We start from the raw sequence: 72,089 nt of genomic DNA, 5'->3' as shown, positions 1-72,089 counted from the left end.
TAGCATTAGTTGTGTTATACCAGAGAATCAGGAATGGCTGCAAATACCTTTAATTCTTGCTTTTTATTTTTGTCCTGGCAGTTTAATCTGGGCTGTATTATCACAATTTACTGGTACACCTGATCTGGTCCATGAAACTGGGAACCTCTTCTGAACTTTATTCCTGCTGTGATGACATGACTTTCAAAACCTACTACTCTATGGTGCAGGGTTCGATTTTTTTGAGTTACTGTCACAGCTACAGAAATCATAATCCCCAGCTAGTTCTTTTAAAACAGTTATGCTTAATCAGAACATGATGTCTGCAGCTATTCTGAAGACCTTGATGATTGTTAGGACAATGCAGCTTTCAAAAAGTGTGCCTAAAATGCAAGGGAAATGATCATTGAGTAGTAATGAATTTTGTAGTGCAATGTTGCCGAGCACGGAAGCTACTGCACAAGATCTGTACTGGAGCGGCGGAGTTTCTGAGGTATGCACAGCAATACTATTTTCTTAGACAAAAAGAAAAAAATGTTCTTGTGGAATTCACAGTCCTTCTACCTAAACTGCAGTTCCATGATACGTGCTTATGTCTCAACCTCTTACCACAAGAATCATGGACAATGTCAGAAATAAGCTTTGTTAGAGGACATTGCAAAATTGTGAACTAAAATCAGGGATATTCCTGAATATCACAGATAGCTGAGAGGTATGATGCTATGAAGTGGTTTGGAAGCTGCTGTAGTGAATATTAGATTTCCTCTAGCCTGTAACAGTCATTGATGTCTGCCTTCTTTCTTTTAAAGGACTCTGAAATAGCAGGTAGTATGTTTTATGCAGCTGATACACTGCTTTGTACTATTCTCAGTATGTTACTGTCTTCATGTTCTGGCAAAGGATAATGTCACCGATTGTTTTCTAATTTTTTAATGATGGCCAGAACAGTTTCTAGCAATTTTTTCTCCCTTCTTCCAAACTTAATGCTAATTATCATTTAAAAATCATTTGCTTCATTTCATTTTGCACTGCTGTGAAAAGAATGACTTCCATTAACTGCAAAAGCCATATTCCTGTGTTAAAGCATGAAACATATGTAATGCTGAAATGTGTGTTTGACACAAAACAGATTGTCAATAATATGTGAATGTACAGTACATGAAATTAAATCAGCCAGATAACAAAGTGTAAAGAGGGCAAACCTTTTGCAACCTTACGTTACATCAAGGAGTAACCCAGGATCAAATACTTCATGGTCAGTACAGAACATCTATAAAATCATGCTGGAAAACATGCAGCACAAGTGACTGGTAAAAGAATTTTTTCAGGCTTGAAGTTGAATGTATATGCATCATCAGTTCCCACAATGCTTTGTATTAGTGAGATTGTGATCTCACTATTGAAATTAAATGGATTTTCACAGCAGGGCAGAACAGAGTGAAGTAATTTCATTTAAACTAAAATTTAAATGAGAATGAAATTAAGGAGTTTTAAGAAAGATCTGGGGAAGGAAAGATGGTAGAGTAGGGTGAAAGAGAATGACAAACTCATCCATGTCTATAAACTAGATATGTGTGAACAAAAGAAGCAGACCAACTTGTTCTTTAAATCCTCTAAACTATATTGCCATGTTGTTTGCATGTCAACGTTGCTTGAGGGTATATAATATATAATATTAGTTAAGCTTTGTTTAAATAGTTTCTGCCTTTCTATGGTTGTCTTTTTAAAAAACTGTTTAGCTTTTTTCTTAAATGTTTGGGCATTTTGCCAGAGCTTGCTTATGATTTAGTTGTACTTATCTCACATTAGTACCTATAAACTGTGTCCTGAAATTTTTATATTACTGTTGTCCTTTAAGCTATTTGCTTTGGCAGAGAACACACATGTTTTCCATTAGAAATATAGTTCATTAGCTTGAAGTGATAATTTTAGTGGCTGTTACTTTAAAAGTTTTACCTCAGACTCATTCTTTTTTGCTGATGGTTCTCTGAAAAGAGAGGATCTCTCTTTGATGAAACTGAACTGTTTAGAGTCTAGCATAATGAGATTTTTGATATAATAATTGAAGAAACAATTATTTTACACTCCATAGCAACCACGCAAATAGGTCTGTAATTACTGTGGTCTGTAGTAGGATCACCCTAACTGAGTGGGATCCCCACTGCAGTATGCCATAACTGAGGAAAAAATTCTGCAGCTAAGCTTAGGTTAAGTATATGAGGAGAGAGATGCTGACAGCATGTTTGGCACTATTTATTACACATTCAGGTATGTTGTAAGGTCCCATGGATAAAATATTTTGATCTTTGACAGCACCTTCACAGAATGTTCCTTGGTGATAATAGGGGATGTAAGAGATTCATGGATATGTAAAGTCTGGATGGGTTGAAGTTTATGCTAAACATATTTGCTAGTATATCAGTGATGTCTGTTTGATCAGTGTGTGTGTGTGATCCCATTTAGGATATATTCTTAGCTTTGCTGGGTATTGTTACTTAATTTCTTAACATAGCTAAAGAAGGATTTGTAGTTATTCTTAACTTCAGAAGCTAGTCTAAACTCATGGGTTGCTTTACTAGCCCTAATATTATTTTTAGTTCCCTGGTAATGTTTTTTATAATGACCTTGCTATGAGGCATTTTGGATCTGCTGCATAATTTAAGGAACTTTTTTTTCTCTAGATGGAAAGTTTATTTATGCTGGTGAACCAACAGGATGATTTGTTTTTGATTTTACCTTTGCATATTCCTCTAGTTGGAATTGTTAAGTCTACGTATTTGTCTAAGTGGAAGTAGAACTCTTTTGCAGAGCTGACTACTGTGTCAGCATCTAGAGTGCTGCTACAACAGATGAATTTTGAGAGTTTGTCATATAATTGCATGAGGGTTGCCTGTTTAAAGTCCTTACATTCAGAGATGTTGGGTTCAACAGCTTTGTTGACTTTGAAAGCAAATGAGACAAGTTTATAGTACATCTTAACAGGGGAGCAAGAGACCACAGGAACTGTACATGTAGAGGCTAAATTTGTGAGAATCACCTCTAAACTATTATATGTTCTATTGGGGTATATTTGCTTTCTTATGTAGGAAATTGTTGTTAATCAAGTCCAAGAACTTTTGGGCATACGCTATGCTGGAGGTATAGATGCTCCATTTAATTGTGAGGTAGTTAAAGTCTTCTCAAACAATGGAGTTCTTGCCAAAAAGGTGTTCTTCAAATACTTTTGGGATTCTAGCATGGCCATCTGGGGACTTGGGCATGTCCTATAGCAGGCTATGAGTTGTTAGTTTGTCTTATTATGGTGATCTGGAGTACTATGAGTTCTGCTTGTGTGTATTTGGGAATCTGTCTGGAAGTAATTAGATATATAACAAATATGGAAATACCGCTACAGTAACCATCAGACCTGATTGCATGGATGGCACAAAACACAGATACAGAAGGAATGCTTTCTTTACATTTAGAATAAGTCTCAGTAGTTACACAGACAGATGTTTTACTAGTATTCAAAAGCCTTTGAATGAGAGGGACAGGCCATCTATCAGTCTTGTCCTATGCTGACAAACACTGGACTTCACTAGAATGACACCAACTATTCAGACAATTGTTGAAACCTGCTTTGTTTTTCTTTGCATTTAAGCATCATTCTTGGTGAAAGAAGGATTTCACTTGTGACCAGAGTCTTGCCCTTATTTCTTACATGCACAGAAATATCTGAAATGATTCTCTGCATATTCCCTCCAGGTTTTGTGTTCCAGGACATTCACTACCAGACATACCACCATTATGTCATAGTTATGTCTGCCCTTGAAAGGATCTTTAGGGCCTTTGTGCAATCATAGATCTTGGCATCCAAAAGACAAATGAGTATAACCTTATCCATTTCAAGCCCTGTGGTGGAGAGTCTGTTTGTCTATCAGATTTGTCACTAATCACTGAGACATTTTTCTTTGTAGATTTTTAGGAGTACAATGTTTGGAGCAGTCTGACTCTTAGTGATTTAATGCTGCAGGTGTATATGGAGGAGATGAGTTTGGAGAATTTCTGCTGAGAACTGTTCTTACTTGTTCTAGGAAACTTTAGTAAACATTTTTAACAGCCCCATTATATGACATTTTAATGTGATTTTGTTCAATATTTGGTGAAGATGAGAGAGAGGGTGTATGTGTCTGATGCTCAATATGCATGGTGTTAGAGAAAAGGGTGCCTTAAATATTCACATCTCTCACAGACAAAGCTATTTGTGTTACGTAAGAGTTTCTTATAAAAGTGCATAAGGCAGTTCCTACATGGAATGGAAACAAATTGTCTGACCTGACCTAGAATGTCCATTGCTTCAACTATTAGATTGAGAAATGCACAGGCAAAGTAAATGTGACTAGATAGCTTTCTTAAATTTAAATTTTGAAGAAGTGCACAGGCTAAAGTATTTGTAGGGTTAAGTATGCTAATTTTAGTTTGTGGAATAATGTACAGGCCAAATTATTTGAAGAAGTAGGTGGTTTTGCAGAAATACCTCACAAAGAGGATTATCGGCCTCAAACAGATGCCCTACGCAGTCCATCTAAAAAAACTCCAGCTTTACTCTGTCACATATCGCCTACTCAGAGGCGATCTCTGCCTAACATGCAAAGCTATATCAAACCCAGAGCTGTTGGACATGCTCCACTTAAAGAAATCCCAATCCCTCCAAATTACACGCTCTAGGGACCTAAACCTTGTCACCACAATAAACAGAACATGCTGGAGGGATAGATTCCTGTCCCAGAGACTTCCCATACTCTGGAACAAACTACCTATCTATATCAAACAAAGCTCTTCATTAGCACTCTTCAAGAAAAATCTTGATGATTGGATGGAAGATAGGAAATTCACCCCCGGGATCACTTCTGTGGCTCTGCTTGACAGGGGCACAGGAAAATAATTTTCTTGGGTGGCAAAAGCCAGGGTACTGTTTGGATAGGATTATATAAGCCCTATGGCCAATAGCCTAGTACCTACCTATGAAACTATGAACCTATAAATACAAAGGAATGTGTATTTGTATTTAGTAAGTGAAGCAAGAGAGAGCAGTTGTGGGGCTTGAGAGCTAGGGATTACAGTAGATCACATTAATAAAAGCAGCTACCCTGATTCTATTACTGCTCTGTACAAATGACTGAGGTGTATTGGTAGATACACAGAGACGTGACATGGTTTCAGAAACAGAAGGGAGCAGTTAGTCTCCATTACTGTAGTGCTAGTTCAATCAAATAGTATCAAATATTGACATGCAGTGCAGCTTGAGGGCAACATGCCCATGATGTGGAGGACAAACTAAAAAATTATTCTAGAGAACTGTACAGATACTAGGTGAACAGTCAAATCAAATCACCTGTGTCTATATAGTGCAAATTGCAATCCTGTGCAAAATTTAGTCTCACACAGCAACACCAAATTTAAATCGTGCCAAGGATTCAAAAAAATGTGTCTGAACTCAACAGCCAGTAGCAGTTACATTGTCCCAAGCAATGAAAAACTCTTAAACCAGCCTGTCTCTTCTTCCTCCAAAGAAATAAATATTTAATTCTAACAGCTAGACTACCTAAATAACAAAATACAGTATAGGTATTAAGTGGAATTAACAGCTTGTAAAAGCTTACAACATTTATCCCAGTTGTTACAGGGTCTGAATGAGGACAATGATAAACAAAATAATGTAAACTGATAAAAGCAAATAGATTAAACTAACAAAATAATTTAAAACTGATAACAAAAATAACTTGAATCAGATAAGACAAACTGCTAAAAATAACTTAAAATTGATAAAAACAAACAAAAAACAAAGAAAACCACTAGAAGCACTTAATCGATTGATGAAATGACAAGAAACCATCTGCAGATGCATTGAAAAGCCTGAAAATCAGAAGCAGATGTTTTTTTAAAGCAAGTACCAAGGATTCAGAAAAAAACCCCTCTCAGAATTCAATAGCTGATAGCAAGGGTTATGCAGGCCAAACTATCTGCACCTCGCCAAGGACTGTGGCACTATCACACATGCTTGGAATACTGAAAAATTCTCCCAGTTCAACAGTAACCTGTACACAGTTTGCCGGATTAGATAACTGTCTGTTTGACAGAACTCAAACCATTAAGGTTGGGTGTCTTTGCTCTAAACAGAAAGGAATCATCAGCAGTATTCCACAGCACTATGTCATTGGCCTCTTCCTGTTTGATATGTGATTCTCTTACATGAAAACTGATATTAATAGACCATGGCTAACCAGGTTTTCTGACTGCAAACTGGGGACAGTAAGCAAATTGCATTCTGAGACTCAAATTCCCCAGCAAAGGCAACTCAGTACAAGTACTTGATATTTTAACTTTGGGTACCCTAAATGCCAAGAAATACAGCATCATTTTTAGCAACCCTAGCATTACTTTTGCATACCATATAGATAATGTTCCTATTAAACATGTAAAAAACACACCAAACCAGCGAATTCAGTCCAATGCAGTATAAAGTATGAGACACCAAGCAGCTGGTTTGGTGTGTTTTTTACATGGTTGCTTGGTTCTTGACATTTTGTTAAATGTTCCTATTAAATTTGACATAATCATCAGGGACTTCAGTATCTTTGTTGACAACAAACTTTCCTTTGATTACTATGTCTCAGTGGGGGTTAGAAAATCTTTCTACATTGCACATCCTATCCTTCATGATATTTCCTCAAGGTTCAATGAAGTTATAGGCCCACTTTATGTCTCACTTATTAGGCCCTTCATTGTATACAGTGCCCCCTTTGGCATCTACCTCAGTAAACACCTAAACCAACTTGAGAGACCTCAACATTTCCACATCAGAAAGATCACAGGTCTTGGTAATCTTAGCTACTCTGATCAATTAAAAACTCTATGCCTTTACTCAGTGTCATACAGACTCCTGACAGGTGATCTCTGCTTAGCCTTCCATGCTATGAATGACCCAGCACTCTTTGAACTACTTCACCTAAACAGAATCAGAAGTAAAGCAAAAATCCATTCTAGCGCTCTAAAGCTATGCTGCCACATCATCATCATCATCACCACCAAACAGAGTAACAGATGCCTAACCCAGCATACACTGCCTTTGTGGAATAGGTTGCCTTTACATATCAAGCAGAGAACTTCCAAATACCCTATAAAATCAAGCAGGATGACTGGATGAGTGATCACACATTTTGCTAGGATATGTGAGGAAAATCTACTTAATGGGAGAACATTTTAGTCTCCCATTAGTACTGGGTGATGTGGCAGAGGTGCTTGATTGCCTTCTTGGACTGAAACCTAGAAATAACCTAAGATCCTATGAATCTATTAACATCTGTGAGGGTGTAAAAGAAATTATTTTCATGTCAGTAAATTGAAATTAGTTGGAAAATGATGTTACTGTGTACTGTGAGGAGGTTTTGGAAACTGTGCAAGATGAGGGAGCAGAAGAACAGAAAAGAGTTATAAAATTTGACATTTTTGTGAATGCAACAGGTTTGCAAGTTGTAACTTAAAAGAGTTCACTAATTGTTTTTTTCTCAACTATGTATGGTGTTAAAGAAGGTAACTTACTAAGATATTTCTAGATGCAAAGTATTTTCATTTCAAAGGATAAGGGACAAAAACTGTGAATAACTTAAAAGCTAACTCCAATGTTGGGTAAAAATATTTCAATTTTTTTTTTGTTAAAAAAGGTTATGCAAAGTCCTTCATTTTTGAAATTCATCATATTTTCAAAGGAAAGCAGATATATCTCTATTTGGAAAACAACTGATTTACTTACTCTTTTTATATATATATGTACATATAAAATAAACTTTGCAGGAAGACCCAGCCAAGCTACAGTTTTCACTATGTAATACCTTAAACTTCCTGTAGCGAAGGCCCATAGAATATGGATAAATGACTCCTTAAAGACATAACAGTGTTTTAGCTACATGGCTTCTGAATGTCCACAAATGTTTATTTTGAACTTTTTAAGTTCTTCATGTGCATTCAGCTCAGGCATTTGTTGGCTGGACTTGTTGCTGTGGTGAAAGATGATTTTACAATGGGCACACTGACTGCTTTCTCAATCAGCATGCACATTTTTAGATAATAATCACCTTCCATTGAATAATTCACATTTTGTTCAAGCTGGGTAATGGAGCTCTGGTTTGGCCACTTTGGCTGCACTCTCATGATAAATCCATCTCTCCTCATTGTGGATGTGATTTTCACTCCTCGCTGTGGGGTCTTCCTTATTTATAAAGTGGGCAAGCTTTACCTTCATTTGAAGTTTACTGCACTCCATCTGGGAGGTAAAACCTGGCATTTCACAGCAGTAGGTTCAGCAGTTGTACTAAAGGAAGCACAGATCAGTGCAGCTACCAAAACATCAGCAACTACTGTTACCGCTTTAATTGCTGCCAAGTGGCAAATCTTGTGTAACATAAAAAAAAATAAAATAACAATACACTTTCTTCTCCATTTACTTATAATAATTAACTTAAAATGATTTTTTTTATATTTGTATTTTTGAAATGCTCCCTTATAGCATGTCAAAAGGCATACTTCAAGGCTACTTTTGGAAATATACAGTTTCAACAGTTATATTAACCCATGTACTACAAACATGTCACTATTTTATAGTGAACTGTACCAATCAATTGTCTAGAATTTCACAGTATGTCCAGATTTTTGCCTCATACTGTTGTGGTTTCCTGGCAAATCATTGAGCACTGATGTCACTAAATAATAGACATTAAGTTCCAGACTTCATAGCCTTCGGGAAATGCAGGCTTATGCAAATTCTGTTATTCTAGCACTTTATGCATTTATAACAGCAATATTAAAAATATGTCCCTGATTTTGTGCCTTTGCTCCCCATTATTTTTGGCTTTGTCCAATTTTTGTGCTAAGAGGTTAAGAGGTATGAGGTTTGTACATGTGCTGTAGATCTCAGTTCTGCTCCTGCTGTCTGTTAGTGTAGAGAGACTCAAGAAGAATGGAATGCAGATTACCATTATCGTGATACTTTAAAAAATTTAAAACGATTAATTTTAAAACACTGCTATTGTACAGTAGCAAATCAGTATGACAGGATCATGGATAATTAATATTTTACTCATGGTGGGAGGGGTCTGTAGTTTTATCACTTAGACTTCATTCTCATGACAGAATGTCACCCTTTCTTACAATCAAGAGTAAAATATAAATTATCCCCTTCACCATTGTGTATGTGATTTTAATAAAGGTTATTTATCCTAGAGTAGAGAGAAATGTGTCATTCTTGCCAGTGACAAACAGCATTGTACTGTCATTGCTTGTCTTTTCGGCTTTTCCCGGTTAGGGGTCGCCACAGTGGAACTCCGGTCCGCTAATGACTGGCAGTAGATTTTTATGGTGCTGAGTTGCCAGCCTGACGCCCAACCTTCAGCGAAGGCACGCCCATTCATGCATGTCTTTTGGAGGCCAGTCGACCGCGGGGAGGACATGCATTATACTGTCACTGATGTGATAAAATGCTCATACCTAATACACGGACTGCCACAGCAAGCATATTATCTCCTTTAGAATCTTCTGTTTGTATAACAGAGTGTAACAATGTTACTGCCTGCTTTTTCATTATGGCTGAAAATTGTCATTTGGAGCAACTACATATACCACTACTGAATAAGTAAATAAATAAATGCCTCTAGGCTTTATCTGCACTGACCAGAGACCACTGCATGCATCACTGTGCTTGTTTTCCATACCAGATACTTTCCTCCCCGGCGGCCATGTTTTAATGAGTTTGTAGGCCAAAGTCTATTTCCAGTCTGTGGAACTTGAATCCTAGAGAACTGCAGCACTGTCTTTGAGGCTCTTCTTTCAGGATATAAGCTGTCTTAGTATCTTAGGTCACCTAATGTATATTCTTTGACTGATGTAACATGAACATGTTGTGAATTATTACTCTTCTGCTCCAGTCTTTACTTTCCTTCTGTAACTTCCCTTAGAATCTGATTTTTGATTTCTGGTTAGCATACTCAAAGAGCAAATGAACAAAACAGCTGAAATTTTGTTCATTTTTTAAAATATTTTGTTGACTTAGCTGTACCGGATGGAATTAATTTTCAGAATGTACCTGAGAACAAAAAATAACTCATGTAAACTTGTACATAATTATCAGCATAGCAAAATATCTACACAGTTTTATGTTATTTACTGAAGATGAACAAACATTCAAAAGCAGCGCATTCAAACATATTACTGCTATTCTCCAGAAACACTGTTCTGTACTTTTCACTTCAAGCCGTACAGTTGTGCGGCTGTCATTCTTATTAGTTTATGTTTTACTTTCCATACATGTCTTTAGTGATCTTAATACTATTTGACATAGCCATCAGAGGTAGATCCAGAAATGTATGAAAGAAACTACACACTTGATCTGATATATCACTTATTTGTATGGCAGAGATACTTCAGGACTCCATGCAGTATGTTTTGATGCTTAAAATGGGATGGGTGTGGGATGGATCATACACCCCTAAGGCATCATCCCCAGATCTGCTACTGCTCTTACCACCCCTGTAAGGAGAAGAGTAACCTCAATGCCTCATAAGAATTGAAGAGGTAAAAGTATACATACCTGTCAGTCTTATATACAGCAATAATGCCCAACAGGGTGTGTGTGTTACTGTGTGGATAATGTCCACCCAGGGACCCTGGAAGGGCGTTATTTACACAATAACACATACCCTAGAGAGCATTATTGTGCTTAGAGAATGGGGTATCTGTTAAATTGTTTTGCATTTGTTTGTTTTCTTTTTTTTTAATTACTATATGTATATTTTTTAAATATTTTTGTTGTAAAATAGTTCCTCTACATCCTGTTTCAAACTTGCTATAGTATATGCTGGCAAATAATGGGGGAGGAGTTAAGTCAGTGAATAACAAGTTACATTTGAGTTTCAGACTTAATCAGAGACAAATCTCAACAGAAATGGGGACAATTCCAGAAGTAATCAGGGACACTTAAGTATTATTAATGTTAACCTGATATATTGACAGTATAACAGAATGTGAATTAATATACATTTTCTGAAGTAAAAAAGTCTATAACTTTATTTATTGTTATTGTTTATTACATATAATTTACCACATTTTCTCCAAAAGTCACCAGTTTTAATTGGATTCAGGGGGGCAGAGATAAAATTTGAATCAAAATCAGAGATGTCCTTGAGGTGATAGGTATGGACTTCATATCCTCCAGAAAATGCATGTTATCACAAATCCTGTCATCACCTGTTCCAATTTTTGAGCCTTTGTCCCCCAATTACTTTAGGATTTATATGGATTTCTTGAGATAAGAGGTTGAGAGATATGCATACCTCTTAAAGGAAAACTCCACCCTAGAACTAAAAAAAAACTTTTTTTCACTCTATCTTTGTTTCCAGACCTATTTTAACACTTCAAAATCACTCTAAGTGCTTTATTTGTAAGTTTAGCCTGTTTTCCACAACATGGCTACCAATGGGGTTTGATGTATCAATGTGATCTTGTACTCCCTCAAGCCTTTCTCTTTCCCATAATACTTTGTATGACTCATGCCAAACATAAGGAAGTAACTTTGAATTCCCATGCCATTGACATATAATGGGATTTGGGAGGGTCATTGTTATTTTCTTTACCTTCTGTAAAAGGACTGCTTCTTATCTGTTGTTAATCACCCTCATTTATGTTTGGCTCAGACCTTGTTTTACACTATACTTAGAAGTTATCCAGCCACAGCGTGAAAAGTAACTAAATTGCAGGCCTTTGTTCAGGGTTTTCTTTTGTAGTCTGAGGAATTGATTCTGCAAATGTGTCTCAGTGCAGTGACAGTTTTAACACCTCTGTAGTAGTGTGAGGGGAGGGTACTCTCAATTCTTATTCTCTTGATGGGTGGGAATTGTTTGACCATCATTTTTTGACACAATTCTTTCAGCCTGCTTCTTCTTCTTCTATACTTATGTACAAGTCTTTACTCATACTGGGTAATTTCGAGAAATGTCTAAAGCCAATCAGTAGGTGATACAACAGTGTAAGAATTATTCTCTTGATGGGTGGGCGTTGTTTGACCATCATTTTTTTCAATTATTTCAGCCTGCTTCATTTGTAGTTATCATATTTAGTAGGTGATGTTTCAAACAGCTAAGGTGTTGATTACGGCACTATTATTGTAGCAACACTGCATCCACTAATGGATCCATGATGACTCATGAATGCTAGTCAGTAATTGTTTTAGTAAACTGAGTCACAAAAGTCTAGACAATCTGTTGACAAAGCTGTGCTATTGAAGAATGTGTTTAGTAACATGTAACCTTGTTATATGGTTAGAAGAATCTTTGGTGCCTGGCAAGTTGATACATGCCAATGAGAAGAGTCATTCACCAGGATTCATTAGTCATACATCTGTTGCTGTAAAGCTAGACCTTGGCATGGAAATCACAAGGGCTTACAAATCTGGTTAACTCATTTTTTATCAGCTATTACAACAGCAATCTTTAATGAATTCAAACCAAGAACCAGAACTCGACTGTAAAATTAATACCACAGAGGCACAAGCTCAACCAACCAGCACAGCACAAAAAAAGATTTTCTCACATCAAAAATATTTTCTCACATCATCAAGGATTCTTGGCATTTTTTAGATAAAGTTAAGAAAGTAGAACTTCAAGATAGCTTTTGCTTCGTGACTATTGATGTGGTCAATCTTTTTACAGTCATTCCACATGAAGTCGGTTTGGTATGGCTGGAAGAACAGTTGTTTGCAACGGGTATTTTTGACCAGGGAGGTATTAATACATATGTTAGGTTAATGGAATTGGTTTTGTGCAACAATTTTTTGTTTTTTGAAAATCACTTTTTCAGACAGCGTACAGGTGTAGCTATGGGGGCGGCTTGCGCCCCCATTTATGCTAATTTAAACAGTGAATATCGTCCATTTATTAAACTGTACACACATTTTTTGGACGATATATTTATTATTTGGCAAGGTGAGAGGACAGTATTGGATGCCTTTATTGAGTACATCAATCAAACTGCTTGGTTTTTAAAGTTCACCCATGAAATTCAAGAAGAAAAAATCACATATCTAGATATATGTTTGACATATGTCAAAGAGAAGGGCTGTCTTGCCTCGACAATATACAGAAAGCCCACCTTTTCCAATTCATACTTGCATTTTGACAGCTGGCACCCTGGTCATCAAAAAAGAGCCATTATAAAAGGCCAAATGGTCAGGGCAGCACGCATGGTCAGTGAAGAGGTGGACTTTCAGTTTGAATTAGATATTATGGTAAAACTATTTTTGAATAGAGGTTATCCCAAGTATATGTGTGATGAGATCAGAAGAGAGATACTCTTTAAAAGGGAAAGAGGCATTATTCAACCCATTTTTAAAAGTAAAGATGATTTTTTTAGTGACACAGTTGATCAATGTAGGAAAAATGTTCCATTTAACAAATGTTTTTTGTTTGTACTTACCTTTAACGCTGATGCTGATTATATTAGAAAGATTATTGAAAAGAATTGGGAATCATTCATTAGATTAAAAGATTTCAAAGGTTTTGCTGCACGCCAACCTAAGTTCATTTTTCGCAAATATTTAACCCTGAAGGATATGTTTGAAAGAATGGCTAGAAGTAATGCTAATTGTAGCAATAAAATCATGGGGAACTTTAAATGTGGTAGATGTCTTACTTGTACGAAGGTTTTGCCCACAGGGAATAGAATTGTAATCAACAATATACCCATTAATATCTTGGGACATTATGATTGTTTTTCTATAAACGTTGTTTATCTTGCGAAATGTCAGGCATGTACTGCCTTTTATGTGGGTAAGACCTGTAGATGTTTTAGGGAGAGGATAAAAGAACATATTTTAGATATTCAGCATAAGAAGCCTACCAATGCATTGGCTAGACATGTCATAGCATATAATGATCATAGCTTCAAATTTTGTGTTATACAACAATTAGTCAAAGACCAACAAGGTAGGACTACCGATTATCATTTAGATGTATGCGAGCTCAAATGGCAGTTCAGATTGAACGCATATCAACATCCGGGTCTGAATGAGTTTATATCGATTAAGCCTTTTTTGAGGTTAAGGCATATTTTAGGTTAAAATGCCCTGGAAGATGTTATATAGTACATTATTATTGTTCATTAGGGTCCATTTACACAATATTCAGTATACATTTATTTATACAAAATATATACATATAACATTTTTTTTATAATTATACTAATATACTTTTAACAAAATATTTTTTGGTTATATATACATTTTTTGGCTGTATTACATATATATATGTTCATAGTTCATCATAACTCGATAGCATCCATTTTTTACCCAATCGTTTTAGTGTTTTTTACTTTACTTTCGAGTTTTGGTGGGTGGAGTGTTTTTTGTGAATGTTTATTTGTTTTTTGTGAATGCTTAATTGTTTTTGTAATAGCTCAAATGTTTTAACCAATGATATCTTAATTGATTGAATTTTTAATTGGATTGAATAATTGAATTTACTGTTTGTATTTAAGTCTGGTTCAACACACTCTGAAGAAGTCTTATGGGATGAAACCTAGGTCAGTAGTGGAGAACCGGTGTGTCTTGTGCAATAAAGTGCTGGTTGGTTGAGCTTGTGCCTCTGTGGTATTAATTTTACAATCTTTAATGAATGCCATAAGTACTTAATAAGCATGCAGACCATTAAGAAGCACCATCCAAATTATCAATTTCCCCAAAGCACTTTCCAGTTAAATCACTTGCTTAAGGTCACATAGTAGGCAAATGAAGGTGGAAAGATTCAAACCCTGTCCCACTGGCACAAAAAGCAGCTCATTAACAAGTCAGAGCATCACTCCTCTGCACTAACTGCTAAACTCTGTCTCACTGTTTAATTGCCTAACCCAATTACACTTTCCCTGTTCAGTTTCATACAGAGTGACAGTTAGGCAAGACTAGGGTATCCCGGATATTTGTTCATCCATATGTGAGAACTATATCTGAGGCTGCACTATATAGTTTCCACTAGGACTTACTCATGGGGTGCTTCAATGCCTACATTATATTTCCAAGAAAGGTTAACCTCTTTCCTTTGCTAACCTCACCCATTCTTCTGTTTGTCAACTGAATGGTTTGCTGCTTGAACTTGGACTACTAAAAGAAAAAGCTAGGAGTCCGACTGTAAAACACTTTAATGAAACATTTGAATCCACAAGATTCTTTCTCAACACAACATAAAATCAACAATGTTAGTTAGTTTAAATAGAAAATGCCAGCCAATCATATTTGAAATCCAGTCATCTGACCAATAATAAAATGCACTGCATAAATAGTACTACCTAAAACACAGTCTAAAAAGCATTTCAGGGCATATTAAGACATATATTGAGACAGAGAACCCAGAGCACTTACAAAGCACATTACATATAAAATATGTAATATAAAAAAACATATAAAGCAAAATGTAAAACATATAGAAAACATATAAGGAAATTCCATTTCATACATAGCTATGCTTCTTCTTAATGGTTTTATGCTATTCTTACTATTTAGACCTGGAAACTTTTCAACTCTAAAGAAATTTATCCATTTATATTCAGCCATGTCAATATAATTTACAAGATCACCCCCTATGTTTTGCTTGCAAATTCTTTGAAAAACCTTAAATTTAAAAGAATGTTCAGTACTGAACTACATAATATGTTTACAAAGAGCATTAGTCTCTATCTGCCTGTGAATCTCAGACAGATGAGAACCAATTCTTTCTTTATATTTTTGGTTAGTTTTACTTATGTAAAAACATTCACATCTTATACAGTTCACAAAGTATATCACATTTTCTGTTAGACAATTTGCTGAAGCTTTAAATATAAAGGGCTCCTTTGTTATTAAATGTATAAATTCCTTATCTAAACGAATATACTGGCAATTGATACAATTATGGCAGGGAACAGTTCTCTGTTTCCTAAAAGGAAAATTCTTATGAGAATCAAATACATGATCTTTGTAACAGAGTCTTTGTTTTAAGTTTCTTTCCTTTTTATAAATAAAATGTGGTTGCATGTTAATAATTTCAGTAATAAGGGTCTATATTAGAACATCGAAGTTTCAAAACTTCAAATGTTCTAATATCAACCCCTATTCAGTGAACACTTAAAACATCGAACATACAGAACAGCAAATACTTTCCTAGGGAAAATTTTTATGTTCCAAAACACATACACACAACACAATCACACCAAACAAACAGCAATCCACACACATACACCTAAAATCTTACACCTAACTGTACACTAAACTATACATACACCACTAACTATCCACTTACCTTAACCCAAACCCTAACCCTAAGTTCCATCACTATCGCACACTCACCTCACCTGCACCCTAACCCTAACTCACCTACCCTGCCCTAACCCTCACGTCCACATAATTGCACACTTACCTGACCCGCACCCTAACTCTAACTCTCCTAACCTGCCCTAACCCTCACATCCACACAATCGCACACATACTTAACCCGCGCCCTAACCCTAACTCAACTAACCCATCCTAACCCTCACATCCACAAAATCGCACACATACCTAACCCGCACCCTAACCCTAACTAACCTAACCCGTGCTCAATCGCACACTTACCTGAACCCGACCCATAACTTTCCACCACAGCACTGAAAATACCAAAGCAACAGAAACGGACAACTGAATTCTTTCCCTAGGAAAAAATTTGGTTTTCTGTAGCTTCGATATTTTCAGCATTCGCTGAATATGGGTCGATATTAGAACATTCAAAGTTTTGAAACTTCGATGTTCTAATATAGACCCTATAAATAAGCAGGGACATTATAAAGGATTTTAGTAAGGCTATTAATATAGATTAAAATGAAAAGAAACAGATAGTGATGGAAATATTGAGCTTCAAAACTTCTCAGCGTATTGTTTGGAGTGTTGTGATATAATTACAGTTTGACTGATAATTATATTTTCTTATTAATTAAATCTTAAATAATATTTCATAATAGAAAAAATGCTGATAGCAATGTCTTATAGATGTATATTAATATAAAAATGTTTAACCTATCTAGCCTTTATATAGTTGATTACAAAGTAGTAGTATTATAGACTTTTAATGTTTATGTTTTATTCATGTTTGCCATCTTTGACTTGAGATTTTAACAATTAAGAAATAATTATAAATATTATTGAATATTTTATTTATTGATTGTATATATTACATACTCCATTTATAATACCTTAAATATGTTTATTAAGATTCTATAGACAATATGGAGGTTGTTGATGATGTGCTTAAACTTAATTTATTCATTTCTGAGTGGTCTTTAGCTCGCAATTATTATTCAATTTATGTTAATGTTTATTAAAGATAAAAATAAGTATAAGAAGACAAGACTTATGAATTTACAGTGTTGAAATAGTACACATAATTATTTTTTGTTATAAAGTGTACAAAGATGAATGCATTAATTCATTTAAAAATATTTTCTATATTAGTGCAAAAATTATATATTAGAGTACAGAGCTTTATTAAATTAGAATAAAGTGGGTAGCTTGAATTAGATTTCTCATCAAACAAGGAACAATCAGTTCTGTGATGGGTTCTATATTTATAGTTAGGTTTATATTAGATAAGTTACTTTTGTTTTTTAAATCAACATTGAATTGCATAACTGTTGTACTTATGACTATTAACAGAATGTCTCATCTTTTTAGAAATAGATATTTAGGTTTTATAAGGAAATTATAAAATAATGATAGTAGTTTTTGTTTTATAATCTAAATTGTAATATGACTCAATTAAAATGCATTTCATTGAACATAAATGATTCAGATAAAAGCTCTAAAAGTGGGAGTTTAATTAAATAATAAATATGCAAAAATTTCATATTTTTTACAGGAAACACATTTAATTGAAGCTTATATTGCTAGAATGAAATCTAAAGACTATACAGTAATTTCAAGTTCACATTTCAAAACAAAAAGAAGATGTACTGCTATTCTGTGGAAAACTAGTGCTATAATGACTAATGTAAAACAAATATATTCAGATAAAAATGGAATGCTGAACATTGTGGTTATTGAATTACAGCAAAAATTATCAGATCATAACACTTGTTTAAATAAATTACCATTGTCCTAGAAAGGTTTTAAAACTTCACAATCAAAATCTATATGTTGCCAATCTACTTTTGAACCAGAATCCCATCTCCACAAAAAAATGTTGTGTTAGGGCACAGGTTAGGTATGTGTGCGATTGTGTGGACATGAGGGTTAGGGCAGGTTAGGTTAGTTAGGGTTAGGGCGCAGGTCAGGTAAGTGTGCGATTGTGTGGACATGAGGGTTAGGGCGGGGCAGGTGAGTTAGGGTTAGGGCGCGGGTGAGGTGAGTGTGTGATAGTGACAGACCTTAGGGTTAGGGTTTGGGTTAAGGTAAGTGGATAGTTAGTAGTGTATGTATAGTTTAGTGTAGTGTTAGGTATAAGATTGTAGGTGTATGTGTGTGGATTGCTGTTTGTTTGGTGTGCTTGTGTTGTGTGTATGTGTTTTGGAACAGCAAATTTTTTCCTTAGGAAAAAAGTTGCTTTTCTGTATGTTCGATTTTTTTCAGTTTTTGCCGAATAGGGGTCGATATTAGAACATTTGAAGTTTTGAAACTTCGATGTTCTAATATAGACCCTTATTTATAATTAATAAAATAAAGGATTTCACTAGATCAAAATAGGAACATACTGTGAATTAAAAAGATGATAAATGATGTTATTTAGTATCAAGATGGACATTTAAATAATTATTTCCACATAAATGTTTATTCATTTATTAAATCTGCCATTAAATGGAAGCAAGATCATTCAATAAATATTTGGATTTACAAATACCAAGCATGCATCAGCTTCACAAGTATGCTAAAGAAAACATAATCTAACAAATCAGCATTTCAACATTTAAAAGCAATCACTAATAGAACAGGCATCTATAGATAATACCATCCTCATTATTAATAACAAATGCACAAGAATAACTTTTGTAGAAATATTTCAATACAATGTAACAACATGTAGGACCAATAGCATCGTACAGGAATGAGGTACACTAGTTTGAATTCTCAGGACCAAAATAATCATCTTTTCAAGGTCCCCTGGTCACATTTTGCTCTACCTTTTCTAGGACCTGGAAAAGAAATCCATAACCTTGGTATACATTAATGTGCTAATAGCACTGTAGAGGAATGAGGTACACTAGTTTGAATTCTCAGGACCAAAATGATCATCTTTCCAAGGTCCCCTGGTCACATTTTGCTCTACCTTTTCCAGGACCAGGAAAAAAATTCCATAATCTTGGTATACATTAATGTGCCTATAAAGTATATGTGCCATATTTTCATTTTTACAATCATAATCATGTTCATAAATACTTGTTCTTAAATAACATTCTGTTTTTCCAATATAGAATACTGGACATTTTTTACATGTAGCCACATATACCACACCTTGCATTTCACCGTCAAAATATCCATCCATACCAACAATACAACTCCTGTTAATGTAAAGTTCTTCTCCCTTCTTAATGAAGCAACATTGTCTACATTTTCCACATTTGCACGTGCCATTTTTTGAGTTAAAACCCATACTGTACCTGTCCTTGCTAATTCAAAAGATATCCTAGATTTATTTGGGTACCAAAATAATTTTCTAAGGATAGTATTATTTTTTTTAAATTTGTTTTAGGAGGAGCAATCGATACGTTTTGAATAGCATACAGTATTTTTGGCAAGAATAATAAAAGAAAACATTACTGCATAATAAAAAGCTGAATAATAAATTAAAAAATAATATTGATTTTGAATGGACTAATGATCAAATAAAATATGTAGGTACTATTTTAACAACTATTTATAAAGTTTTAATTTCATCACCTTTTGAATGCATTGTAAAAAGTATCACAATTTTAATAAACAAATGGAACAATTTATTTTTTTTTACTATAGAGGAAAGATGAATTTTATAAACTTGATTTTTCTCCTAAAACAGTAAGCAAGTCATAAACTTTAAAAGTTTTCCAGTTGTTACAAATAATGTCCCTATTGTCCCTACTATTCACCGAGTATGAAACAATAATGGCATGAATGAAACATTTTTCTTTATTCCTAAGATTAACTTCACCTTGTTCAATATTAGATTTCCTTTTATTTACCACCTCCTGTTGAATACTACAGAGAAAAACAATGGGATAACATCTCTTTTCAAACATATTAACCAATACTTCAAGTTCATCAGTAAATGTATACTCGCTAGAAACTATTCTCACTAACCTTAATGTTTGCACCTTTGCTTTCTTTTGGAAACATGGATAGCCAGGGGCTATTAGACTGCAGGACTGCAGCCCCTCACAGACAATAAAACAAACTTAAAAGAAAAATAACAAAATGAAAAAAAAAAAAAAAAGAAATACAAAAACAAATACGAGTCCCGGACTTCCGTGCATGCATAATCGGCATTCCTGTGGCTAGGGCTAGACTCAAACCCTGTACCTTGTGAGTAGTTAGCAAGTGCTTGAATTCCCTACCCCACCACCACTTGTGAATGTTTTACTTCATATTGCTGTTCTGTTTCTCATAAAATCTGTGATTTTCTGGAAAATAATGACAGACATTTGAATTTCAGACTTCATATTCTTCAGAAAGTACATGGTAACACAAAAGCTTTTATTCTAGCAATTTTCTGTTTGTAGGATCATTGTCGGCTTTGTCCAGGCTGTTTGTGCTAATAGGTTGAGAGCTATGGTGAAAACTGAATTCACTGAATATGTTTGGGGGGCTGTATTCTGCCATTATTGGCTTTGTCTAGGTGTTTTGTGGTAAGAAGTTGAGAGCTATGGTGAGAACTGAATTCACTAAATGATAGCCATTTAAGTTTCAGTCTACCTGTCTTTCAAAAAAACAGCTGATTTGGCATTGTGGTATGTTGCTCTGACTGTAGTTCACAGGGTCCTGGGTTCAAGACTTGGCAATGAAATGCATGCCGGTAACACAGCATTTTATACTACCAACTTTCCAAGGTTATACAAGCAATGTTTAAAGTATATCCCTAGTTTTAGGGCTTTTGTAGCCCCCCCAATAAATTTTGTCTTTTTCCAGATTTCTTGTGTCAAAGTTGAGAGATACAGTTGAGTGTCGAGTGGATTTTACAAGGAGCTGAGAGCTTGAAGCAAAGTTAATGCTGCTTATGCTGAGTCTGCTTGCATTGTTAATAGCACAACAGGTAGTGCACTTGTTTTTGATGCAGAAGGCTGTGGGTTCTACTCCCACAGTATATAGATGCATTGCTGATACTGTACTGTGTTGTACTTTTAAAGGGGGTGGATGCTGCAGTCCTGAGAATGCCCTCTTTGGTGGAGATACCTAGTAACTATGAACCTGTTATCAGTTTGCCATCCATTCCCTATTGTAATATTACTAGCTTATCATTTTTTTATGTAACATAGGCAATTTATTCCTCAAGGACAACAGGCACTTTATTTGTAGATGGAACAATGAAATATTAAGTTGTTTGCTAGCAGCAACCTCTTTATTAGTTATGTATCTCTTTAATGTGGAATTATTTAGATGACTTTTACTTCTGCAGAGATTGTGCATATTTACTGATACTGGTGGACTGTAGAAGTTTGAGTAGACTTTTACGATGGAAATGTTCTGAATTGGGCAGTTTTGTCATTATTGGTGCATGCATTTTGTTTCATTGTTTACTGGAAAATGTTGAAAACAATAAATTTAAAATGCCTTCTAACAATTGTACTGCATTATACAAGGAATATAATTTAATACAATCAGGAAGGTGCATCAAAGATCACATGTATGTTTCCTGTGCAAGGGGCCTATGATTTGAAAACAGCCCAAAGTTAATCTTAATCTGCCACTGGCCAGATGTATTTTCTTTGAATGTGGGTTTCAATGCTGTTTCAATGAATGTGAGTTTTAAGGGCAGAGAAGTTTTAATGCCAAGTCTATTTTCATTGTGAGACTGCATTGCTTTGTTTAGCAGATGTCTATTAGTGTTTGTGCTGCAAAATGTAAAATAAAACTTTTCAATGAAATCCAGATTATCGTAGAAGTAAGGCAGTATGCAGATTACAGTGTTTATGGTAAAGGGGGTGAAATAGCCAAGTAATGGGACAATTGGAATAGCTTCAGGGGGAAGGTCCCATTCCACCATGATTTTGTGTGTGGGGGGAGGGCAGCAAACTCAGACAGCCCTGGCTGAACTATACCTCTCAACTGTCCAGATTTTTGCAGAATGAATGGATTTTTTGCTTCGTATTTTTGGTTTGTTCCTCATAACGTTTGTGGTTTTCTGGCAAATCATTTAGGAATGAAGTCACTAAATAATGACAGACATTGAGTTTTAGACTTCATACTCTTCAAAAAAATGAATGAAAGGCCTGTTATTCTGTCATCTGTCTAAGTTTATACAAGAGCAAATTTTAGTACTGTTTGTGTGTTCCCCCAATATATTTGGCCTTGTCCAAATTTCCTGCATTAAGAGGTACGCACAAAAAATCACTTTATAGAATTAGGTATATCCAAACCTCTCAACTGTCCCTAATTTTGGCTCAAAATGTTGCTCTCCCCTAATACGCCCCTTTGCAAAATGGCAAATTTGGAAGAAAACGTGCAGGGTTTACAATTAATAAATAATTGTAATGATCAGAGTTATAGATTACTTTTAATATCAGAAATGCATGTAGATTCTCTTATTTTGTCAGCTGCTCAAGTTAACAGTACTAATATTTAAAAAGTGCCCCTTCTTTGTCAGGTTCCCAGCTGTATTGTGTGGCTATTTTATATTTTTTCATCACATTTTGGTCTGTTTTTTATAAAATTGTGTTTTTCTGGCAAATTAGTGGCAAATAATTAAAGATTGAAGTTAGAAAATAATGACAGACATTTGAGTTTCAGATTTCATATCCTTCAGAAAATTCATACTAATGCAAGACCTAATTATCTTTCTAAGTTTATAAGAGCAATATTTAAAAATTGTCCTAAATTTTGGGCCTTTGTCCCACTTCTATTCATGGCTTTGTCCAGATTTCTTGCTCTGAGGTTGAGAGGTATGAGAAATATGTCAGGGCCATCATCATCAGCCAGAGACATTTCAAATTGTGACATACTTGTTGCACCCCACTCCCCCATGTAGCGACTCTGGATGTGTCCAAGCAAGGCAACCAGCAGTTATGAAATGTTAAGTGTGCAGAGTATCCCCCCATCCAAGTTAGACACAAGTACTACAGTGGCTTTTCATCTGTCCTTGATTTTGCGGAATGTTCTGGTTTACTGTCATATTTTTATACTGTTGATTTATGCTTCATCTTATTCAGAAAATGCATGTTGTTACAGTGCCTGTTGCTCTGTCTTTAAGTAGCAATTCTTTAATGACCATCAGGTAAGCTTGTCTGAGACTGTAAGATGCAAGTAAGCTTTAATAATCATACTGTTAAAGAATCATCAACATTGAAAGCCTTTTTGATGTTGTCATGCAGAGAATATTTACATAACTACATAGTGTATAAGCCTTGGGTATTGAAATGCATATGATAGTATTTGTAATAAAGGACAGGATTACAGTATTTTCAGATGCTCATTACATTTGTTGGAGACTTGCAGTCATCTTTGCAGGCTTTACCCGTAAACTAAACAGAATGCCAATCTATCATGTGCAGTAATCCTTTAAGCAATTTATCTTGAGCTTGTTTCTTGTTTGCTGTTCATTTTTTACTTTGATCATGTTTTCCCCATGAAACAAGTAGATAGTTGTCAGGCAGCAGGTCATTTTTGGGTAAGAAACATTTTTACAAGTGGGGGTATCACAGAGATTGCTACTTTCAGCATGTTACTTGGTACTTTTATAAAGCTGAATATAAATTATAATTAGAACTGCAGTGCAAGGAGAAGTGGTTTGAGTTAAGTGCTGCTTGTTTATTTATACTTGATTTTGACTGGCATTCCAGTAATGTATTTAAAAAGTAATTTATTTTTTCATGCCTCACAATCTTTTTATTTCCATCTAGATATTAAGTAAGCTGTCATGTAGCCAATGCATTGAAATATTTTTTCTTCTACACTTCATTTTGTCTTGATTGGACTCTCAAATGATGTTTTGGCACCCAGGGCAGTGTATATAATTAAAGTCCCAGTTTTTTTCAGTTTTTGGCATAGCCCCACCCCTTTCTATTTCGACACACCCTGTCTCATTGGCCCACCCATTCAGCTGTTTCCTGCAGCCACCTTTTGATTTGAAGCCACCAGCCACCACTGCAGATAGCAGCTACTAAAAGGTAGTAGGGAACTGGAATAAGTGGGTTTCTGATAAATATTAAAGACATATTTTCTATTGAAATTGTCCTTAGTAATAGTGACAGCCAAACAACATAACCTATCATAGGTTACCTCATAGGTGGGTCTGTCACATCATTGAAAGATTACTTCTGCAAACCTCATTTTGTCAACCCCAAAACAGCAAACTTTCATTTAAGCAAATGTTCACATCAGCAAATGTTTACACATGGAATAGTAGTAGTTGGCCAGCATCAGGAAATTTGCCCTTTTCCCCACTATAGTGCAATCTCAGATTTGGTATATATAGTTAGGTGGGTGGGTTTGATGTATTGCTGTGTGTGTGTGTGTGTGTGTGTGTGTGTGTGTGTGTGTGTGTGTGTGTGTGTGTGTGTGTGTGTGTGTAGGTCGAATGTTGGCCAACTACTTCCATGCCCTGTGTAAAAATTTGGTGATGTGAACATTTGCTTAATTGAACATTTGCTGTTTTTGGTTTGACAAACAGGTTCGCAGAAGTGATCCTATGATGTGGCATAGGCCCCACATAGACAAATTCCAAAAAGGAAGTAGTCTCACAAATGTAAGCAATAAATTCAAACAAACCTTTTCAGGTTACCCACCAAAAAGTACATATATCACAGTAATTGGGATTATTAGGGACATTTTTTGCTTTTGCTACTAGTGGTTGTTTCTTTGTTGGCTTTGTGTTTTGAACATTTTCAGTTTATCAGCTGAAACTATATGCCAGAAAATGCATTATTGTATCCTTTGGGAAGTCATATATCCCAGGGAACTACCATATTAACAGTATATCCCTGAGAGTTGACCCACTTGTTCAGGATTTATGAACTATGTGGACTAGGTAGGCCACAGTGGTACAGTGGTTGGTGTTGTTGCCTCACAGCAAGAGGTTCTCCAGTTTGATTCTTGGCTGGGGTGCCTTCTGTGCCGAATATGCATGTCCTCCCTGCAGTCACATGGGTTTCCTACAGGTGCTGCAGTTTATTCCCACTTTCCAAAGGCATGCAGTAGGTGGATTGGACACTCTAAATTGGCCATAGGTGAGAGTGTGTGTGTGAGTGTGTGATAGAAATGAACTACCCTGACAGAGCTAGCCTAGTCACCCTGTGGTGTAAACCTTGGCTGGAGATGATTGTCACTGCTGAAGTGACACCCTAACCCCTACAGATGGTGGACAGTGACCTCACTTTGATCGTGTCCATTGATGTAAGAAAGTCCTTCTATATATAAACAAATGGATTGTGTCTGAATGCAGGGATGTCATTGTCCACCTTTACTCAGCCCTTATTAGTCCAATAATTGAATGTAATGCCCCCTATGGCATGCATTTGTCCATACACATGCAACAACTGGAACACCCACAGAGATACCTTACTAAAAGGATACAAAGCCTAAGCAACATGTCTTACATGGAACTTCTGGAAGCCCTTTCACTATACTCAGTACCCTGCAGACTGCTAAGAGGTGACCTGTGTCTGACATACAAAGCATCCTGTGACCCAATACTTATGTATTTATTTCACACCACCAAATCAAATGGTGTCAAATATTGAACTGTCAGTAAGCATAAGGCAGTTGCTATACTGTCTTACAACACCTAATGCAATCAGACTGACCACAGATGGGGTGAGAACAGAATGCTGAACCATATTGCCAGAGGGTGGAAAACTGGTGCTTGAGGAATGCTCAGTGGTTGGAGGGAAACTAATATAGTAGACCCTGATGATTTTTGGATAAAGTATTTAGGGAGATACTGTGAAGTTAGATTAGATTGTAGCTAATCTAGTAGTATTTATCAAAAAGACAGAATATGATTTGTCAAGAATGATGAATAGTCATGATTCACCGACTGGCTATTACCTAGCCAACCAATAATCTTTAGTAGATTATTAATAGTTTATGAAACCTGAATAGGTTTTCAGTTTAATTTCACAATGATGTAGCTAGGTTTGGCTTGGCTGGCTTGGTGATTATGACATTATACTTATAAAAAGTGGCATTGTTGCTTACATTTTTTCATCCTGTTGGCTATGCCCAGGTTTTAGGTCAGTCATAGCTGATTGTATATTGTCCTGTATTGTCTTACTATATATTCCATTGTTGCAGTGACTATATTCGTTTGTATTTCATTAGTGCATCTAACTGTACTTTGTGCATTTTTTTAACTGCTATGGTCCTAGAACTCAACTATACAATGGACAGTAATGTTTCAGAGGGACTACATAGCTGCCTGAAAAATACAAAGATAAATAAAGATAAATCACTCAGTGAAGGAACTGTGGTAAACAGGTCTGCCAGAATCTCTCTTCCCTGAATTAGGGTACTTAACAAATACCAAATAATACTCATTTTAAGAGGTTTGCAGTTTTCCTTTGACAACCATTGCATAATTGTCCAAGAAACCAAGGTCAGACTCTTCCCTGAATTAGGGTACTTAACAAATACCAAATAATACTCATTTTAAGAGGTTTGCAGTTTTCCTTTGACAACCATTGCATAATTGTCCAAGAAACCAAGGTCAGACTTATTAGCTGCAGCATGCAGGGTCTGTGCCAGTCCTGTCTTAACAACTGATACTTCTATAGCTGACCTTCAGTATCAAGGCATGATTTCAGTGTTGGTAAAAGAATAAACTGCTTGGTCAAAGGCATGGTCAGCACCTCTACCAGTTGCATGGAGACATGCACTTCATTTGATTACAAAGACTTATCTCTCCTCAGCTTTACAAGTTCTGTAATTTCCTTCTCATTAAAATCTGTACCTCTCTACCTTTTCACTACCAATTATTGCTTTATTCTAACACAGTATCTTATTTGTGGAAATACTCAATTCATTTGTTGTGTTATGCTGTCAGCACCATTTGCAGTCATCCACTCCCCTTTGAATTGACTTTCTCCTGCCTCACTCTTTTTTCTTTACTGTTCTGCACTATTTTGATTTTGCAGTTAGCTTCAGAATTTATCAAGAAGTAATCTCTTTTGTCTTATTTATTTATTTACTTATTTATTTAAATTTGTTTACTGGGAATGTCCATCTGGGAAGATTTCATTTTCAGTGGAGCCTTGGTGAAGGGAGAAAATCTCCAAACGTATACAAAAATGAATAGTTGAACATAAATAGGCAGATAAACGCAGGATAGATTATTAATTTGTATAGAAAAAAAATCAAATAAATACAACTCAAGGTAAGGTAATTTATTTCCTCTCTATGTACGAGTAAACAAACAATTGTCAGCATGCACACAAATGTAATGAAAATATGTATGAACCAGTAAACTTCATACCTGTTTTCTGGCTTCATCATACTAAGTATAGTTAGATATGTGTTTGATTCCCCCCAGTTTCCATTTGCCAACTATATAACACTTAGCAAGCCACTTAAGTGAACCATAGTCACAGGTCAACCCTGACAAAGGGTATATGGGTTTGCTAGTTTTACCTAGTTAAAAAATAGTTTGCCTTGCTCTGTTACCAAACTCTAATACTTTGTTTCTTAGGTGCTTCTCTAATCTCTTTGGATGACCACATTTTCTCCTATTGCCTCCCTTACATACTGAGTTCTAGCCCTGAAATCCAATCTCTTAATCATCCCTGGTAGTCATTTTACTTCTGTGTAGTCATTCTGTACCTTTGATGCTTCTGTTAACCTTTGACCTAGTGTGCTTGAAATGGACCATCATAAAACACATCTTTATAGTAAATCAGTTAGTGTTTCTTTCAAGGAATTTTATATTATCATGCTCCTCAGCAGATTCTCTAACAACCATTTCTCCCATGTATTTCACATATGTATACAGTATGTTATAATATCCTCCTTCCTTGTTGCTTCCTTAACCCTTTATTACAATCCTATTTCCAAAGTATCTTCTACAATTATCTTCTTTGCAACCAGTCTGGAGGTTCACTCCTTTTAAAATGTAGCATGCTAAAGTCCATTCCTCTCATCATAATTAATGCTTCTTCTTTATCTAGCATTTCATTCTCATCCAAGGACTTACAATCTCCATCTCCAAAACTTTTGGAAACCTGCATACAATGACTGTCCATCATATAACTACCTTTGCTCAGAAAGTTGCAAGGTCCCCATTTCTGCATTCACATTTAAGCCATTAATACATATTTTCTCATATGAGCTATCTATTCAGATGTACACATGATAACAACCTCAAGGTATATAAAAAGAAGATATGTACCTACCATAACGTTCCATGTTTGTTGTCCTTCTCGCCCTTCTTTCTTACTGGATGGGTTTGGAGCCCATCCTCTGCTCCAGTTCGGCCAAATACACTAGCTCAAAGTCTCTCACTTGGCTCATGGCTGAATACCTATCCCATCATGCATTGGAGTAATCCCCAGATCTTGTTTGCTGCTAGTCATAAATGTATGTATATTTCTTTTCACATAACATGAAAGACACACACATATATATATATTATATACACACACTTTTATATATATATATATATATATATATATATGGGTACATGTTAGTACATCGACAAGTGAAAATATCGACATCCACTTCACCGACACATGAAATAATCGAAACCGCAAATTACGGACATTTAACAGGTAAGAGGTTTAAATTTCGCTAATCATGCCTACCACACATGCATAACACTGCCACACTTACTAAAACATGGTAGGCATGATTAGCGAAATTTAAACCTCTTACCTGTTAAATGTCCGTGATTTGCGGTTTTGATTATTTCATGTGTCGGTGAAGTGGATGTCGATATTTTCACTTGTCGATGTACTAACATGTACCCATATATATATATATATATATATATATATATATATATATATATATATATATATATATATAAACACATACACACACACACACACACACATATATATATATATATATATATATATATATAGAAAAAAAACACATAAGAGGAAAAACAAACAATTTCAGAGGGATTCTCTCAGTAGGAGGAAAGAAAACTCTTATTTGAATCCTCTAGGAGCCTTGGCTGGGGGAAGGAGGGAGGGACATAAGAAAGAAGGCCGAGAAGGACAACACACATGGAACGTTATGGTAGGTACATAACTTCTTTATGTTATGTTGTCCTTCTCGCCTTCTTTCTTACCGGATGGGACAGCGTCCTTAGCACCATCTTCCTGGGTGGCTCACGGGAGTACATCGTTGAGCACTGTGGACCCAAAAGAAGCTCTGTCCCTGGAGGCAAAATCTACCTTGTAATGAGTAATAAATGTATGGGGACTAGCCCATGTAGCAGCTGCACAAATACTATCCATAGACAATCTAGCATGGTAAGCAGAGGATGTTGCTAGAGCTCTAGTTGAATGGCCCTTGACTTTGAAAGGTAAACTTCTATTGTTTGAAGTGTATATAAAGGTAATACAACTGGAAAGCCAATTTGAAAGTGCAACTTTTGAGACTGGCTTGCCTTCCTTCACTTGAGAGAAGGAAATAAAGAGCTGGTCTGTTTTCCTGAAGTCTTTGGTTCTATGTAGATATAATCTCAGTTGTCTATGTACATTCATCTGATGTAGTTTGTATTCTGCCTTGTTGGTATGAGTAGGAAAGAAAACTGGGAGTTCAATAGACTGGTTCAGATTGGTTAGTGAGTAGCCTTTTGGCACAAAAGATGGATTAGTTCTTAAAGATACTTTATCCTTGTGAAAGATTAGGTATGGTGGCTTAATTGCTAGAGCTTGCAACTCCGAGACTCTTCATGCAGATGTAATAGCGACTAACAAGATGGTCTTCCAAGAGAGGAATTTTAGATTGCATGTAGAAGCAGGTTCAAATGGGGGTAAAGTTAGGTAAGTAAGAACAAAATTTAGGTCGCAAGGTGAGAGAGGTTCTTTTATGGGTGGTCTCGACAAACAAGTTCCTTTTAAAAATGCTTTACACAGCCTGTGTGACATTAGATCAGGAGTGTATTTACCGATATGATAATTAGAAATTGCAGCAAACTGGACGTTGATTGTAGCTGCAGCGGAGCCTTGTGGAAAAGTTCTGCCAGGAATTCCAAAATTGAACTAATAGAAGCATAGAAAGGATCTATGTCTCTTGCCCTTGCCCAGTAGGAGAACCTCTTCCATTTGCTGGAATATAACTGTCTGGTTGAAGCCTTATGAGAAGAGACCAAAATATGTTTAACTGCTGGAGTAAAAATTTGAAGCCTGACTATGTTTGGAAGTGGAGCAGCCAAGCTGTCAAATTGAGGGTCTGGAGAGAAGGATGAAGCGCACCTGTCATACGAGTTAGAAGGTCTGGAACGAAGTTCAGAGCCCAAGGCTTTTCCTGAAGATGAGGCCAGAGGAAGGGGAACCAAATCTGATGAGGCCAGTATGGGGCAATAAGAATTAGCCTGCTTCCTACGGCTTTGGCTTTCTGAATGACTTTGGGAATTAGAGGAAAGGCATGTAGTAGTCCCGAGGGCCAATCATGGATGAGTGCGTCTCTCGGTGTCTCCCCCACTGGGGGGATTAGGGAAAAATAGTTGCTGCGTTTGGTATTCAGGGGGGTTGCAAACAGATCACAGCAAGGCTGGCCCCAAGTTCGGAAAATCTTGTCCACTATGCTCTGTTTCAGAGACCACTCGTGAGGCATCAAAACCTCTCTTCTGAGCTTGTTGGCTATCACGTTGGATTTCCCCTGGTTTATGCATTTCTATCCAAAAACGTTAGGAAGAGATTGCCCATTGCCATATTCTCAGTGCTTCTTGACAAAGGGGGTATGATCTGGTTCCTCCTTTTTGTTTATGTACCAGGCTACAGACATGTTGTCTGACTAGATTGCAATCATTCCTAGTGGGAGGGAGTCCTGAAGTGCTTGCAACACCAGAAGCACTGCTCTTATCTCTAGAACACTGATATGCTACTGAGCCTCATGTTCTTGCCATGTGCCTTGAACTGTTCTTCCCAGATAATGCCTCCCCACCCTATCTGAGAAGTGTCTGTGGTCACAGTAGCAACAGGTTGTTGTGGAACAAAGGGTCTTCCAATGGTCACATGATCGTACTGAAGACACCATGGAAGATCTCTCTTACATGAATTTATTATCCTTATCTGATGGGATATAAGAAGTTGCTGTAGAGACCATTGTGCAAACATAAGCCACTGAAGGATTCTCATGTGCATCCTGGTTAGAGGGACTAGAGTTATGGTTGATGCCATGGTTCCAAGAAGTGTTAGAACTACTTTTGCTTTTATCTTGCTCTTGGGAAGTAGGTCGACTATTTGTTGTCTGAGGACAGAAACTCTGTCGGGCGGAAGGCGAGTCATCATGGAGATGGTGTCTAGATATGCGCCTATGAATGTAATACGCTGACAAGGCAACAAGGCAGATTTTTGAAAATTCACTGTTATGCCTAACTGAGGACAAATTTCCAGTGTAGAGTCCCTGGCCTGTAGAAGTAGATGCTTGGTGGTGGCAGTTAAGAGCTAGTAGTCCAGGTATGGAAACACTTGGAATCCCAGACATCTCAGGTGAGCTGTTACTACTGCCATGCATTTGGTGAACACTCTGGGGGCTGTAGTGAGACCAAAGGGCAGAGCTTGAAACTGATAATGACTGGCTTCCAGCTGGAAGCATAGATAACTCCTTGATCCTCTGTCCATCTTTATATGGTAGTATGCATCTTGGACGTCTATTGAGCACATCCAAACATCTTTCCCTAAAAAGGGAAGAATTGACTGCAGTGTCACCATTTGGAACTTGGACTTCTTTACAGATATGTTTAACATGCTGAGATCCAAAATGGGTCCCCAGTCCCCTGTTCGTTTTGATACTAAAAAGAATCTTGATTAAGTTCCAAATCCTATTTGGTCTGCAGGGACTTCTTGGATGACTCTTTTGTTTAGCAACTCTTGAAATGCTATGGTTGCTTGTTCCCTCTGACTGGGTGGAACATCTGGGATTCTTCTGAACTGTGGAATGGGCTAGAAAAATGGAATGGAGTAACCTCTGGATATTATACTTTGTACCCGCTTGTCTCTTGTGATATCTCACCAGGCTTCTGGGTACAAAGTTAATCACCCTTGACTGCCTCCAGAGAAGAGCAGGTGGGCCTCCTTTCAAGAGTGCTGATAGGGTCGGCCAAGAAAGGAATTGCGGTCATCCTGGTTTTGTGGGCCCCCCCTGCCACATCTACCATTATTGCCTCCCCCTCTGCCCCTGGGGAAGGGTTCACCTTGTGCATCTTGAAAAACTCCCTGGGATCTCTTGAATCACATTTTTCCACTCCTAGACCTAGCCTTTAGGATAAGGTCTTGAAGGTATGAAAAAACATACTCCAGTGGCAGAGAGAGTTTTTCCTTCCTGCTCACATCTGGTGAGTGTGACTTTAGGTCCAAAGAGTGAGGGACCATCAAAAGGGGCATTGGTAAAGGTAGACTTGAAAGGTTTTGCAAAATTTCACAAACACATCCAGGAATGTCTCCTAAGGGAAACTCCTGAACCCACAGCTCTACTCGCTCCATCGGCTGCATAGGAGATCAGTCTCTTGGAGGAGCTGACTATGGAATTTAAGGTGGATAGCTGAGAAGTCACTTTTTCTGAGACCCCTGCAGCTAGTGAACCTTATAGAGTATCTCCTAACTCCTTCAGGAGATCTCTTTGAAGTCTTGTAAAATGTGTTAGGTAGTTCAGCAGTCTGAGGGTGAAAGTCGCTGACGAGAAAACATGCTTCCCATATCTGTCCATCATTCGAGAATCCTTATTTGATGGATGGACAGATGAGGACTTCTCAGAGGGTTCCTTCTTGGTGGCTGCTGCCACCACCATAACATCTACAGGTACACCTTTTGAAAGAAAATCCTTATCCAAAGGGGCTGACTGGAATTTATTCGGTCTCCAAGGGACTGGCACCATAGTGTCTGGTGACTCCCATGCCTTTCGACTAACCAAATTCATAAGCCCATTGAAAGGCAGAGACACCCAGGAGGCTTAAGGTTGAGATCCAAAGGCCTTCAGGTACACTGACTCCTCATAAGAAGGGTTAATGGACTTCCAGCCCCTCTGTTTTAGGATCTCTAGGATATCTGAGAATGAGATATTTTCAGAGGAAGATTATGGGGACCCTTCTGCTTCCTCATAGTCAGTGTCAGAAGTGATGGACCCATCAGTGGAATCTATATGCTTCCTCTTGCATTTTCTCTTCCTAGGGGGTTCCTCAGATGGGGTAGTCTGGGGAGGTCTCGGAAGAGTGGACCCCGCCCTATGGGGCTTCCTGAGGCCCTGAATCTCTGGTGTCCTGTGGATAGGATGGTGCCAAAGCAGACACCAGTGTTTGAGGGGGATGAATGCCAGTATCCTTGAGTAGAGCTGTAGGAGGAGACAGCACACTCCTCATCACCTTGAAGGCCAACCCCCCTGGTTCCAAAGACAACTCCGATTCAGAGGAAATAGAGGAAATCCCTGGCCCCAAGGAGATTGGCTCCAAGGCCAATATAGGAGCCGAGCTCACCCATGCAAACGCATCAAAGGGTAGACTCGGTACCAAAGAAACTTGGGTACGAGAGTCCCCCCGGAGCTGATTGGAAAACTACGGCTCCTAGACACTCTGGATGGCACCAATAGTGTCGGAGCAGGCAACGGTTCTGAAGAGTCTCGAAGGGGTCTCAGAAAGGAAGGATCTACCACAGGATGGATCTGGCATTCTGGCTCAAAGATCCAGCTTGGTTCGAAGGAGGAATAGTGAATGTAATCATCTTGGATGGCTCCGAGACTGGTGAGGTCAGAGCTGAAAACAATTTAGCCAGTGCCAGTGACTTCAAAAGCCTGTGCACCACCCTATCCATATCTGAATCTTTGGAACCGATGAACTTGGTTTGTCTGTACCAATTGTCTCCCTTGGTTCCGAAGATGGTGGAACCAAGGAGATAGATTTTTCAGTCAGTTTAGGAATTTTCTTTGGAGGCTCAAAATGAGCCAAGGAAGAGGATGAAGAGGAAGGCCTCTTTGATTTGTCACTAGTAGTTGGAGACTTGGATACTGGAGAAGTTTGTAAAGCTTCATCAAAAGCAGGCTTTATTAAATGTCTTAAAATCAATTTGTTTTTCCTCTCATGTAACACTAAAGAGCTGAAGGAGTGAGAAAAACTGTAAGATTCCTGAAGGTGAATAGCCCCTAAGCAGTACACGCACACACTGTGCCCATCAGTTATAGACATTTTCTGGGAGCATTGTTGGCATTTATTGAACCCAGAGGGCCTGGGTTCCTTATCTCTGGACTCTTTAGACATATTGTACAGCAAGAAATTTGAACTGCAATAAGAAGTATTGACACTAAAAAAAATAACCTAAGGCAAACACACAGTAAAGAGCAGTACAGGGGAAACACAGCACTACCCTCTAAGCTAAATGGGAGCTAGGACCTCTAACTTAAATGGACCTAGCTGAGCTAACAGGAAACACATGACAAGAAACTCTCTAACTTAAACGGGTTTTCTTTTAGCTGTCTAACTCAAATGAGCTAAAAGGAAAACACACACAAACTACTACAAAGACTGACAGGGATAGGACAGGCCTAGTGGAAAAAACGATGGCCAACAAATAACAACACAACAGGCGATAAACAATGCATACCAAATACTTATAGGAAGGCTAAACAGCCTAAACTAGGATCAATAGCAACTGTAATAACAAGATTTTAGCAAAAAGTCACTATCAAAATAGTATAATTGAAAACACTTAGCCACGGCCAAGGAGAGAGCATCCAAACTCGTCAAGTGGCAAACGAGATCTGGGGGTTACTCCAATGCATGATGGGATAGGTATTCAGCCACAAGCCAAGTGAGAGACTTCGAGCTCGTGTATTTGGCTGAGTTGGAGCTGAGGATTGGCTCTGAACCCATCCAGTAAGAAAGAAGGCGGAAGGACAACATAACATCAATGTTTAGCCATAACCAATCTTCCCTGACCATTCTAAAGACTTTACAGCTATGCACCACCAAAACTGAGTCCTTATGTTTTGTCACCAATGATACAGAGTAATGAGACCTAGTCATGTCTACAGCCAAAAGCAATATTTAATAATGATTATTTTTCCAGACTTCCTATATTCCAAGTATAATGTTGCAGGTTCCCTCTCATTATTTCTTCACTCTCCTTTTCATCTTCTTCGGATCTGTTGTAAAACCTGTGACCTTATGATTTGTATTGATCATCCATCATTTAACATATTTTTAGAGATATTATTGGATATTAATAAAATATACATTTTCAGACATTTAATGGGCATTATTTTAGTATATCTCATGTTTTTGTGGGTTAAAATGTAATGCTGCTTTGCTTTTAAACAGTATCTCATTACTGTTTTATGGTCTCAGATTATTTGATTGGAGAGTCATGAATGTGTTATTTTATTCATTATTTTGTCTGCATGAGATAGTAACAACAGAGTGTACAACAGGATGTATGATTTAAGGACAATACATTTTCAAGATAGAAATTTAATAAAACAGAAAATTTATTTTTATTTGTTATATTGGTAACTGGGCTGATTCAAAGTTTATTTTCAGCCACAGTATTTGCAAATCAGCACGTTTAGTACACAATAACTAATAAGAAATGAAATACATAAATGATCTTTGTTGCTCTTCTTATGTGCATTACGAAGATGTTGAGGCTTGGGTGTTCATTTAAACAGTTTATTGTATATATGTGTATATATATATATATATATATATATATATATATATATATATATATATATATATATATACATCAGAATGAATGGCAGGAACATTAAACTTAAAAGAACTGTCTAACTAATGACATACTTGCATGCTCTCACTCTGGCTGCTCACTCAAAACGGCACTCTTGCTTGCAAGTGCTCAGTACTTTGATGCATGTGCTGACTCACTGGAAAGCTTCTTAAGGGTATATCACACACACTGATCTACATCCTCCCTCTTTACTGAGGTGTCTGATGTAAACAATGACATTTGAATAGGCATGCAATTATACAGATACTAATAATGAAAAACAACAGTCATGTCAAGGTTGCCGTGTATCTGAAACTAGGTTTTGAGATGCGACCTGATCGCGTGATGTAATAGTTAGGACTGGGTTTAGCAACAGGGACAGTCACTGGGAAATGTTCTGCTTGAGGAGTCTCAGGGATTTTCTCAGGAACTTGATTGCTGACGAATGTTCTCTGGAACAGGAACATTAGACAAGTGACTGAGAAGTAGAGTCTTTGTCACATGCAAGATGCTGTAACACTGGTTCGGACACTGGTAACAAATGCTTCCGATTTCGTCTGAATCCCACTCCTTGTGATTCCACAATGTACTATCTTGGCTCTTGACACAAACATTTCACAAATTTGATGCGATCAAAACATTTTGACATCTGCATCCTGATTGTCTCTCCTTTTTATAAAGAACAAATTGGTTTGCTGGTTTTATCATAGTAAGACTTCTCAGACAAATGCTTTTTCAACAGTTGGACTTTTACTGCTTTGTTGTTTTTTGCACAAGGAACCAATAAATTACTGCTGATTGGTAGTGTGGTTCTGGTTTGTCTCGACATAAGTCTCTGGGCAGGTAAACCAAGATGATTATCACAAGGAATGTTTCTGAAATTTAACAAGTTGAGAAAAACATCAGTGTTGTCATTTCAGGATTTCTCTAACAGCTGTTTTGCACTTTGAACTTCACATTCAGCCAAGCCGTTTGAGTAAGGGTATTCAGGACTACTCATAATATGAACAAAATCCCACTCTTCTGCAAATGTCTTGAACTGCTGACTTGTATACTGTGCACCATTGTCAGAAATAATCCTGTGCGGACTGACATGTACAGAAAAATGTCGCTTCAACTTAGTAATGACAGTACTGGAAGTTAGGTTGGGAAGTAAGTCAATCTGAATAAGAGTCTACCAACACCAAGTAATGTTGACCATTCCACTCAAAGATATCTGTGGCTACTGTCGACCAAGGTAGTTCAGGAATCTGGCTTAATTGAAGTGGTTCTTTTTGTTGATGCAGCTTTGTACTATGACATACTGAATAAGATGAAAGTACTTTCTCAATATCTGTTGACATAGAAGGCCAAAATACTAGACCTCTCGTCCTTCTTTTGGTAGAATCAGTTCCTGGGTGGCCATGATGCAAAATCTTAATATTCTCTTGTTGCAAGGATTTTGGAACAATCGCTTTAGGACCTTTCATGATGATACCATTGTCTCATCTCTGTATGGAAAATAAGGTTGCACTTCCACTGTTAAACAAGATTGCTTTGAAGGCCATCCTCATCTGATAAAGAGGTTTAGCTTCTGGAGAATTGGATCAGAAGGTGTGTGAGTTATGAGCTTATCAAGACATGTGGAAGAAAAACGTCTTACTTCCATGACCTCAAAATCAAGTTGCTCATTGTTATGCTGTTTTGTGTTTTTTCTGGGCGATCTGGATAAAGTATCAGCAAGATAATTCCTCTACCCAGCTCCCAACAACATCTAAGTCAACTAACAATAATAATAACTCGTTCTCACTCCAATCCATTCCCACAAGCACCATAGAAAAACTACTTACCAGTTCATCTCAAAACAGTACATCCCAACTATTTAGAAAACTGCACACATTCTACCTCTACATAAAGGTGGTAACTCAACCGAACTATCAAACTATAGACCAATTGCAATCCTCCTCCAAACTTCTAAGCTATTAGAACAATGTGTACATTCTCAACTTCTATAATATTTCACCAAACAATAATCTACTTGCTGTATCCCAACATGGATTCAGGACCAATCATAGTATCACAACTGCCCTACTCAGCTTTACCAACACCATCAACAAACTCAGAAATGACAGAAATACAGTGTCACTAGTCTTCCTAGACATGTCAAAAGACTTTGGCACCATCCCCCACCACAAACTCCTGGACGTTCTTTTTAACCTCAGCCTTAGTCCCTCTATCTTGCCATGGTTCCAAAGCTACTTAACAAATCACCATCAAGCAGCTGGATGGCAGCATGATCTGTCCCCGCTACTCTGTCACACTAGGTGTCCCAAAGGGTTCAATACTTGGGCCTTTATTCTTCAGTATATTCACCAATGACCTAAACACCGCCACCTCCAATGCCTCTATCATCCAATACGCTAATGATACTAGACTTATATGTGCAGCTACAACTATGCAACAGCTCCAAGTCACAACACAAACGTCCTTCAGTGAAACTGAAGCCTGGTTAGCCAATGCTCAGCTAATACTGAATCCCAGTAAAACTAAACTTATGATTTTCTACCCCACCCAACCATCTAGTCCCCCACCTGCCTTCTCTATCTCCTCCAGCAATAATACAGTCATCACATCCGACTCACAGGCTAAACTATTTGGCATAAATATTGACAACAAGCTGTGTTTTGACCTCCACATAGTACAAACAATTAAAAAAAACACACAAAACCATGGGAATGCTTTACAGAAACAAAAGATTTCTGGAAGCATCGACCAGAGTGACTATTGCTAGGACCCACCTACTGTCATCATTCCTTTACAGCTCCCCCTTACAAACAAATCTTTAAAAAAAATGATTTAAACAAATTAGAAACATGCTATAATAAAATATTCAAATTTGTGACTGGCTTCAAACATAGAACTGACCACTGTCATACCTTAAAAAATATATCCTGGTTAGAACTCCCCCAACTATTAACCTACAATCAACTAACCATGGCCCATAAACTCTTGTACCAGTCAGATAAAATTCCATCCCTATCACAAATTATACAACCATGCTCCAACAATCAAACCCTTCTCTCAGCTAATCAATCATTCCTAAAAGTTGCCAAAACCAATAATTCAGTTGGTGACTCCCTTTACTCCTCATATGTTGCTAAAGCCTGGAATTCCCTTCCTCCTGACATTAAAAACACCGCTAATCACAAAAGTTTAAAATAATTCTCAAAACCCACTTAACTACAAAATGGTTATGCCCATGTAACAGACCAGGCTAAGTATCCTCCCTTCCTCCCCACTCTACCCTGCCCCAAAATACTAGCAGAACCACTGTTAGGTCACATGAGTAGTTCTTGCTCTTTCCATAATGCACAGATATGTAATTTATTTTACAAAGAAAGTTTCTACCTGAAACATTTCTCAGTGTCTAACTGCAATATTTTTACTGTAATATGATAATTGCAACTGTATGATTCAAAGTTTAAGTATTTACTATTCTGGAGACTATTCCTGCAACATTCCGTACTCAGATTTTTACTGTATGTATTCTCTGTTTTTTAATATAACTATGTTTGTTAATGTTTTATTACCATTGTTCTGTGTGGAGCTTTTTTCCCCTGGGCCTCTGCTGAAAATGGGTTTTCGACACAGTCGGACTTTCCTGGTAAACAAATATAAAATAAAATAAAAATAAAAAAATGTCGCTCTTCTCATGTGCATTATGATGAATTTGAGACTTGGGTGTTCGTTTAAGTAGTTTATTGTATACAAATACACTAGGATGGATGGCAGAAACATTAAACTTAAATGAACTATCTAACTAACTAACTGACTACATACTTCATGCTCACACTCTGGCTGCTCACTCAAAATGGCTCTCTTGCTTGCACGTGCTCAGTACTTTGATGCATGTGCTGACTCACTGGAAAGCTTCTTAAAGGTATATCACACACACACTGATCTACAATCTCTAGTTATTGGAGTATCATGTACATAGTGTCTTAATGATAGTAGTCAGTTAAATTAAATAAATCAAAGATCTAGGGGAAAAAGTGAAAGATTCTGAAAAGGAAAGATATAACAATGGGCAGGCAAGGAAAAAAAAAAACAGAAGATAGCAAGAAAGGATAATCTCAGGATTTCTCGACATAAATAATTATAGACAGAGGATACTGATTGCCAACAGGTGTAGCATATCCAGACTTAGTGGCGATGTTTTGGAGTTCTTGTAGCAGGTATAGTAGAATTTTAGTAATCTTTGAAAATTAATGAAAAAGACAGTGCGATTCAATAAACTCAGTTTACATGTTTGTGTGGTGAGCAGTAGCGGTAATTACATATTCATGCTACGCACCACATTTAAACTTAAACAAGAGCAGTTTCATGGGTGGCATCAGTGTTGCCAGCCAAGAAACCATGTAATGCAACACAGATAGCACACTTGTTTACCTTAGAGCACAATAGCTTAGCATGATTGCGTGGAATGACTCAATGATTACCAGGGTTTATCATATAGCAAAGTATATAGTTCAAACACAGTACAGGACAGTGTATAAAGTGCAGAGTATTGCGTTATACCATTCCAGGCATTCTGTACAACAGTTGTGTAAATGATATGTAAGGGTACATGGACTGCCATGTAAAATAAACAGTCAGAGAAAGTGTGTGTATTGAATAGGAACACACAGATGAACTGTAGGAATGAACACAGGGAAACAGGACTAGTGAAACATTGTAATGTACAGCAGATGGGAGGCATGTAAAGGGCAGACAGTTGTAGCAGGAACACTAATCACATATCGACATGGTATAGTATGGACTGCACAGTGAAAATGTATATTATGTGACTGTCAGACAAGGTGACATAACAAATGGAGAAGATGTCTTTGTGATATAAGCATCCTGACATGAACAATGGAGGAGACATATATCTGGGATGATATATACAATCGAGGTTGGGGTGCATATTGCAAAGGTGTGCAAACTGATTTGGCTGAATATGACTGTGGTGTCAGCAGAGTTTTCCAACAAGTGGGACACAGTTACAGACTCATGGACAACAGTAAAAGAAGCACACACAATCATGGACAATATCACAATAATACCACCAATAATCTCTAGTCTCTGAAGTAACATATGTAATTCTGAGTGGTTCTGCTCAAACACAGTTATACAACTATTATGACATGTCAACAATCTGTGAGGATAATCACGCACACTGTCCTGACACTGTAAGATTGGCTAGAGGTGTTAGGAGGTACACTGCTATTCCTGTATGTGACAGTATGATCAATACAGACTAGTTGACTGGTCTGCATGGCAGATATATATGGCACAATCCATACTGTCACGAATGTAACTCATGCCATCAGTGTTGTCAAACAGCTATGTATGTACTTTGTGCATCACCAGAAGAGGTACACACATGCATTTGGTATAAAACCTTGCTGGGGGGTTCCACACCATCAGACAGTAATGTTTATGCAACAAAAAGAATACCTAGGTATGGCCAATAAAATGTGTGATAGCTTATTGTGGCAAAGGTGGTACACTTCAGTTACACATCACTGGAAGATGTGTAGGGAGGTATACGAGGAAGGGTACATTGTATTCAGTTATTGGTGTGATGAAGACTGTGACCTATGGAGGTATTATGGCCTTTGATGTGGATGTCCTGCACATACTCAGTAGTTGTGTTACATACAAGGGAGTAGTCACCACTGTAGCCACATGTTGGTGGATGTTCCACATACCCTATACCCCAGGACACAGGTCACATATCTGTTGGTCTGCTTATAGGGTGCAATGTCTACATTATCCTTGGGTTGTGTGTTTGTTTCCATAATGTATCAAATCCCCCCATGTTTTTGTTCCATCTCATGTGTTGTCATGGCTGTGGCAGCAATCTTTGGTGTGTGTTGATACTGTCTGTATTATTCTAATATCACAGTTGGAATCAATGATTGCCCACAATCTGTAGTCCTGCAGGCAGCTGTTTAGACACAAGATGTGTATGTCATTCTTGACGTCTGTGACTTAAATAATGGACAGGAAAGGATGTAGCACACAACCTTGATGTATGGACCAGATAAATGGACCTGAGATATGGGTCACTTCAGAGATTTCAACATATTTAGAAGACACGTATATGATCCAGTGGTCAACCCACTTAGTGATATAGATGTTTATGTCAACATCTGACAGTGTTGAGTGAATACCTTAATGTGGATTTGTGTCAAATGCCTTGGCCTAGTCAGGTTCCACAGGATGACAGTGCTATCATCATGCATACCCTTGATGACCTCTTTGAGGACATCCAGCAAATGAAACAGACATGGATTTAACATTAACAACTCACACGTCTGTTGCACACAGCCAGGATATTACTAGTGTCCATTTAGAAAAGGTCTTTGATGACATGTTGGTCTACCTCACAGATGAGGAAAGTCAAGATGTGTCTATACTTGTATGCATCATGTGCTGCCTCCCACCCCACTCAGATGGTTGCCCATTTTGATGGTGTGTTGAAGTGTGTATCCAACCATGTCAGGTAGGTGTATGTTCTAAGTCATGATATAGGTGATCTGTGATATTGTTTCAGCCCATTGATTCTGTGTGATATGCTTGGATGAGGGTAAGACAGTTCATGTTGCCTGTCTTGATCTGGCGTAGGGTTTGCATACAATCCCTCACTCAATTATCATTGAGAAACTCTCCTAGCTGGGAATTATCCCTTACATTAATAGATGGTGAACCAACTGGCTCACCAATAGAACACATACTGTGAAAGTTGGTGAATCAACCTCTACCAATAGAGCTGTCACCATTGGCATACCCCAAGGATCTGTGCTGGGACCTTTACTGTTTGGAATGTATTTCTCAACAGTCCAGGCTAAAGTATACGGCCCTTGGCTTACCAAGTTTTCTGACTCTTACATATTGGGTGCAATATGATGTTAACATACTAAAGGAGAGGCTAACACAGACAAATGATTGGTGCCAAAGCCACACGATCTACAAATAAACACAAAATGTGTCATTATTTTGGCCTTCTACAAAGTGGAATTCCTCACTAATTACAGCATTGACAACACTCACCTATGCTGAAACCCAGTGGTGCAAGGACTGGGAGCACATGTAGATAGCAATCTAAACTTTGACCACCAAGTGTCCAGAATGGTATGGAAAGGCTACGTCATGCACCTCATAAGTCAGACCATCATATCCAGATTTGAGGATGATATAACAGCACTGTACTCGAACCTCATTGGAACACTAATAGAGTATAATGCTTTCTTTTGCGTGTACCTCGCCAGACACCTGCATCAGGTGGAGAGACCACAGGGGTTTCTCACCAAGAAAATACAGGGGCTACAAACCATGCCTTGATGTATGTGGATAGACTGAAAGCCCTGTCACTGTAATCTGTACCATATAGGATAAGGTGATTTGTGCTTGGCATACAGGCCAGTCTCAGACTGTGCCCTGAAGGAATACTGCACATCCACAAATCAGCTATAGCTGATGACACCAGCAGTGTCTGTTGAGAAGAAGATGTTAATACCAGTGTCCCACATGCTGGTGTAAAATGCTTTCTCTAATGTTAAGAAAGTGCACAATCATACACACACACACACACACACACACACACACACACACACACACACACACACACACACACACACACACACACACACACACACACACACACACACACCAGTTGACTGCCATGAGAACAGAGCCCCTACCTATCTCAGTACACCAACTACAGAACACTGTATTTAAGGAAATGCAACAGCTGAAGTCTGATCTGGAGTGTGCCAGACAACACTTTATAGGTGATAACATCAGCAGTATCTGGTGGGGAGAAAATGGTAACAGCAGTGTCCCACATGCTGGTGTAAAATGTGCTTTCTAATGTCAAGCAAGTGCACAAAGACACACCTACCCCAAGTGAAAAAGAAAAACAAAAAACAGCAGGTACAGCAGCAGTGTATACCAAAGAAAACTGTAGATCAAAAACACCAAAAAGCAGTAGAAAACCAGGTCTTTTAGCGTAAAATAATTTAATTTGTTATTCGTCAAAGGCGACTTCATCAGAAATACAACTCACTACTACAAAAGCACACTTAAAATACTGTCAGCAAGTGAACAATTAATTGTATAGCAAGCTGTTCAAATCATGAAACAATTATTTAATTGAAGTGAACCATCAATTAACTTAATCCCATAGACTACTGTTTGCAGTAAAAAATGCATCTAAGTAAAACATTTATTTTTTAATCTTAACTTTTCTGTTTACCAAAATGGGAGGACAATCATTCTCCCTTCTAGAGATAATCTCACTGTCAGCTTTGTTCAGTAAATCTCCAGGATAGCCCCTATCCAAAAATAACATTTTAATGAACTGAACCTCCTCAAAAAAGGTGGTGTTATCCATGGTCATCCATGAAGCCCTGATAAACTGTCCACGGGGAATGTTCTTTTTAGTAAAGGTGGGGTGGTTACTTTTATAATGTACATAGCTGTTGCAAAAAGTATTTTTTCGATGAATACTACTATAAATCTCATTCATAGTAGCTTCCCACCCAATAACCACATCCAGGAATAGAACTTCACGACCAAAACCACTTAAGGTGAATGTTAAAAATTCAGTAGTAGCACTTAAAGCATCTACAAAACCATCTACGCCAAAACCTTCCTTTTTAACAATAAAAAACAGGTCATCTACAAACCTTTTGTAAAAGACGACCTTATCATGAAAATCCACACTAGACAACATTTCCAACTCCCACCACCCAAGAACTAAACTTGCATAAGTGGGACCCACAGTGGCACCCATAGCTACTCCTAAAAATTTGTTGTTTAGGAGTAAACAATAGAGGTATGCATAAGTATATGGGAAGTAAAGTATGTAGGTACATCTACACTGGTTCTTATATTTTTTTGCAACACTTTGATTTCAACATCACTGTTCCAGTTAGACTAGATTGTGGTAGTGCAGGTATTGTCTATTTGTCTATGTGAAGTGGATGTCTGGTGTTCTATGTGGGATTACCCACTAGAAGTTTGAGGACATGTATTCTTGAACATTTACATGCTATAAGAACAAAAAATGTGAACAACGCCTTGCACAAACATTCCACTATGTGCATCAATTGGAAAAAGTTCACCTTCTCGGTTCTTGAGGCAGTGAACAAGGACATTAGGGGAGGTGATTACAGGAAAAAAGTAGAACAGAAAGAAGCAGTATGACAAATGAGATTGGCTTCTTATATACATCCTGGGCTAAATGACACAGTTAATATAAAATGTTTTTAAAAAACAGAAAAGTTAACATTAAAAAATAAAGTTTTTACTTAGATGCATTTTTTACTGCAAATAGCAGTCTATGGGATTAAGTTAATTGATGGTTCACTTCAATTGAATAATTGTTTTATGAGTTGAACAGCTTGTTATACAATTGTTCACTTGCTGACAGTATTTTAAGTGTGCTTTTATAGTAGTGAGTTGTATTTCTGATGAAGTCGCCTTTGACAAATAGTGAGCTAAATTATTTTATGATAAAAGACCTGTTTTTCTCCTGATTTTTGATGTTTTTGATCTACACACTTACCCCAGTTGACTGCAGTGAGAACAGAATCCCTACCTAAGTACACTGACTACAGAACTCTGTATTTAAGGCAAATGCCACAGCTCAAGTCTGACTTGGAGAGTGCCAGACACTTTATAGGTGATGACATCAGCAGTGTCTGGTGGGAAGAAAATGGTAATAGGGCTGTCCCACATGCTGGTATAAAATGCTCTCTCTAATGTCAAGCAAGTGCACAAACACACACACACACACACACACACACACACACACACACACACACACACACACACACACACACACACACACACACACACACACACACACACACACACACACACACACACCAGTTGACTGCAGTGAGAACAGAACCCCTACCTAAGTACACAGACTACAGAACTTAGTAGTTTACACAAAAGCTAAGGCACAAGTTTGACTTTTACAAGGTTACAGGGCAACTTATAGTGGGTGACATCAGCAGTGGATGTTGGAGATAAGGTGCTTGGAGGCCCACATGAAATGAATGTGTAGAGATGTGCAAGTGTCAAAATATTGACAATCAATGGGTTTGGAGTGGTAACTGTTGGATACACACTTATGCTTCACTTAGTAGACAGACACATGCACATGCCTCCCAGTTGATTGCACTGGGAATAGAACGCAAGCACCACTGCACAAGTGTGATGTTTACAATGCTGCAGGACAAATTATAGTGGATGACATCAGCACTGGATGATGGAAAGAAGATGTTGGGAGGTCTGCATGAAATGGATGTGTAGGCATGTTCAACTGTCAAGATATTTGAAGATTTGCATGTTACCAGAATGATGAGTGTGCAATGTGTAGTATTTGGTGGTTGTGTTCTAAAGTGCAGGTATACTTTAAGAGACAGCTTTACAAACTATATGCAAACAGGTGTCCACATTGCTACAAGTATTGGAAAATCTGAATGTATATTGTCATTTTAAAGATGTGCATGGTATATGACACATTTCTTATTAATTTATGTAGTGTAGTTGATACATTTGTGAATAAGTACTGAGAGACCAGGGTTGCAGCACATGAGGGGTGGTGACAGATGGCTGCACTGTAAATTTGTGACATTTTCTTAGATAGGGCCTTCATTTTGTTTTCTGTTTCTACATGCAGTTTCATGTCATGAGCACTAAATGGACAGTAAACAAAAGAAATACATGCTATTGTTCACTTTGTATAGTGCACCTCCGAGCAGCGGATGGTTGGCAAAGTGCTGTTTTGCATGTGAGATACACATTTATAATGTTTTACCTGTTTGCGTGTAGTTAAGCACTGCACAAATGCAAGGCACATTGCTAAAACTATGAGAGTTAGTACTGAGTGTATGAAACACACCTGCTGCTTAGCTGACTCTGTGACTGCAGGTGTAAATGCATTGACACATTTCTTTTTGAGCCCAGATGATATCTGGTTCAAATTTAGGTGAATGTAGTTCTTTTAAATATGTAGTGATAATGCAGTGAAATTATACTTTATACTACCTTTTTTAATTTCGCCAAATCTTTTGGGTTTCTAATACTATGATAGGAATGGACCCCATTCCTAAGTCAAACTATGATTAAAGTTCATGAAATTAGTATTGTATCACTCTTGGATGTCAGCCAAAAGTGCTCTTCACAGCACCCACAATGTGCCCAGTAATGACTCCTTCTGTAATTCATACGGAGTTGCATGTATTGGTAGCATATCGAAAGATGATTTTAGACTCTTTTTTTATAAGAGCGGTTGCTCCTACTACTATTGAAACTATCTGGATATCTTTCTTCCACATTACTCTCATTTCTGCTTGCAAATCCTGATATTTTATGACTTTGGGTTTGTCTGTGCACAGGACACTGTAGTCACTGGATTTGGCAATTTCAATGATCAATATTACTTTTGTCTTGGGCGGCCACGGTGGTGCAGTGGTGAGCATTGCCACCTCACAGCAAGAGGTTCTCTGGTTCGATCCTCGACTGGGGTGCCTTCTGTGTGGAGTCTGCATGTCCTCCCTGTAGTCACGTGGGTTTCCTCTGGGTGCTCTGGTTTTCTCCCACATCCGAAAGACATGCTGTAGGTGGATTGGACACACTAAATTGGCCCTAGGTGTAAATGCATGCGTGTGTGTGCCTTCTGTGGAAGGTTGGGTGCTGGGCTGGCAACTCGACACTGTAAAACTCCACTGCCAATCATGAGCGGACGGTGATCCACTGTGGTGACCCCTAACCAGGAAAAGCCGAAAGAAGAAGAAGAAGAATGTTACTTTTGTCTTCTTTTCTTAGACCACTACATCCAGTTTTCTACCACCTATCTTTTGAACTATTGGTAATGGTTGATCCCATGTGATGTAGACTTCTTAATTTTCTATGATGCTTTGTGGCTGATGTTTCCAGTGTTTTTCAGCCACTTCAGTACCATAATGTTTGCACAATCCCCAGTGCAGCAGTCTCACCACATTATTATGCCTTTCAGTATACAGTCCTTCTGCCATTAGTATGTCGCAACCAGCAATGAGGTGTGCAACTGTTTTCAGTTCTGTTTTGCAAAACCTAACTTTGTTTCTCCTATATGTTCAATGGACTTTGTAAACCAATGCGTACATAGCCTAATATATTGGCCCGCCAATATTAACTTTCATCCTTTGGTTTAAATTCATCTCTCCTTAACCATTCCTGCATTCATTCCTGATCAACATAAGGTTCTTCCAGAAGTTATACTTGCAACTATATTTATGCTTTTTCCACATTTCTTGCCTTCTCATCTTATCCTTCACCTTATATTCTTTCTTTTGTTTTTTGGCACATTCTGTTGCTGCCACCTGTTTTTTATCTACTTCTGGTTTGATTTCCATTCCTGCTTGATGCTGATATGCTTTTGAAAGATTAAGCAGAGAAGACATCTTAGATTCATTCTCCTCATGTTTCAAAACTTTCACTACATTTGGGTCTTGTGAGGTCAACAGATATGTGTGGAGTCCCACGATTGCAGTTCTATATATGTAATCGATTTAGAGGAGGCCCATCCCTCCTTCACAATGGGGAATATATAACCTTGGTATGCACTGATTTTTATAAATCATTTGTTGAGCATGAAGCATCCTTCTTGTTTTCCTTTTTAATATATCAACAAAAAAAGGAAAAGCGCACCCAATTAACCGCACTTTATTAGATCTCCAAGGAAAGCTACAAAATCCAACCAGATATAAACGCTTTAAAATCACACAATGTGTTTTCGTCCACTAAACAGTGAGACTTCATCAGACAATAGGATACAACTTGATTAGACTTTATATATTAAAGTTTAAAAACAACTGACCATTAAAAAACTTTTGCATTCTGGCTAAGCCAATAAAATAATAGGGCTCATTAAAAAGAGGAAATTTAAGTAGACTAGGAAATGTTAAAACATTTTCGAGGTTAAAAACTTTTGACACAATTGATAATGCTCTTCTGAAGTAAATTGATAATTTAATAATTTAATGACATAATAAAAAAGTGAAATGAAATAAAAACTTCAGTGCATAGATAAAGTGAAGTTTGTGTGCTTAGATAATATTGTTTTAGTCAGGGATTGGGTTTACTGCAATGGCACCACCTGCTGTTTTTTTTTTTTTTTTTTTTTTTTTTTGAGATGTTACATGTAAAATTTATATTTTTCCTGCCCTAAGTTTTAGTACAGGGGATAAAGAAATACATTCATTTAAGCCAGGCTGTTTGGTGGCTTCTAACAGAATTTGCCACCATAGTTCTTTGAACTCAAGCCATTCTTCCCAGGGGCCACCTCTCGTTTCTTTGTCCACCTGCTCCAAAACAAAGAAGGAAAATTTTGAATCTTTACAAAATTTATTTAATATATCCTACACATTTTGGGGCCAGTCATTCACTCCAAAACTATAAGTTAGGACAGGAAGAGCAAATTGGTTTATAGTTTGGATTTTGTTCCTAGATGTCAGTACTGTTTTCAGGATTAATTTAAGCCTGCTGAAATATTCCTTACTAAGTTTTATTCACATTTGTTCATGTTTTATTGCTGATCCTTCATCAGTTCCCAAATATTTATACATTCCCTCTTGCTCAAATTCTTTTATATCACATTCTTGTCCCAAACTGATGTTTTCCTGGTGTTGCAGTTTTCCTGCTTTAAAGGTTGTTTTTGCACATTTATCAAGACCAAATGAAGTTCTTATATCATTTAAAAAAGTTTTGACAACTTTCAGTTGTGCTTTCAGTTCCTCATCTGATGAGCTATACAGTTTTAAATTGTCAATAGAGAAGATGAAAAGTCTTTACACTTTGTTGTTTTCTGGGAGCCAAATTATAGCCGTGGCCTAAGCTGTTAATTAGACAGCTTAATGGGTTAAGGACAAGGCAGATTAGCAGCGGTGACAGAGAGTCACCCTGGAATATCCCCCTTTGAATTTTTATCCCTGGGATAATAATTTGTCCTTTATCATGGCTTAATTGCAAAGTGGTCTGCCACTGTTTCATGGTCACTGCAATGTAGTCAATCAGTGTAGGATGTATTTTATACATTTTTAAGCACTTTTTTATCCATGAATGTGGGATACTATCAAATGCTTTTTTTGTAGTCAATCCATGCCATATTTAGATTCTTCCCCTTTTTACAGTTTCCCACTATGACTTTATTTAACAATAAATGATCCTTTGTTCTGTATGACTTTCTTCTATTGCCCCTTTGTTCTACTGCCATAATTGAGTTTTCTTCTAAATGACTATAAACTCTGTCAGCATCAATTCCCATGTATAGTTTATACGTCATTGGAAGACAAATTATTGGTCTATAACTCTTAGGGTAGCTTGCAGGTTCATTGTTAAGTAGAAGCATTGTTTTTCCTGCTGTTAGCCAGGTTGGTGTCTGTTCAGGGTGTGCATATCAATAATTCTTATTCATGGCTAAATCTTCATGCAACAATGTTAATACTTTTAACCAGAAGTTAGGTACTGCATCTGAGCCTGGGGTTTTCCAATTAGAGGCTTTTCTTAACTTTGTTTCAATCTCTCTGGCTGTTACATCATCCCATTTTATATCCTGTACCTTTAGTCTTCTTACTCTTTCTTTTACTTCTTCTATCCAATTAGCATCTTTGTTATGTTCCACAGGATCCTCATAGATACTTCTCCAAAATGTATCTACTTCTTCTTTTTTTTGGTGGTCTTTCAATTCCTTTTACCTTATTTCCCATTTCTCTATAAATATTTTTGGGTCATCAATAAATTGTTTATTTTGTACTTTTCCTTTATATTTGTTTACGTATCTTCTAAGTTTTTCCGCTTGTGCTGAGATTTTTAATTTATTATTTGCGATAGTGCATGATAGATCCTGATCTGTTCTAATACTGTGTATTGCTTTTATCACAGCTATCTTTCTGAGATTTTTTGTTGACCTGTTCCCTCTTCTATACTCTTCTAATAGTGACACTTCATGTCTTAGTTGCTTTATAGTTTTCTTTAATCAATACTTCCATGATGGTATTTGATTTCTCCCCTTTCTCTCCTTCACTACCCTGTATTCTTGTGGTAGAACTTTATCAGTTATTAATTTAGCTGCACACTAGTATATCCTGTTTTCTTCTGTTATATCACATGAATCTCTATGACAGTCCTGTGTTCGTTTTATCAAACTTCTGACTTTTTGAGATTTATTGACCTTCTGCAGTCTATTTCTTTCATTGATCTTAATAAGTCTATCTATCGCAAGTAATTCTTCTCTTAGCTTGGTTTCTTCTAGACTGACGGCACATTTTTTTGTTTTCCATTCCCTGTGGACATTCTCTAGAAAGTTCTATTGCATCTTCCTGTGGCACATTCTCTTCAATTTAATCCTGTGCCATCCGTTGCTCTGTCATATGAGAACTCACTGACCTATTACTCCTCAATATTAACTGCGTCAGAGTTTCCACAGTTTTCTGTTCCTTCCCTTGCTGTCCAGCTTCAAGTGGATGTTTATACTGGTTTTCTGTGGAAGGCTCCAAAATATCTTCATATGGCACCTGACCAATTGCTTTCCATTCCACTGGTTTCCCCTTAATTTGGAGTTCCGTAGCTCTGTCCTGTTGTGGTGCTTTCTGAATTAGAATTTCTACATTGAATCCTTCACTTTGGAGGTACTTCATGACCTCAGTTTCTATTTATTTAACTTCTCCATTACTGATCTCCTTTCCTACTTTTCCTCTTTATCTTCTTAATTTTTGTATTGCAAAGTTTTCCATGTCTGGATTCCTTTGCCTGTATTTCTCTTCAAATATCTTTGTTTCTGCTCTTTTTGTATTGATTAGTTTTGCTTTCTCATTTGCATAGATATTACACCATATTAAATCTCTTTTTCTTTCCCATGTCCATAGTTCTTCTTCAGATGTCTCCTGATCTTCCTGTTTCTCTTTACTTTGGGGACGCATTCCATCATGCTGTGATATAACCTGTGTTAGACCTTCTACATCAATTTCTGCACTTTGCAGGCATTCCATAACTTCAACTTCTATTTTTTTAACTCCTACTTTACTAATCTTCCTTTCTACATTCCATCTTTATGATATTATTTTATTTATTGTGAAATTTTCCATATCTGGATGCCATTTCCTGTATTTCTCTTCAAATATCTTTGTTTCTGCTCTTTTTGTATTGATTAGTTTTGCTTTCTCCTTTGCATAGATATTACACCATATTAAATCTCTTTTTCTTTCCCATGTCCATAGTTCTTCTTCAGATGTCTCCTGATCTTCCTGTTTCTCTTTACTTTGGGGACGCATTCCATCATGCTGTGATATAACCTGTGTTAGACCTTCTACATCAATTTCTGCACTTTGTAGCCATTCCATAACTTCAACTTCTATTTTTTTAACTCCTACTTTACTAATCTTCTTTTCTACATTCCATCTTTATGATATTATTTTATTTATTGTGAAATTTTCCATATCTGGATGCCATTTCCTGTATTTCTCTTCAAATATCTTTGTTTCTGCTCTTTTTGTATTGATTAGTTTTGCTTTCTCCTTTGCATAGATATTACACCATATTAAATCTCTTTTTCTTTCCCATGTCCATAGTTCTTCTTCAGATGTCTCCTGATCTTCCTGTTTCTCTTTACTTTGGGGACGCATTCCATCATGCTGTGATATAACCTGTGTTAGACCTTCTACATCAATTTCTGCACTTTGCAGGCATTCCATAACTTCAACTTCTATTTTTTTAACTCCTACTTTACTAATCTTCTTTTCTACATTCCATCTTTATGATATTATTTTATTTATTGTGAAATTTTCCATATCTGGATGCCATTTCCTGTATTTCTCTTCAAATATCTTTCAGGCTGCCTTCTTTATGTTGATTAATTTGGTTTTCTCCTTTGCATAAATATTGCACTATATCAAATCTGTCTTTTTTTCCCATGTCCATATTTCTTTTTTGTGCTTTTCAAAAATATCTAGGTTTTGTTGTTTACATTTTCGTACTTCTTCAGGTGCTTCTTTTTCCAAACAGATCAAAGTTTCTTGATTTATATATTGTTTTTAAAAAACTGTTGTATTAATGACCCCAAATTTTTATTTGAAGTTTCTGACAGTTTTTCTTGCGGAAGTATTTTTTCTTTCCTCTAACTTATCTTTTAATATTTTTGTATATCTTGTGTCTGGAAATTCTGTTTTTTTTTTGCATAATAGTAACAATACATAATTTCTTTCTTATCCTCAACAGTCCACTCTATAGGTTAGGTTCATAGGTTGGTACTAGGCTATTGGCCCTAGGGCCTATACAATCCTAGCCATAACAATTCCCTGGATATTTCTTCCTGCAATATTTACTTCCCTGGACCCCTGTCTAGCAGGGTGACTGACGTGATACCTGGGGTGAATTTCCTATCTCCCATCCAATCGTCAAGGTTCCTTTTGAGGAGTGCCAAGGAGGTGCTCTGCTTGACATGTATGGGCAGCCTGTTCCAGAGTATGGGTAGTCACTGGGTCAGGAACCTATCCCTCCAGCATGTTTTGTTCACTGTGATGACAAGATTTAGATCCCTGGAGTGTGTGGCTCTGAGGGATTGCGATTTCTTTAAGTGGAGCATTTCCAACAACTCAGGGTTTGACATGGCCTTGTATGTTAAGCAGAGATCACCTCTGAGTAGATGATATGCCACAGAGTATAGCTGGAGTTTTTTTTAGATGGTCAGTATAGAGCATCTGCTTTAGGCCTGTGATTCTTTTAGTGTGGTATTTCTTCGGCCTTTCCAGCTGTTGCAGATGTCTTGTGAGGTACATACCAAATGGGGCATTGTACTCTATAATGGGTCTAATGAGGGATGAGTACAGTGGGACAATAACCTCCTTTTTTCTGGATGTAAAGCCCTTAGTGATGAGGTGTGCCACATAAAAGGATTTCCTGACTGTTGTGGCAATGTGGTTATCGAAGGTGAGACCACTGTTCACCTGTGTACCTAAGTATCTCATCACACTTTCAGTGTTTATTGTATTGCCACCTATGTGGTAATTCATGGGTACATGGTTTTTCCCAAAGGGGATAACCATACATTTCTTGGCATTAAGTTTGAGCCCATGGCTCTGGCACCAAGCATCTGTTTCTGTAAGGCCCTTTTGTAGAATATCCACATCATTTGGGGATTCAATAATAGCTCCCAGTTTGCAGTCATCTGCAAACTTTGTTAGCCAGAGTCCCTTAGTGTTGGCTTGTACTTCAGAGAAGTAGATGCAAAACAAGAGTGGTTCCAGGACTGAACCCTGAGGTACTCCACTTGTCACTTGTCTGGAGCTGAATTTGGAATCGGCTACTTTTACAGTCCGGGTTCTGTCAGTAAGCCAGTTGGCAACTCATCGAGTGACGTAGGGATTTATACACAGCTTAGTAAGTTTATCTATGATTCCAGAGTGAGGGATGGTGTCAAAGGCCTTGGCAAGGTCCAAATAGGCTGTGTGGACTGCCTTCCCCTCATCCACAGCTCTGGAGACTGATTCAAAGAAGTCAATCAGGTTCAGGAGACAAGATCGGCCCTTCACGAACCCAAACTGGGTGGGGTCCAGTGTTTGAAGGTTGCCAATGTCTTTGTTTATAAGTTCCATGACAATGCGTTCCATGCCTTTGCAGATCAGGCTCGTCAGACTGATGGGACGGTAGTTCCCAGGATCCAAGGTGGATCCCCCCTTGTGGAGTGGGGTAACTGTAGCTGTGCACCACTCAGTGGGCATGAAGTCTGAGGTGAGGTTATGATTAAACATGACACTTAGGTGAGGTGCCAGCTCATTTTGTAGTTCATGTAGTACACAGCCCAGGATGTCATCTGGTCCCATGGATACTGCATTCTTAGCTTTGGAGAGTGCGGTTTCTACCTGTGTAGCTGTGATTACCGGAATTTGGCAATCTTTTGGTATTGAGATGGGCCCTTTTAGGGGGTGAGAGGGGGATGAAGTTTGCACTAAATCTATCTGCCATGATATTGGCAATATCCTTGGGATCAGTATATTTAATGCCATTCTGTTGTAGCTCAGAGCATATCTGAGCATTGCCATTTAGATTCTTGACATAACTATAGAATACCTTGTGGTTGTCTTTGGAATTTTTGGTAATTTGATTTTCGTAACTAGCTTTGGAGGATTTTATGAGGGATCTCAGCTTCTTACTGAGGCTGGTAAGGGAGATTTTTGCATACTGGGATTTTCCTCTTTTCTGCAACAATTTCTTTCTTCTGTAGTATAGTTTGTTTATGGCAGGGGACCACCAGATTGGCTTTCTTTTTTTGGAGGACAGCGTCTTGGTTCTATTTGAGATGGCACGATTCATGCATGAGTGGATGTGCTCATACAGTGCCTTAGTGTAGGATTCAGCAGTCAAACTTTCAGCTTCCACCTGCATGGGTGTCATGAAGTTTGTCACTTCTGACTTGAGTAGCATGAAGTTGGCTTTGAAGAAGTTTTTTAAGGAGGTTTCCTTACTGGGGGATGGGGTGGGATGTGGATGTCAAGGGTGATTTGCTTATGGTCAGACCTAACTAATGGGGGGGTGACCACTGGTGTGGATCATCTATCTCCCATGTTGGTAGTGCCCAGATCTAGGATGTTGGAGCCCTTGGTGGGACAATGGATTAGCTGACCCAGGGCGTTGGAATTTATGAATTCCAAGAACTGTTGGGAAAAGGTGTTGGTACCCGAGTAGTTTTCACAGTTAATGGCAGGGTAGTTAAAATCACCCAGCATTAGGGTGTTTGGTTGTATCTTAATAAAAAGTGGTGCTGTGGTTTTTTGTATTGCATATGTCTGAAGAAGGTGGAGGAATATCCTTAACCGAAAGCGCTAACATTAAACAGTCCGTGCTGTAGCTGCTTTGTCCGTTTTTACTCTTTTTTGGTTATCCAGTTGTCATTTCGTGTGGTTTATCAGATTGTGATGTCTAGTGGAAATGGAGCTAAAGGGCAGAGTAACGAGCGCCATAGGACTGGATCACAGCTACTATATACTCAAGATGAACAACGGGAATCAAGTGTTCATCACAACGCAAGTGCCCCTCATAATGCAGAGGATAATAACAACTCTTCGGTCGATTTAACTATTTTGGTCAACATGCTGTTGACCAAAGTTGATCATCTTACACAAAAAGTCCAAGATTGCGTGGGGAGGAACTCTTCTACACAGCAGATGGATTCTACTGGGCGCCCTATGACTGTAACATCGCATAATGCATCCGGGGGACATGTACAATCGGTACATGCAAACAACGAAATGCAGGAAACAGCAAGGCAACCTGAAGGGAGTCCCAATGCAGGCAGAGAGATTGCTGGAGCTAACACTAATGCCTTTTGTCATGGGGAAGGAGAAATAACGACAATTCCAACCATGGCCAGTTTTTTATCAAAGAGGGATTTTTTTGCTGCTGTCTCTACTAGGAATATAAACGATGTTTCCAACAATCAAGTCACTTCGGTGAGTTCCTTTCTTGATAAACTAAATGATTTTGACAGTAAATTGTTTCGTTGCAGAAAGCTGCAACTGGAAGTCTCTTATCTTCAAGAATGTACTGGTTTGAAAATAATTGCAAAGGGGTTGCGCCAGTGGCATTACCCTGCAGGTTTGGTCAATAATTCAGTTTTTCATCAGGAATTACTGGCCTTGTTTGATAAACAAGGCATGGAATTTTTAGCATCACTCATTAACTTTTACAATGTTGAAATAAATAAATTACAAGAGGATCTTGCACAACTCGAATCCTTTTTACAAAAACATTCTGATTTTATCAGCTACAAATATGATTACTTAAGGATTTTGTCAAGTATTGAAGCATCTATCACTAAGTTGTTGGCAAACAAGAAACGCAAAATTGACAGAGATATCAAGGAATAAAGTAATAAAACAGCCTACCCCCCCTCCCCCTCCAGGGCAAACTAATTTTTGGGGGGCTAATGATACTTCTACCAACAATACTTTCCCCCAGATGGCTCAGCAAGACTTCTTTAATCCAGATATGGTACCTGTTAGGAGGAGTGAGCGTATTAAGAATCATGGTAATAACACAAATGGTGGTAATGGACGTTATAATAATCAAAATCAAATTGATCGGAGTTCCAATGAAGATGAAAACAACCAGGGTTTTTCCAGGGCGAGGGACAGGTCAATCCCTGGGTCGAACAACAACAATATCACGTCCAACAACAGGGGGCGGCCACAGAGGAGGAGGAGGGGGAACCAACGAAGGAGATGATTACCCCTGAAGTAAAGGGACCTAACGTTCTTACCAGTCAACAAGGTGACTTCAAGATCTATAACTACACTGTACTAACAGTGGAACAAGCGTTGATTGACTTTTTTTCTAAAGGACTCTCATTTGTTCCTGATAAAAAATGTAATTTGGTTAACACTATCATAGACTTGAAGTTATATGTGCGTAAATTAAATCTGGCCTTTAGCTTAGGTAATACGCCCTCACTTCTAAATACTTACAAAGTATCAAGCATTTTTAACCCCCCATTACATGGTACTTTAAATATTTTCGAGAAGTTGTGTGAAATTGATTTAAGGTCAATGTTAAACTTTCATGCTTCTTCTAAAATAATGAAAGCTAACATTTCCAAGCATGAGTTGGCTTTCATATCCCTCCTTAATGAATGTAACAAAAGAGTTATGATGCCAGACAAGGGAGGGGGCCTTATCTTCATGGATGAATACCTATATGATAGAAAGATGCTTGAACACTTACAATCTGACACATATTTGAAGTCTAGCCTTAATGAGGTACATTTAGCTTATAAGAAGATCAGGGGAGTACTGGAAGACCTGTTTCTTGAAGGTAGCATAGATTGTGACACTCTACATTATTTAACTATGCCAGCCCCTAGAATTCCCACCTTGTTTGGCACACCTAAAATCCACAAAGACTTGGTTAACCCCCCCTTCAGACCAATTGTAGATGGAAGGGGTTCTATCACGTATGCCTGTGCCAAACTAGTCGATGGCATTCTTAAACCCTTATTAAGAAATGAGCCACAAATTTGTAAAGATTCCTGGGGCTTCTTGCAACAAATCGATAAAATTTAATTTAACGAAGATCTTATTTTCCTTGTGGTAGACATTAAAGACTTGTACACGGTTATCCCTCATCAGTTGGGTATTGAGTGGACGAGAAATTTTATGCTGCATAAAGAGGCTTCTAATGATCAAATGTACCTAGTGGAAACACTTTTAGATTTAGTGTTGTTAAACAACTTTTTGGTGTTCAAAGATCAGTTCTTTCTCCAAAAGACGGGCATTGCCATGGGGTCTCCCTGTGGATGCAGTTTTGCAAACAGTGTACTTGCACATTGGAAACACCAGTTCTTATTCCAAAATGATATGTACCAACAAAATGTCACTTGGTACATTAGGTACCAAGATGATATGTGTTTTTTATGGAAAGGCTCATTAGATTTGATTCCTGAATTTATTAACAGCATTTCAAAAATGACCGATTTCCTACAATGTACCTATTCTATTGGGGTAGAGGAGATCTGTTTCTTAGATGTCAAACTTGAGTAAGGACATTTCCAATAGCAAATTCAAGTCAGTGATCCATAGAAAGCCAACTCATTCAAATTCCTATCTCCACTTCTCTAGTAGTCATCCCTTTCATCAAAAGAGAAGTGTGGTGAAAGGACAATTTGTGAGAGCGGCAAGAATGGTGTCTGATAAACAAGATTTTGTTTGTGAATGTGAAAATCTAAGCTTAAAGTTTGCTATGAGAGGCTATCCGAATTCTCTAATAAAAGAGGTGATGGATGAAGTTCAGATTAAAAGAGAAGCAGGCCACTTCAGGCCTTTGCTGGGAGGGGGAACTATGCATGTAGCACCAAAGATTAAAACAGGAGAACTATCATCTATTAATTTTCTTTTTACGTATTACATTGATTTTAACCTAATTAGGGGCATCATCCCCAAAAATTGGAACATTATTTTGGAGGACCAGGCTTTGGCCAAAGTGATAGGACCTCATCCAACATTTACATATAGGAGAGGGGTCAACTTAAAGAACCTTGTCGAAAAGACAGTTGTTAAAATCACAAAGTCTAGTATGGGAATGTCAAAATGTGGGATGTGCCCACAGTGTAAATATATCTTACCAGGTAACAAGGTGAACATCAATGGCAAAAATTATTCCATCAATGACAAATATAATTGTGAAAGTAAAAGTGTAGTGTACATTGTGTTGTGCAGGAGATGTCCCTCGTTTTACATTGGTAAAACAGAGAGGTCATTAAAGAAAAGAGTTTATGAACATCTTTATGCTATAGGGAGAAGGGACATGACCAATGCACTTGCCAGGCATATTTGTGAACATCCTGAGCACTCTTTTCTATTTTCTGTCATACAACAGGTAAAAACATGCCTTAGGGGGGGTCCATGGCAACTATGGCTTGAAGAACAGGAAGTCCTATGGCAAATTAGAACACTTGCCCATTTACCCCCAGGATTGAATGAGTATGCATCTATTAAATGCATCCTCAAATTAAAAGCATTAAAGAGATGAGGTTGTTATTATGTCTATTATGCCTTTATTGTGACAACTTTTTCATGGTTTTTGGATTAATTGAGAGTTAGACAGATTTATTTAATAAATACTTGGTTCCTCTCAATCATAATATTGCCATTAATAACAACAGTTACTATTGGTGTTTATATTTATTAATTTTTATGATGCATTTTTCTTTAATTTTATTTTTATTTTTATTTTTATAGAGAACATGTGTAGATGCATTTATAAAGTCATTGGGTTTCCCTATATAAAATGTAGGATTAATCAATTGCATTGAATGATCATATAACAACAACCTATTTATATGCATGTTGGAGGGCTGACAGTAGCAGAATTTGAATTTATTCTATTCTATTCTATTTTATTTGTTCTATTTTCATTAACTTTAATATTTGTTAATAATACAAGAGAACATTGTTTAGTTAATGATACTATTATATACATATATATTTTTAAAATATTCAGTGTGTGTTTAAAGGTATTAGCCCTTTAAATTATTGCGTTGTAGGTAATGAAGTATTTACTTCAATTAACTATTTAATTGTTTTTAATTAGTTTGCTCATTATGTATAAAAAGTGGTGCTGTGGTTTTTTTGTATTGTATATGTCTGAAGAAGGTGGAGGAATATCCTTAACCGAAAGCGCTAACATTAAACAGTCCGTGCTGTAGCTGCTTTGTCCATTTTTACTCTTTTTTTGTGTATCTTAATATTGTCCAGTATGTTTAGAAAGGTGTAGTGAGAATCTTGGGGCATGGTGGGGGATCTGTAGCAAGCTACAGTTTGGATTGCAGTCTTACCTAGTGTTAGTTGCACCTGGAGAATTTCAGATGCATTGTGTTGGGCAACTAGCCTGGAGGTGTGAATATCCTTGGTGAATATGGACGCTCCTCCACCTTTAGTGTTTTGGTCTTGGTTTAGTGGCCGAAAAGTGTGGTAAGAGTTGTAGCCTGGTATTGCAGGGGTGCTCTCTGGGGCTTGAACCAGGTCTCAGTTACTGCACAGATATCGATGTTCTCCATTTTTAGGAATGCCTTGAGAGAGTGCAATTTGAGGTTTAGACTTCTAGCATTGAATAGCATTACCTTCAGATTTTGCATGCTTGTATCTGTTACGGTGGTGGTTTTTATGTTGCTATCATCTTTATGGCTCTTCTTCAGCCTATCAATTTTTGTAATTTCTGTGGACTGCTACTTCCTTCTACAACAGGGCTGGGGACATCCTCCCCTTTAACCTGGCCTTGCCCCATTGTAGGAATGTTTCCATATTTTGAGTATTCTACATTGTCATTTTTTCCAACCTGGCACTAGTGCGCCTACCAGGATTGGGCACGTTTTTATCCTGGGTCTAGTTCACCCAGCTATCTTTTTTAGCTTTTGACCTATTTCTGTCCATGATATATGCTATACAAGTACAGTCTATATATCAGTGTCACCTTGGTGAGATTTTGTGAAAAAAACATGGTCCACCTTGTGAAGGTACTCGCCAAGAATTGAGGATGAATTCAATTTAAGCACTACTACTCTCCTTTGCTTGCTGACTTTTCATCTCTCCATTTGGGCTACCTTCTCCATATTTTACTGTGTGTTGATGTAGTGCAGCCTGTTTAAGTGGCATTGTGAGGAGGTAACCACACAAAGAAAGAGCTGTTCACCATAGCTTGGCATTGGTGTGCTATACCAAACTCCGTACAAACATACATGCCAAAAAAGTGAAGGGTCCCATTGTTTTTTTTTTTTTTGGTACTTATGTGTGTTGTATGTGATTCTATTTTTTGACCAGATTATAAGTGTTAAAATGGAGTAAATAGGAAAGTGGTGAAATGGGGGCAAGCAGGGGAAGTACAAAGGGAAAGCAATATAGGAATGTGCAGGAGGGAGGCAGAAAAGAACCATAGCTATCCATTTTTTCAACAGTCTAAAATGAAAACGTGCAGAATATTTGCTGAATTTGGACTGTCACCTCCACAAAGAGGGGTAACAACAACACAATCATGTTGTATAGCCTATTGGACCAAATCATGTGTGTCAAGAAGACACGTGTGTGAAATGGAGAGCTATGTATGGGATGATGTTTTTTTTTTTTTTTTTTGGTGGGACAGGTGCCCATTTATTTTTACTTCAGAATGCTAGGAATACTGGGTAAGGGAAGTTGGTATTTCTAGTTCAGGTAAGTTGGGTAGGTGAGTAAGCAAATGCAAACAAACAGGACAAAGAAGACATGACACAGGGACAGTGACAGGCACAAAAGGTTGGGGTACACCATGATTGGGTGAGGGAGGGGACAACACAAGCTCATTCCCGTCAAACATGGGGACAGTGAGAATCTAGTCCTCACCTGCAGGACTGCCCCATTACTCTGTTGGCTGCTGGAGTGTTTGATATTTTCTTCTATGGACCATGAGGGAGAACAGTAGTGTAGGCATATATGAGTGATGCTGTGCATGACCCTATGCACCAACCATGGCTTCTCCAAGTAAGTGATGAAACCCCCACCTCTGTCAGTATTCCCAGAGAGTACCACAGCATCAGCTGCCAGGGTAGTGCTAGCTGAGGGCATAGATAGTGCAGAGGCAGCATAGGCAGTACTGCCAGGTTGGGTCCTAGATGTGCTGGGCATTGGTGCTGTACCTGGTGGAAGGGGGCAGGCTGACCCACTGTGGCTGGCCTACCTTGCTGTGCTGTGAAGCATTTAGTGATTTGTTACAGATGGATGACATAGAGACATTTTGATGAAACATAATAGTAAATATAAAAAAGACACGAGGGTTGGGGTGAGAGAAAAATATAGATAAAATTAGTGCCATCATGTGTGACATGCAATGCATTATCACAATTATACAACAATTTTATCTGAAGTATTATATTTGAGTATACTTCCTAACAACTACAAACAGTTTGCACAAAGTAATCCTTGCAATGTGCATATATTGCACATATGCTTGGTCCAATTATACAGATTACAGTCAACAGTGGGGCAATTGTGCCACTTGTATAGATTTTAATTTATATAATATTATTAAAGACTTGCTGTATTGTATAGCTATAACTCACGGTATTTGAACACATAACCTCTGACTATAGTCTTACCCTTTAGTACTAAAATTGGTTTGTGCTACAGACTTATGCATGCATACTTGCTGTTACAGTTAGGATATGCATGCTTACTTTGCTATTACTGTATAGAAAACAAAAACATTTTCTTTAACTTTTAAAGCTAGAATAATACTTCTCTTGTGCTGCATACATACCACTTGTTTCCCTCAGTCTCCAGACAATCAACACCAACCTGCCTATTTGTCACTATTTCTGGACTAGCTGTAAAAAGAAAAGAACAGAAGAGCATTATGCATACCAGTCTTGTCTATATTTAGCTTTGTATGTATTGTAAATTCTCTTTATTAGCATTCTTACAAAACTGTGGGATGTTGCTAGTTCGAAACTCATCAAACCACTGGTTGAGTTTATCCCTCTTGTACCTTTTTAGGTCATTGAAGTGTTGCCTACACTATTCTCCAGTGCGTGAGATGCCAGTTGCATTGGATACAGCCATGGCCAGACTAGTCCAAGCCTCAGACTTGTAGTGGGAGACAGAATAGTCTCCCTGCAGAAGCCTTTGGCTGTGGTGCTTTACCAGGACTCCAGTAGATATTATAGGTTCCTGAACACCCCACCTCTGTGCCCTAATTTGGTCACCTTCCTCTCTAATGCCAAACATGTCTAATCCCAAAGCAATAGCAATAGCAAATAATGATTTCCTACCAATTCTTGTTATCACATTTACTGGTAGTGCACAAACCCGAGAAACAATGCCAGCTGCATTTGCATGATGTTAAGCAGAGAGCAACAGTGCCAAGCAGACAGGAAAACAATTTTTGAAACCAGAAGGTTAATCTGGCACTTACATACATACATACAAATATTTCAAGCATGGTCATTAATGCCCTACTAGCCTAACAATATATAAAAACACTTATTTCCATAATAAGTGTCCAGGCTGTTCTTAAAAATATGTAAACTAGTACTTGCGTTAATGTAATTTGGTAGTCTGTTCCATTCATCAGCTGATCTCTCAAGAAGCAAATAGTACACTTCTAATTCCTATAGAATCTTCCACATAGATTGTCTGATGATTCTCTAGTACTTTGTTGCTAAACCCAAACATTCCCATTGATATTTGTCTCTAAATGTTCTATATACCCGAATAAGATCTCCTCTTAGATAATTATATGAGATACTGTACAAGTTCAGATATTTTAGTTTTTCAAAATAACTTAAATTTTCACATCCATGGATGCCCTTGGTGTACTTCTGCTGTGCTCTTTCCATCTTAATCATGCTTGTTTTCTTATAAGGTTTCCATATTATTATTCCATACTCAAGTTTGAGTTTAATGTAACTAACAAAACATTACTTCATCATTTCTGATTTCCTAGACTTTATAAATCTTTTTATACAACCTATAGTTCTATAAGTATCATTAACCAATTGGTTGATATGATCAGAAAAACTCAAAGCTGGATCTACCCATATACCCAGATCCATCAATGAATCTGCACTTTCAATCACTGTGTGCTGTATTAAATGTTCACCTTTTAATTTATGTCTCCCAAATCTCATATGCTTAGTTTATTCTCCTGAGCCCAAATGGTCAGTTTAGTCAAGTTCGTTTGCAGATGTGTCTTATCTGTAAGACATAAAATCAGTTTACCCAATTTCAGGTCATCTGCATATAGGCAGATGAAATGTTAGGTTTAAAACATACAATCTAAACATGTAAGGGCCTGGAACAGAGCCCTATGGAACACCCTGAATGTAACCAAGAATTTCACCTATCAAATTCCTGTATGATACTTGCCATGTCCTATTTGTAAGCTATGCAGCTTGTGGCATTCCTTCTCTGGACCAGTAATCAAGGAGCCTCAATCTTCACCACTGACACCAGTGAGGGACGTTCAGTTGGAACAAAAGTAGATACACAGTATTTCTAGATGTAGCTCTCTACACCAAGCACAATTTCCCTTAAGAGCACATAGGGAGCATATTCCAGTCCTGGGGCTGGGTTTCCCTTTCTCTCTCTACAGGCCCCGAATATGACTTCCCCCTGACACAGCTGTAAAGTTAAGTCCTTAGCTGGGTGTTCCAAGCCAAATCCTCCACCACACTCAATCAGTGCTCTCAGTGTCCCTGTTCAAAGTAGCTGACACACATTCTCTCTTTGAGCTTTGGTTCACACACACACACACACACACACACACACACACACACACACACACACACACACACACACACACACACACACACACACACACACACACACCAGGGAAAGGTTGGCAAAGCTTTACTAGATCTACCACCTTTCCCCAGGCTATAAAGTAGCTTCATTGCCACCAGTCAGATACTATAAGTTTCTTACAAGGGTGCCCAATTATACTGAGTAAAATTAATACTAATACAAATGATAGTATTTGACTAATGCAGCAAGACTTTCAAGAGTGGCCACAGTGTCACCAAATAAACATAAGTACTCTCAAATGTTAAAATATTATCTAAAAGACCAGCCACAATGAAAAGATTAAATACATTTAATAATAAATAGTAAAAGGACATGAAAATACTGAATATCTATTTACAATAAACACCAGAGTTTCATCACAGGAAGTATTAAAAATAGTACAGATAGTAAAATTCACACAGATATAGACAAACAATATTTAACTAATCTCACTATATTTTCCTGACTGATCTAAAGAGTTACTGTTCCTAGTTCACTTACTAGAGCAAGGCAAGATGAAGTGGGTAAGTGGTTCTTCTTTTTCAGGTTTTACAAATAGACTGCTGAGAGCTGAGTGACATCTCTCATTAATATCTGACTACCATTTCAGTGCTGGCTATAGAATGACATCACATGTTGTCATCTTTCTCTGGTTCCCATACTAACCCTTTTACTAGAAACTTGAGCCAGGATCTTATACATATGTGCCATAATATACACACATAGAGCTTTGCTAAGGTGTGTCACAGGATCTGGAAGCTGTAAAACAATTTTAACACTTCCACTGTTTATACAGAGCTACTAAGCCAGGCTTCTCACAGATATTTCATCTCTGGCTGCAGTCAGAACTGTGAGATAGAATCTTTATGGCCTAAACCAGGTAATTTAATTTCAAAGTTAGCTGGACTGAGCTTAACCTCTTCTCTTCCAGTATCCTCCTTTACAATATATTCATTCAGCAGTTACAGTACAGTCTGACATACAGGTGTATTTCTTTTCTGTCCAGCAGGACCCACTGTTAGTACATTTTTAACACAAGCAGCTTTACAAATGCATTTTCAACATAATCACCTGTACAAATCAGTTTGATATACAAATAACATATAATTCTTTACAAAGCTCCAGCTAGCTATGCTGGCATATGTTACACATCCACTGCCCTACTCCTCCTGGCATAGTTGACATTATCTAACATCGTCATACAGCTATCCATCTTATCAACAGTACATCGATACCTAGCTGTTCTAATTTACTGATCAGTGTTTTGTGTATGAGCCTGTCAAATACTGAAGTTAAATCTATATACATCACAGCACAATTTTTTGGGTCTACATTATGATATTGCACACTCAGAAGAGTGAACAACACATAATCGACTCCATGTAAGTGAAAGCTTACAACGTTGAAACCTCAGAACAGTGATTTTTTTCCCTTGGAAAAAAATCGCTGTTCCGAGAAAAAAAAAACTATAAAACATTACATAATGCGGGGGGCTTTGCTGCCCCATCCCCCGACATGGGGGTCTGTGCCCCCACACCCCCCTACTTAAATATACCAACTCCAAGATTGCACTACAGTGCCAAAAAGGCAAAATAGCGAAAGCTGCCAAACAAATTCTTTCCCAGGGAAAGAATTCGCTGAAAAGCAGCTTAGCTATTTTGCCTTTTCATGCTTTTCAGTTCGACAAAGACGCATTCCACAGCCAGCATCTGCAACAGTGTAACAGGGAGCCCACATTTTCATACATAGCTGTTATTATATTGTTATAGAACATAATTTTACCAGTGGTAATAGATCTATTTTCAACATGTCCATGCTGATATATGGTTTCAAGTCCCAACCTATACAATTCTGACAATAACAAATCCAATATTAGCTTCTCCATTATTTTTCCACAACATGAAAGTAGACTTAAGGGTCTATATGACTCTGGGTTTGCCCTACTCCCCTTTCCCTTAAATACAGGTTTAATAAGCACGTGTCTCCAATCTTGAAGAATCTTCCCATAATTTATATGACCTAGTAAATAATAGATATATAACAGTACTGTAAGTTCTTGCTGGAGTGATCTCATATCATTATTATTAATTCTATCTCCTTCCTGTGCTTTTTTGTATCCAGTTTGCACAGTTCTTTTTCAATATAATCTAATTTGATTCCAGTTTCTGTGGTTACCTGGATCTCACTAAGATAACTTATCATCCCCTTTGTGGAGCCAAACTGTTTTGTATACGATTTTGTAAATATAGCTATAATCTGTGTGTCTGAAAATACATTTTGGAATCTACACACAGTTTATCAATTTGTATGTCTTTACTCCTTTCACCTCTTATGTATCTATAACAAGTTTTTCTATTATGCTCAATATCTTTATATAAATTTTGTTCAAATTTTCTTGAACTTGTCTCACACCATGCTTAATTTGTTTGTCCAACTTGTTTATTTCAGTTTTCGAAGTTGTTGTTCAACCTCTCTTCAATTTCTTATATTTTTTGTTTTTCATCTTAAGCAAAAATCTTGTTCTTAAGGAAATATACCCCCCCAATGTTGTATGCCTAGATCATGATGTTAAACATTTTTGTTGATTTTTTGCATTCAAACAATTTCTCTTTCAAAAACTTTCCACATTCCATCTGCAGTTTTTCCACAGAAAACATCACTCCAATTAATTTTACATAGTGACTGTTTTGCTTCCACATAGTCTACAATTAATCTCCTGTGCATTGGTTTAGATTTCAGTTTGGCAGAATTAACTAGCAACAAATTAACCTTTATAACCCCATGATCACTGCATATCAATGGCATAAAACTTGACTTGAAGTAACAGTAATGTCTTTAGAACACAACCAATGTCTAGTATGTTCCATTCCCTGGTAGGTGTTTTACAATCTGAAGCAATTGTTGTTCCTGAACATATGTTGTGAATAATTTGCTTACTACTGTTGTTGAATCAATATTATTCCAATCTGTTTCTGGTAAATTTAAGTCCCCAGCTAGTATTTTTCTTCTCTGTTCTGTTTCATGCCAGAAATGCATGAATTCCTCTAGGTCATCAGCAGTTGACGTTGGTGGTCTGTACACTCCAACAATTGTTATATGTTCCAAGATTGTCTATACTGTCACAGTTATACAATCTATAGTATTGATGTCATCATTGAACATGTAATTATCACAGGTCTCATAACTATCTTTAATCCAGATCACAACTCCTCCAGCTGATGTTTTGTTAGAATGTCTGTTACAGTAAAACATTTATTCCCTGACAGAACTGGTTTCTACTCATTCTTCTTTAAACATGTTTTACAAAGAATAACAACATCAATCTTGTGGAAAAATAGCACATTTTCCAATAAAAAAACTTTATTATTAATGCTCCTAGCATTAACAACCATCAGAGATGCATCAAATGTTGCTGTCTGCGTTTGTCAAATATTGCAAAATATCTGCTGTTAAAATTCTCTTCCCTGATCTTGACAAATGCAGGCCATCCTCTCCGAACACATGTGTGGTCAAAACTAGGCTTGGATGCTCTACAAATTTTCATTTTTTTAAACAGGCATTTTTCCATGTAAGTATTTACCCAGAAAATCTTTTCATTCACATTGACCTGACTATCCTTTCCATATGTGATTTATGAAAAGTATGTCCTAACACCAGTACAAGCTATACTATCTAAGAGGGCTGTAAGTTCCCTACTAACAGTTAGAGGGTCTTTGTAGATGAGATCATTTGTATTTACATGAATAAAAACAGATCTGTACTTTCTTACATCAAGGCATTCCAAGGCTTGTTTCACATCTTCTGTTTTTACTCCTGGCAAGTATAACTCTATTTGATGTTCATTATCTTGATTGCAAATGTAAGTATCAGTTCCTCTAATAATAGAATCTCTAATTACAAGAATATCTTTTCTGACCAGGTCTGAAGAATTTTCAGCTTCTAATGCAGTAATATCTACTCTATTAATTGTTACAAAGGCATGATCTTCATCACCATTAGTCTTATTAATCCCACTGTTTTCATTGTATATTAGTTTGAGGGATGTCTGCTGCTGTAACTGTTAGGCAATTTAACTTTGCTGACGTGCACTGCAGGCATAAATGCCCTTACTTGTCACATGTTTGTTTGGCTTTATACAGTGCTAAATTTGATTTTTACAGTCTGGGATTCAAACCTATGCATAAGGGGCAAAACATTATCTTGTACAGCATTGGTTTTCCATCTTTGCCACAGAAGAAGTGCTTCTCAGACTTACTCATGAATCATTCATAAATACAGATGACAGATTGAGGTGTTAACCATGTATTTGTGTGGCCTGATAAGGTCCTTGTATATACATTCATTTGTGTATGTGTCTTGTTTAAGTGTGAAGGCCATCTAAGTCCAGACTGTAGTCAGTATTATACTTACAGAAACATAGTAGACAGTATACCCTCAGTCATACATCTGAACTTTCAAAACACAGTAAGGGTGTCTTATCCCTCATGCATATAATTCATATCAGCTCCACTATTTATAATTATGTATAAAGTGCAATAAGTGATATTTCATATTATGTGAAATGGAACAACAATAAAATTGCCTGGAATTTCTTGTATTAGAAACACAGGACCATGTGTATGGCAGACTGACACTTCCAGTTGTTGCCACTGGAATATTAAAATAACACTTGTATATTTTCTTGTTCATTACTATAAACTGGACTATCCCAACAGTAAAAATATGTTGCACTTCCTGTATTAGAACCCAGGACCATCTGTATTACAGCACTTACAGCTGCTGCCACAGGAATGGTTAAATAAATGTTGCATAATTCCCTATTCATTCTTAAGTTTTGTGCATTAACCTCTGTGCAATGCTGCTTACCATGTTTTCACATTACCCAAAAGAATTAGTAGAATGTATCCATTTTGAGACTGTTGACTGTCTACTTCTTGTCTGCAGGTGTTCGATGGCTGTAGGTGTTGAGGAAGCTTGCTAACCACTTAGCGGCATTGTGCGATAGAAAGTAAAACCTTCAACAACATATCATTTTTTACTTTTACACAGTCTACGCCCTATCTACAGATGTTATGTCTGCTTCCTACCAGTAATCATTCACACTTGCAATCCATTAACAACAAACAGTGAAGGACTTCACAGCTGCTCTGTGGAGCCAAGTATTTGGGATTCAGCAATTGTAATGAGTTCATACCTCATATGCATCTTCACCATACTCATAGCCCTGAATCTACACTATAAAAAGGGAACTGTGTAGCTAAGGAAGCTGAAGGTGAGGAGACTTGTTTATGCGGATAACACAGAAGAAGACGTTACTTTGGGATTTATCTGCACAGAAGATTATTGATCTTGATAAGTTATGCTTGCATTTCTCAGCTATATACTAGATATACTGAAATGTCACTAAGAAAAATCTGTTAACACACACACACACACACACATATATATATATATATATATATATATATATATATATATATATATATATACACATTAGCAAATGCTGCTTTTATCTGTATGCATTTTTTAGAAGTGTACTGATGACATAGACATGTTTCTCAGGGCATTTTACTTTCTCAGATCCAGAGCCTTATTAACTGTCATCACAAGTGCTAATGTTACAACTGTTTTTCTCTTTACACTCTTTTATTATTGTTATTTATGTGAAATGTAAATGTCCTATATTATCAATGACACAGGGGTGTTAGCCTTCTAGGATGACCCCTACTCAAATCTAGGGAAGTGCTGGCCACAGGTAGACATGACTGGCAAATGCATAAAATGGAATTTTCTGTGGTAAATGTGTACACGTTTCAGGGACAGTTTATTTGATAGCACTTTTATCACTTCACTGATGGTTTGTTAGCAAAAGGTGTTATTTGGCTGTTGTTTTGGGGATGGGGAGATAAATTACATGTCTGTGTTGGCACAAACAAAATTTGCTATCATTACTCTTCTTGTTTTGGATCCAACCTTGCTTTGTGTTTGATTGTAATATGTTATAACCACACAATTCCTTTTTTATATATTTGAAAAATCTTGACTGTTTTATGTTTCTCCAGTGGGTAATAGTGAAATACTACCTTTCATTTATTTTTTATTTTTCATTTGTTTACCAGGATAGTCTGACTGGGCTGGTAGCCCATTTTCATCGGAGGCCAGGGAGAAAAGCTCCAAAGATATACATATATTATACAAGAAAGATATAAAACATTAACATTCATAATGAAAAAATAGCAAAATTAGATATTAGAATAATAGTAGTATGAGCTAACCATTAATATCAATTATAAAGCACAAATTACAGAACACCAGGAACAATCCATTGACATATGGCAACAGAGAGAGGAAGAACAGAAAAAAACCTAAAAAATAAATGAATACTGTAGAGTGGGAAGTGAAGTGGGAAGGAGGAAATTATCCAGGGGTAATACAGGTGCAAAGCCAGTTATTGATAAGGTGTTCTTTGAGTAGTTGTTTAAATTTGATGATGATGGGAGTAGTAAGTATGTATTGGGGGTTAGAGTTGATTCTTTTATGTGTTATATCTAAGCAGAACTTTTATTAATATGATATGTATGTGTATTATCCTTTTTTTGTGTTGTATGTCACCTGGGACTATGGCACCTAGGTGTCCTAATCCCTGCAACCCCCTCCGAGAGTGAGGTCATTGTGGAAGCATTTAGATGACATGGTGCCTTTCTGCTTGAGAAGGGACATGAGGATTTGTCTGGCAGAACGCAAATTTGGCAGCAGATAGTGGCTGATGTGAATGCAGTAGGTGGTTACAGCAGGATACGTGATCAGGTGCATCACAGGGCCACTGATATCATTTCATCAGCCCGGCGGAGAGCAGCTGCAGTGGCCTGTGAATGGATGGCTACTGGGGGGGGGGGCTGCTACAGAGCCACCACTGACATCAAATGAAGAGTTTCTGTCCACTCTCAGGGATCCAGGCAGCTCACTGGAAAGTGCACAACATCACTGACATTGGTGCTGCTGTTTTAGGGAGGAAAAGTATGTTCCAGGAGGAGCTTCTGGGTAGGCTTACCTATCTCCATTGTAAAATATTGACAGCAATACTTAAGTTCTGTGTAACATTAAATTTCTTTTGGGAGGGATAGTTGTATATTGCTACAATTAACTACACATTCA

This window comes from Protopterus annectens, chromosome 14.part0 (assembly GCF_019279795.1).
Source record: "Protopterus annectens isolate FY-2018-M chromosome 14.part0, PAN1.0, whole genome shotgun sequence".
Lineage (NCBI taxonomy): Eukaryota > Metazoa > Chordata > Ceratodontiformes > Protopteridae > Protopterus > Protopterus annectens.
Note: the sequence above shows the minus strand (reverse complement) of the source record.